Source organism: Grampus griseus (assembly GCF_964374135.1).
Source record: "Grampus griseus genome assembly, chromosome: 10".
Classification (NCBI taxonomy): Eukaryota; Metazoa; Chordata; class Mammalia; order Artiodactyla; family Delphinidae; genus Grampus; species Grampus griseus.
The window spans coordinates 21,129,890-21,201,978 of NC_139004.1; the positions used below are offsets into that span (position 1 = coordinate 21,129,890).

At 39.9% G+C, this 72,089-nt stretch overlaps 5 protein-coding genes and 1 pseudogene across 6 annotated transcripts; 4 read left to right on the plus strand and 2 right to left on the minus strand.

Annotated features, from left to right (window-relative positions):
• Positions 1–32,362: 32,362 nt before the first annotated feature.
• On the minus strand, positions 32,363–32,743 carry LOC309828482 (histone H2B type 1-J-like; the record flags this gene model as incomplete). The annotated part of the gene is made up of 1 exon (XM_082663819.1): positions 32,363–32,743. The coding sequence occupies one exon, from the start codon at positions 32,741–32,743 to the stop codon at positions 32,363–32,365; it is 381 nt and encodes a 126-aa protein (XP_082519945.1).
• A 325-nt stretch (positions 32,744–33,068) lies between these two features.
• Positions 33,069–33,464, plus strand: LOC309828542 (histone H2A type 1-like; the record flags this gene model as incomplete). Its single annotated transcript, XM_082663948.1, has 1 exon — positions 33,069–33,464. The coding sequence occupies one exon, from the start codon at positions 33,069–33,071 to the stop codon at positions 33,462–33,464; it is 396 nt and encodes a 131-aa protein (XP_082520074.1).
• A 101-nt stretch (positions 33,465–33,565) lies between these two features.
• Positions 33,566–34,174, plus strand: LOC309829108 (histone H3.1-like; annotated as a pseudogene). Its single transcript has 2 exons — positions 33,566–33,575; positions 33,841–34,174. The product of its transcript is annotated as a histone H3.1-like (transcript).
• A 6,394-nt stretch (positions 34,175–40,568) lies between these two features.
• Positions 40,569–40,880, plus strand: LOC309828619 (histone H4; the record flags this gene model as incomplete). Its single annotated transcript, XM_082664067.1, has 1 exon — positions 40,569–40,880. The coding sequence occupies one exon, from the start codon at positions 40,569–40,571 to the stop codon at positions 40,878–40,880; it is 312 nt and encodes a 103-aa protein (XP_082520193.1).
• Positions 40,881–41,917: 1,037 nt separating this feature from the next.
• Positions 41,918–42,298, minus strand: LOC309828674 (histone H2B type 1-K-like; the record flags this gene model as incomplete). The annotated part of the gene is made up of 1 exon (XM_082664176.1): positions 41,918–42,298. The coding sequence occupies one exon, from the start codon at positions 42,296–42,298 to the stop codon at positions 41,918–41,920; it is 381 nt and encodes a 126-aa protein (XP_082520302.1).
• A 315-nt stretch (positions 42,299–42,613) lies between these two features.
• Positions 42,614–43,000, plus strand: LOC309828772 (histone H2A type 1-J; the record flags this gene model as incomplete). Its single annotated transcript, XM_082664321.1, has 1 exon — positions 42,614–43,000. One exon carries the CDS (start codon positions 42,614–42,616, stop codon positions 42,998–43,000), a length of 387 nt encoding a protein of 128 aa, XP_082520447.1.
• Between the last annotated feature and the right edge of the window lie 29,089 nt (positions 43,001–72,089).

Below are 72,089 nucleotides of genomic sequence, written 5' to 3' on the forward strand. Positions count from 1 at the left end.
CAGTGTATAGTATCATTTTTGGTGAAAATCATATCCAGGTTGTGGTTTATAGCAGTGCAATAAGGCAGTGTGTTTTTATACTTAAAGATGGTGGTTTCTGGCTGACTGCAATGCACCTTTCCAAACTTCTCATTTTTTTTTTAAATCTTTCCTCCCTCATCTTCATACTCCAAATGATTCTTTATACTTGTCATTTCTCTCTACAAACATTTTTAATGCTTGTCCCAAAGAGTAACTGGAAGAGAACTTTATCTTACATTACTTAGCAACCCTGTATGATACATATTTTAACTCATTCACTCATTCTCACAGTCACTCAATAATTACTTCTTCAAGGTGGAGGATTGGGCCCTGGTGATGATGGGATGAACCAAGTGCTCCTGCCCTCACCAATCTCAAGGGCTCTAAATCTAAACCTAAAACAAATCATTGGAAGTGTTAGGGGAAAAAAAAAAGAAAGAAAGACAAAGTGTTAGGAGGGTTTACAGAGGCATTGGAAGAGCAGAGGGATGGGTAATATTGGAAAGTATCCAAGGAGAGAACAAGTTGGCTTCTTTAAGGTAAGGAGAGCAAGGAAGGAAGGGGTGGAAGTAAGATTTGCTGAAGGTCATTTGAACCCTGAGAGGAAAATATCCAACACATACGGGCTTTCTGAACATGGACCTACTGCTACCTCAGTGTCTTCCTTTACGACTCATAGACATTAATTTGAAGAACTGATTAAAACCCTCATCTTCCTGTGTTCTACATTGACCTGAGAAAAACCAGAAGCTTATAAAATATTCCCCTCTCTACAAGCCGCACGTGGTTCCTGCTTTTTACACTGCCTACACACTACGTTCTGTAACAGGAGGAGGTCAGTGTCCAACTCAGGTTCTGCTGCTCACTGCCAGAAAGGCTAATATTGGAGAGACAAGTGTTGGTGGAAAAGGAAAAGTTGTTTTATTCAGGAGGCCAGCAACCTGGGGAGATTTTGGACTCATGTCCTGAGACCATCTCAGGACAAAGGTTAGAGGACAAAGGTTTTAAAAGGGAGTGTCAGGGGTGCACAGGTGGGGGAACTAGGTGCCGAAGAGCACAGTCAGCTCTGATAATCATCTCGAAACTTGTCGTGGGGTGGTCTGATCAGCATCCTCTGATGGTTCTATGTGCAATTAATCTTCTATTCCAAGTTCGGCCATCTTCCACCTCTTTAAGGCCAGTCCCTGGAATTCTTAAACACGCAAGATTAATTCTCACCTAGTTAACTAGTCATTATCTAAGACATGTCAGGGTCAGCAAGAAAGGAAAACATATGTAAGTTAAAAAAATCCGTGCTGCTCAAGATAGAGCATCTTATGCTATGGCTACAGTTCTATAAAGAGCCCACAACACACCTACCACAAGAAGAGAAACTTTGGGGAACATGGGTATTGATCCTCCTGTTTCGTGCCCGCTGGCGTCTACTGTTTGAACTATTCCTTCCGTTTGAACTATTCCTTCCGAGTACCAGTTGTATCCCTTAATTTCAGAGCATTAGACGCCACGTCGCACCAGAACTTTCCAGGCAAACTCCCTCCCTTGGAAGCCTTTGCCTGACGTGGGTTCAGTCTCAGTACCATACAAACCCATCTGGACTTAAGGGGGCTTTAAGTCTTTAAAAAGGAGGGCTCGGCCAAGGCCAAGGCGACCCTTCATTGCTCAGCACTTAGCAAAGTGAAGGTGGCGGTGGGAAAGCTCTGATTCGCTAGTTTCAAGATCCTGAATTGTAAGGAGGAGCAGAGAGCAAACAGGTTCCAGCTATGGAAGACCTTGCTGGTTACTTCCGGGCTAAATAGTGCTGCAGACCCCAAAGGCTCTATTTACAATTTACAATAATATTTATAATATTATAATATTTACAATTGTAGTTGTAATGTGATTATGGCCAATGTGTCCGGAGGGTGGAGGCCGTGGCTCTGTGGCTTCCTGTCGCTTCTGTCTTCCAGATCCTCAGTCTCCAGGAGACTCTGCTCCCCTGCCAGGTCAGACCCAAACTCCCCTGCCAGGTGCCGGCAGGCTTGGGAGAGCTGTAGAGCCCCCTCAAGCCTCAGCCTTCCAGAATGTGGCCCTTGAGCCTTTATATTTAATATAAAAAATGTGAAACATACACTCAAATACAGAAGAATGTAATGACTTACGACGACCATGGGCCCATCTCTCAGCATCCATCAGTAACATAATGGCGGTCCTTTTCAAGTATCCTGTCTCTTTTTTCCCTACCATGCTAGAATATTTTAAAGTAAATTCAGGGTATTATTTTATTCCATAGTAAATACTTCAGGATACATTGCTAATACATACTACAAAATAATACAATGCCAATACCACACCCAACAATTATACTAATTCTTTAATAACACCTAATACGAAGCAGACCTTCAGTAATCTTTGTAACTATATTGTTGTTATTAGTAGCAGTAGTCATATGATTTATTTGAAACAAGACTCCAGAAAGATCCAACACTGTGTTCTTTTCAATTGTCTCTTAAGTCTCTTTAACAAGTGTCTGTAAAATTTTCACTCCCTTTTTTAAATTTCATATCATTTACTTTTTTCTGAAACCAGGACTGTTGTGCAACAGAACTTTTGACATCTGAATATTATTCATTCCCATGGTGTCATTACATATGCTGTCATCCCCCATATTTCCTGTAACTTCAAAACTAGATGTATAAACGTGATTGGATTCAGTGTGATGTTTTGGTTTGGGTCAGGCCCAGACATGAAGGAGGCAGATTTTCCATTAGCGGCTTATGAGATAGGTGATCTAGTTATGATCAACATGACTATGGCAGTTCAGGATGCTCTTTGGAAACATGAAAATCCTGGAACAGGTTTTAGAGCAAAGCCATCTGCAATGCAGAAACTAATTCAGAAACAGTTCCCAGATTGCTCGTGATTCCAGCTAGAGATATGCACGTGGGAATGGATCTTAAGGGTGCAGGATCAAGCTGAAAGTAATATAAAGTTAGATCAGGTAAAATGTATTGATATGGGACTACTGAGCAGAGATTATGAATTCAAAATTTTAACTTGAGGGCCTAGGAATGACTCTAAAAGTTGTCTATGTTTGTTGATTAAAAAATAGACCCACATATGGCCTACACTAAATGAAGTTGAAATCTCAGGACCTTCTTACTATACTGTAGAGGGAAGTACCCAAAGTCTTAGGGATGCTGGAGACAATGTTTGTGTTGGTTCTGTTCATCCAAACCAAGAGGTTCCAGAGGAATGCCTTTCACCATGGCTGTGACTAGTAAATTCATGAGGATAGCCCCAGCATAAAAGAAGAGCTTTATCGTGGGTCTTCCCTATTGTACTGTAATCCCTAAACATAAGGGTGATGACTGGAGCTCAAGGTGACAGGGGCCAGTGATAGCACTTAATCATCAAAGACAAAGTGGGTACAATTACAGATGTTAATCAGAATAGGCTGACTGACAGAAATCTTTGGTAATGACTGGTTGATCATGGTGTCTGTAGAGCTGAAGCGCATGAGAGGTCTACTGAAGTCTTACTTGAACTGTATAAGGAGAAAAGCCTCAGATCTGGTGAACAGAAATCTGACATGTATCACTAAAACAGATCATCAATCAATTCCCAGACTTGAGCCAATTCACAAATCTGGAACGCCTGGGATGAAGAAGACTGGAACCCATCCCTGCTACACTGCCAAAATTGTATACTGTTAATCTACCTCTCAGCCTTCCCCAGAAGGACCTGCAGTCATTACTAGAGCACTATGTAATGGGAAAGGAAATGTAATCAGTATTTTCAGAGATTAATAGACACTGGCTCTGAATTGACAATAATTCCTGAAGATCCATAGTGTCATTGTGGACCACCAGTTAGAGTAAGGGATTTTATAGGATCAGGTGATCAATGGAGTTTTGTCTCAGGTCCATCATTTCTTGCAAGAAATTCACTGTCATTTGAGAATTTTTGTTCCCTTATAGGTAAAAGTATTGCTTCTCTTGGGCCATTTACAAGATTTTTTCTATGTTTTAATTTTTACAAACTTGATTATGATTGGCCTGAGTATAAACAGTTTTGAGTTCTCTGAGATTTTTTATATCTGGAGCTTTATGTCTTTCACCAAATTTGAGATTTTTCAGCCATTATTTCCTTTGATTTCATGTGCGATTTCACAGGAAAAATTGATGCAGAGTTCATCGTCTTACTTCTTTCCTACTGGTAACAAAAATTAAAAATACATGAAAGGTAAGAGGCAGTTGACATGTCTACCAGCCATAGCTGTGCGTTCTAAAATTATTATCAGTTTCTGCCTCCTACCTGACACTCCTTTAGATATGTAACAATTTAGTCATGTGTTCTTCTATTTTAAATTATTTTCTTTTTAAGATTCTAGAGTTAATTTAAGTTTCTAAATTCAATTCGAATTTTTAAGAGATAAGCACAGAATAGCACTTATTTGGAGAACTCAAATTTCAATTTACCATTAACCATTTTGTGCCAGCAATCACACATCTCCTTATTTACATAGATACTTCCTGTCTGTTCTTAGTGCTCAATAATCTTTTCTTCATGATTAAATTTTAAAATGATGCTCTTAATTTCTTCCAGGCTCTTATATCCCTTGCTTTTCCGACAATTACCAATGACCAAGTTGGAGAGTGTTTTTTCTTGTTCTCCATGCTAGATATTAGGAAAAGGTTGTGAAACTTTCACAGGAAAGCTATGAAACTGAGGTAAATAACATAGCTCTTGCCTTCAAGCAAGCCACAGTAATGTGAGGAAAATAAGCTCGTAAACAAATTTACTATAACATAATAATATATCTGAGTTATTCAAAAACTGTGTGGACATGTTATAATGAAGGCAAAAAGTAGGCACTTAACATTGTTTAGAACAGGGATAAAAAACCTTAGTGTACAAGGACAATAATGGAATACGGTAGAGAGAGTCTTCAAAATGGAGTAAAGCCTGCTTATATCAATTCTAAGATTTTGTACCATAAATATGTGTAACAAATTTAAAAGCATCAAATATTTTTTCCAAATGGATTCGTCAGATATCTTAATGCCAGAACTATGCATTGTACCAAATACCTATATTTAATGGTTCCAATTTAAGAAATCCTTCAGTTAAATTAAGGTAGAACCAGATTACTTTGTAGCTCTTTGATAACAAAAAGGCTGATTGTATTGTAGGGAGTACCAGGGAACTATCAAATGATGTCTAAAAACCCCCCACTATTTTCAAATTATTTATTCATTAAAACAAGATACAATCATTCTCTTCAACAAGTGGTGTTGGGAAAGATGGAGAGCTGCATGTAAATCAATGAAATTAGAACACTCCCTCACACCATACACAAAAATAAACTCAAAATGATTTAAACACCTAAATATAAGACATGACACCATTGGACTCCTAGAAGAGAACATAGGCAAAATATTCTTGGACATAAATCATAGCAATATTTTCTTAAATCAGTCTCCAAAGGCAAAATAAAATAAAGGCAAAAATAAACAAATGCAACCTAATCAGACTTAAAAGCTTTGGCCCAGCAAAGGAAACCGTGAACAAAATGAAAAGACAACCTATGGAATGGGAGAAAATATTTGCAACCAATGTGACTGACAAGGGGTTAATATCCAAAAATATACAAACAGCTCATACAGCTCAACATCTAAAAAACAAACAACCCAGTCAAAAAATGGGCAGAAGACCTAAATAGACATTTCTCCAAAGAAGATATACAGATGGCCAACAGGCACATGAAAAGATGCTTCCTATTAATTTTGCAGCCTGCTTTATCTGTATATGTTCTCCCAGCTGGGTGAATGGCAGTGTTTGGTTTTTTTTTCCTTTTTCAGTATGAGCTGATTTTTTACTCTTTCAATCCACACAAGCTTTACTCTTTCAAACATCAAACATTTATACAATGCTTCCTATATATTAAAATTTTAATTTCACTATCATCAATTTACTGGTGAGAAAGCACAAAGTAATTTTCCCAAGGTCTCAGAGCTAGCAATTAGTGGCATCAAACTCAGGAAAGGTAATTCTAGAGGCCATAGATCAAACCATTATTCTTTTCTGCCTGTGACTATTATATTATATTATATCATATCGTATTATATTATATAAAACTAGATATTAAGTGCTTCTATTTTCCATTTTCAAGAGACCTATCCAACACATAATGAGAGATTAGGTTGACAATAAAATTATGGAATAAGATATCTTGACTAATACCAAACAATAAGAACGTTGGAGAACCCATATTAATACAAGGCAAAGTAGTTAAGATAAAAGAACATTATTGTGATCAGAGAGGGTTTCTATATAACGGCAGTAAACTTTTAATAGAAATAAACATACAAGGAAGTACATAAATCATAAGTGAACATCTCAGTTAGTTGTGTGAACTGATTCATATGCATATACCCAGCACCCAGATCAAGAACCCAGCATTCCAGAAGTTTCCTCCTTTGCTGTCTTCTAGATACTACCTATCATGGGTATCCAGTATCCTTCTTCTAACACTGAATGATTTTTCATTATCAATGAAGAGGATAGTTATAAATTTTTTTTTAAATGACCACTTCTGACTCTCAGATGTTTCTTCCAGATTGTTCCTGAGCTTTGGTGGTGAGTGGAGGGCATGGCAGGAGGCTGCAGTAAAGTCTAGGAAACCTGAATCTCTCAGGGAGCTGTGCAGTGGTAACTACTCATCCTCACAGTGCCTCCTACTCATTACTGTCCACTGACTATAACTGGCTTTGGAATGTTTCTGGGCTCAGCAAATTATGGAGCATTAAGGAGAGGAGAGAGATGTGCCCCAGGGATCAACACTGTGCAGAAGCTCTTTACCCCTTGTGAAGGCAAAACTTATGATGTTGACATCTTGACAACAGTGAGAGTTAGGCATGAGTACTGGGACTTTGGGAAATATAAACAGGGCCTGGCTGGCGCTGCTCTGCCAGGACACCACCCAGTGCTGCACAGAGCCACCAAGGTGAGTACACCTGACACCCGTGGATTGGGACAGCCTTTGGCTTTGGAAGAGAGGCCATTGGAGGCAGGGCTGGTGAGGGGCAGGCTGTAAGAGAGAAGACTCTGAGCTCTTTTGTCACTTATGGAAGAAGAAGCTGCCAGGATCCAGAGCAAAAACAGCTGATCATTTCCCAGCTGCCATCCAGAAACATCTGGGTTTTCTTTAGTCCATGAGGGAGCTGATCCATTATGTACTTCGGGATAGTATCTGAGTCTAACCCATTTTGAAAGTCTCAAATCAGAAAAATGCTTACTAGCGAGATAGATAGATAGATAGAGATATATAGATGATGATAAATGAAGACTTTAGGTCAGAATCAGAAGATAAGTTGGGCTTTATATGTACCATGATTAAATGTTTAAAACTTCTGGAAATTCTCCTTCTTGATACTGGACCCATGTTCCTTAATTATAGGCTTGAAAAATAATCTCACTAGTGAAGCTACATCGGCAGAGATTTAAACATCACTAGGCCTCATGGCCAGATACCTCTTCACGGTTATGCTGGTCCTCACGTAGAAAGGCTCTGCCAACAAACTCCAGGAGGAGTATACCGTGTTTGCAGATTGCCTTTAGTTGATCCTTAAATGCTGGCTATAAATGCCTTGCAAAAGTTTTTTAGAAATTTATGTAACCTCTCACCCCTCCCAGCAGCCAGAGTAGATATAAAAGTAACACCTGCTCAGTCCATTTTTCATCCTCTTGTGAATAGCGAAGAAAAAATTCTCATTCCAAAAACTGCTCTGGGTGTCTTAGAGTGGTGTGTCTGTCAAGTAACAACTATTTAATCAGAAGCAGTGAAAGGCTAAGTGTAAATTTGTCAGATTTTACTGTCCCTTGAAAGATGGCACGTGTGTCTTACTGGAGCCGATAACATTAATGGGAGCCTTGAAGTTCAAACCCACCTATTTATCTGAGGAGACACTGAGGTTCCCAATAAACGTGTCACCCAACATAGATTGACTTGAGTTCTCCAGGTCATCGACTTTTTAGATTCATAAAGAAAAAGAATCTCCTCAAGTCCCTCTCCTAATTGGCCCCTAACTTCATCTGTCATTAACATGTACTTTTACAACCATAACTCCATGCCTCATTTTGATTGTTGATTTTTTAACTGTTTATTTAATATTATTTTGCAGATACAGAGCCTGGTAATTTAGATACTAGGTGGAGAGTAAGTTAACCGTGTAGCTTAGAAGTGGAGGAAGAAAAGAGAGAAGCAACAGCATCGCAGTTCAATGAATTTAGTGAGGGCTTATTAGGCAAGGGAAGTCTAAGCAGGTGTCTTAGTCTGCTCAGGCTGCTATAACAAAATACTGGAGGCTGGATGGTTTAAACAATAGAAATTTATTTACCACAGTTCTGGAGGCTGGGAAGTCCAAGATCAAGGTCCAGTTGATTCAGTGTTTGGTGAAGTCCACTTCCTAGTTTGTAGGCATCATATTGCTGTTGCTCACATGATTTCTTCTTTGGGGGTGTGGGAGAGAGAGGGGGCTATGGTCTTTTCTTATAAGGGCACTAATCCCATCATGAAGGCTCCACCTTCATGACTTCATTTAGACTTAATTACCTCCCAAAGGCCCCACTTCCTAATACCACCACATTAGGGGTTAAGATTTCAACATATGAATCTGGAGGGACACAAACATTCATAATGGCTGGTTTATGATGAACGAACAGGAGTTAGCTATGAAGTTTAGGCTATGATTATGAGGTGTCATAAGGATGTGACATAAACAGGGAAAAAGAACCATCTTTCAAAGGAGCTGGCATTTCAGATTCCTCTCTCAATCCTTACTGAAAAGCCAAAACCTTCTAAAGCTAAAGAGATATACAAGAGGGAGCCAAACTAAGCATTCATCTGCCAGCATTGCCATTTTTCAGAGAAGTCTTATGAGAAACTCAGCAAGCAGGGATGCCAATCTACAAAGAATTTGAAGACAACTGCTTGCCCTGAAGAGAAGGTCTTTGCAAGCTGTTTTCTAAAGTGTTAAATCTTTGAAGGATTCTGTTCTCAGTCCTAGCAGAATATAGAGATTTCAAAGTCATAAAACAGACGCAATAATAATGACCTGTACTTGGGGTACAATCCTGTTTTAGGGGACCACATGTTGAAATAATATCTTGACAAAAATGCTTACTTATGAAAAAGCAAGTTTTAGGGGACTTGTCAAAGAAAATGTCAGACAATTTCCGCTATGAAAGTAAAGTATAGAAAACTAACATGAATGTCACTCAAATTATTTGTCACACCACGAAGTATCAATACATAATGAAATTGGGAATATGTACTTCTTTAGATAAAAATATGGATCAAGCCTGAAACTAACATAATATTGTACTCAACTATATTTAAAAATAAGGATGAAAAATAGAGTACTGCCCTAATGTAACCTTTATTATGTCATCTTGTCAATTAAATCACAGATTAGTCTACTGATGGAATTCACTTAGGAGTGGTTATTACACAACTGACCGGAGGAAGGATGAAAAATTTAGTAACTTGAACCTAAGCTAAGAGGTCATCATAAGGCCCCAAAATGTATATTAGTTGCAATTTAAATACAGTTATATTGATTAAATAGTCAGGAAAATTGGGGCTCATCCTTCTGACTCAAAGTGTGGAAAAAGAAATCTGATTCTAATTCTCTTTATATTAAGTATGGGCGTGCTTTTTATTTTGCAGAGGTGGCTCGTTGGTCTAGGGGTATGATTCTCGCTTCGGGTGCGAGAGGTCCCGGGTTCAAATCCCGGACGAGCCCACCTCCTTTTCGACCAATTGGAATAAGGAATCAGAAAAAGTATTTTCTCTAATACTATTGCCAGAAAGATGGACTTTCATTACATTGACAGCAGGATTGCCTTCGGAGAAGCTGGGTGCTTAATTCCAGATCTCCTTGACTGGGAGGTATCAGGAGTGTTGATGCGAGTTTGCTGGCGCCGGCCCAGTTCCAGTTCTCCAGTGGATCCCTTCCCGAAAGTCAAGAAGGAAGGCCTTGGGCATCTAGTCTGTGCGTACGTGTGTACGTGCATACGTACGTGCGTGTGCGTACTTGACTGAGTAGGGCGGGGAAGCGTGAATTATGGTCAACATGTACCTTCCTTCGTCTCGTAGAGACGTGAATATTCATTTCCGCTGCTACGTCCAGCTTGAGTGATCATTTTCGGAATCGCAGCCTTTACTGCTACCGCACTGACTAAAGTAAGTCACCCCAGCTGCTGCTGCCGCGGCTCCCACTGTAATCGACCGTTTACATTTAATCCCACTGTAATCTACCTCTTTCTTTTCCTGCGTTGCGCCACGGACCTGCATTCCCTGGTCAAAGTTCATTCACTTTTTCACTCAACGAATCGATATTCAGTGAATACTGCGTGTCAGCCTCTGCTGGATGCCAGGAATGCGATGGAGGACCAGGAATTAAAAATTATAATAAAAGGTTTTGTTTCAATGGAATTTAATATCACAAGTAACTAAATGTTTACAATTATCATGCGTCCTATGAAGAAGTGTAGAATTCTCACAGAAGCACATAGCACCAGAGCCTACCTGTAGATTCCGGGGAATATTGCCGGCCAGAGTTTTTCCCCCCGGAGAGAAAAACCACGAGGAGCAATCGCTAATACTGGAAGTTCAAGGTCTTCCCCACCCCAAACGTGGAAACTTACCAGTAGCCTTATCCTTGGCCCCAGGAAAAGCTCTCACTTTGGAATTGTTGAAAACGCTCAGGTGAACTGATTAGTATGGAAATTTGGAAGATGAAAAATAGATGGAGAGGAAGGTATTAATCCAGTTACTTTGCTCATGCTAGCTAAATTATTTCCTCAGAATAACCGTGTGGTTATGTGGCCCAAACTGAAAGTGGACACACACACCACCGCAGTTTCTTCCTTGCTCTATGACACCACAGAGGCTCACCTGGCCCTGCTCATCTTGGTGTTCTGAAATAGTATGGATCTTTTTACCTTTCCTTGTTCTGTTTTATCTTTCCTTGATCAGCTTTGGGAACCCATTAAGTATGAAGACACAGGTCCTTATTCAGAAGTGGTGTGTAATATATTGTCTCTTTGTATATACAAATATAAATTTATAATTTATTTGTAATTTAACTTTATAATTTGGAGTAGATGGTGTCATTCATTAAGCTTGAGATTCAAAAAGAATTTCCTCCAACTCCTGTCCTTTAAGAATTTTCTCAGAATTCAAGAAGTCAGTTTTATGCCATCTAAGCAGATTGAATGAATGATCCTTCTTCAAGGGATTTTACTATCCCAAGAAGGATGAGTTAAACATATTGTCTGATAGTAAATGGCACAGGCAGATCACTTCATCATATAGCCCACAATCAATAAACTGGACTCATAATCTCATTTTCAGTTATTTGTAGGGCCTAATTATATCTATAGATCAGGAACCAAAGATCACTAGACATCTAAAGTTAATGTCTAATATGAAAGAGATAAAAGTGAACTAAAAAATAGAGGAAAATGTAATGCAGAGAGGAGAAAACATCTCAGGAAAGTTATTATAACTATTCGTGTTTTTTAAAGAGAATGCTGGGTAACTCTTAAGTACAGATGTCTCTTAAAATTGAAGTTGTGAGAGTAGATATGAAAAACGTAATGGAGTAATTGGAATAAAATGTAAAAGACATCCTCAAGAATGTGGAGTAAAAATATAAAGGCAACTCTAGCAGTCATGCTCCTTGGTATATACCCAAATGAGTTGAAAACTTATGTCCACAAAAAAACCTGCACATGAATATTTATAGCAGCTTTATTGATAACTGTCAATACTTGGAAACAACCAAAATGTCCTTCAGTAAATGAATGGCTAAACAAACCGTGGTCCATCGTACAATGGACTATTACTCAGTAATAAGAAGAAATTAGCTATCAAGCCACAAAAGGACATGAAGGAAACTTAAAAGCATATTACTAAGTGAAAGAAGCCAATTTGAAAGGCTCCATATTGTATGATTCCAACTATACGACATTCTGGAAAAAGTAAAAGTATAGAAACAAAATGTCAGGAGTTCTCAGGGTTATGGAGGCTGTAGGGATGAAGACGTGGAGCACAGGGCAGCGTAACTATTCTGTACGATGCAGTAATGATGGGTACGTGTCATTATACATTTGTCAAAATGCATAGACTGTCTAAAGGGAAGAGTAAACCCTAACATGAATCATGTTAATAATAATATATTAATATTGGTTCATCAGTTGTAACAAATGTACCAAAACAATATAAGATGTAAATAATAGGAGAAGCTGTGAGGAATGGGAGGAGGTATGTGTGAACTCTGTACTTTTTTTTTTTTTGAACTCTGTACTTTTGAATTAATTTTTCTGTAAACCTGAAACTACCAAAAAAAATAGAGTCTATTTAAAAAGTATAAACAGAATGTAACTAGGAGAGAATAATAATTTTTTTTTAAAAAAGTAGTGGAGACATCCTGGAGGTTTAAAATCAAAGAATAAGAAACTCCAGAAAAAAGGTAAAGTAAGAAAATAGAGAACACATAAATGAGAAAATTAGAAACAAAAAATTCAAGCTAATTTCTCAAACTGAAATACATGATTTTCCAAATTTAATGATGTAATGGAGGTCCCAGAACAGTGAATGAAAATAGAAACATACAAAGGCATATCTTTCAGACATTTCAGAGCATTGAGGACAAAGAAATCATCCTGAAAGAGAGAAAAATTAATTGCAAATGAAGCATAGTAATTAGAATGACTTTGTAATTCTCAAAAGCAATACTGGAAGCTAGAAGAAAGAAAATATTCCCCAGCCTAGCATTCCATACCCAACCAAGTATTCAATCAAGTGTTAGAGAAACTTGAAAGATATTCTCCAATACCCAAATATTCCAAAGTCTTATCTCCAATAAACTCTTTCTCAGGAAGCTACTTACTTGGGAAATGGGGTTTCCAGAGGAAGAAAGTATGCAGATGATGGTGAAGGAAGACCTCAGGATGAAAACCGTATAGCAAGTATAAAAAACACCCAATTTCTTTTGTCAAAAATTTATGGTTATTTGTGGTAATTTGAGAAAAAAACTAATGTTCAGGAAACAAAACATCATGAGAGATCAGTGAATGATATTTGCCAATCATAATATAGGAACAGTGATACTAATTCAATACACATTATGATATAATTATATTTGGAAGAAACTTTGATAGGAAGAGTATCTGTATCTGTATATGGTGGTGTTTAAGGTGAGAAAAGAGAAGTGAATCTTCTTTTTGTATAAGGGGTAATCAATAGAAAATACTAAACTTAAAAAATCAAAAGTAGAAATAAAAGCGTCAATATTAATTAGAATACAGTTTTGTCTTTGTAACAAAGACCCCAATGAACAGTAGCTTAAAGGAAGCAGAAGTTTACTGATCTCTCATGTAATAGTTTGAAGGTATAATCAAGAGCAGGGTGATACTTTGGCTCCAGGATGTTGGTTCCATTCTTCTATCTCATGGATCCCTCCTTTCTATGGGTTGCTGGGTCCAATCTCTTTATATTTCAGGACACCTTCATTCCTATGATGTTGCCTTTTCCAGCAAGCAGATACAGTAGGAAGAGAGAAGTGAATCGTATTTCTTTCCTCTTCTGGACATAACCTGGAAGTTTTACATCCACTTTCTCTTTAATGCCCTAGTTTAGAAATTGGCCACATGACCATACATCAAGGAAAGTTGTGCATTGTAATCTTCCCATGGGTGGCTATGAACTCTACTAAATTTCCATTTCTTGGAAGGAAAGCACAAATATTGATGGCAACTAGCCATCTCTGCCATAGCATGATATTTGGAGACATGTTGGTAAAAACAGAAACAACAACACAAACAAAAAGCCAAATGGCTGAAAATCTTTGCCTCTACCAAAGAGGGAGAGGAACACTTTTTTACATACACATATTTCTGAATTACTTGATATTTTTAAACATGTGTGGTTAACTTTGGTTTTAAATTTTTAATTAAAAAAATAAGCTTTAGGGGCTTCCCTGGTGGCGCAGTGGTTGGGAGTCCGCCTGCCGATGCAGGGGACGCGGGTTCGTGCCCCGGTCCGGGAGGATCCCACATGCTGCGGAGCAGCTGGGCCCGTGAGCCATGGCCGCTGAGCCTGCGCGTCCGGAGCCTGTGCTCTGCAATGGGGGAGGCCACTGCAGTGAGGGGCCCTCGTAACAAAAAAAAAAAAAAAAAAAAAAAAAGCTTTAAACTGAGAACCAGGTATGGATAAAAAAATTTATCCGGGTTAAAATGAAAAAGGTCGAGAGCACCCCGTGAGGGAAATAGGCTTGTCAGAAGAGACAGGAAATAGATTCTTGATACAAAATCATAAATTGGACTAAGCATGGAAAACAAGGTGGAGGGAAGTGGGTTAAATTGAGGTTGAAGATCCAGGCAGGACAATGCAACAAACACTAAAATATAAGGACTTTTCCAGGTTAAGAAGAGAGATTAATTCTTTGGGACAAGCAAAGGGTTGTCTTCACTCAAGAAGATGTTACAGCAACCTAAGGTAGTGTCCCCACGCTTAGAGTGTGAAAATGCCGCAAGGATCCGTTCCTACAGGATTTCCCCTGTGTTTCCTGTTGTTCATCCTGTTGTGGTTGATTTGCTTGGGCTTCAAAAGAAAAATCTTCATGACCACCTTCCATTCTCAGATTTAGTGATGTTTCCTGATCAGCCACTCACGTGCTTCAACGCTCCAGCCACAGTGATTTCCAACAGTTTTCTAGATACTACTCACCTTTGATCACGTGCTTTCCTCAGTCTGGGACACCCTCATTTTTTGCACCTCTAGAAAATTTGCTCTTCAAGACTCATCTTCGATATTACCTTCTTTTGTCAGGCATTTATGATTCATTATGATTAGTCAGAATTAGTCCCTACTCCTCGTTCCTTCATGTGCATTTTATTCATTCCATGAAACAAACGAATCAAAAACCAAAAAAAAGCAGCTAAAATAGCTTTTTTTCACCCTTTCCCAGAATCATTTTCTCACTAGAAGTGAGTCTCAACATTTTTAGCATCTCATCCCTTGGAATATAGAATGAAAGTTGGGAAACATTTCCCCTAGAAAGCCACTCAATAACACATAGGAATTTGGAAGGAAAACAGAATTCATGGTTCCTCAGATGCGGATGACCCGGGAGGAGAGCCCCACGAAGTTAAAGATTCTTCTCTATGCAATGTCACCCGAAAGTATTGTAGAAGCGGCAATAACACGGAATAGAAATTGAGCCCTATTCAGATCCGTCGTCTAATTTTCCAAACTGTCTTATTAACCACGAATTAGGAGTCCACATTCGTCAGTTCCCCTGACAGCGACTCCAGTGGAACCGGCTCTGGGAAACTCTGCCCCTGCGGACAGCCGGCCGCGCTCTCGGGCCGCGGGCCCAGGCTCCCCTGACGAGGGACGGTGACAGCAAACTGGCTCAGCCCAGGTTGGGAGTGAAAGCCCAGGCAGATGTGTTTCTATCACGTCTCAACCAATTTTATGACTCCTGAGAAAGCTAAGCCCGTTTTTTGCCCCCGTCGCAGCTTTTCCATCCCAGTTCTTTGTCCATTCGTGTGGAAGCTAGCCACCTCCACGTCTCCCAGACGTCTCTAAGCCGTCTCCTAAGCGTCTTTCTCTCCGGGATAGCCAGCGAGTTCCCTAATATAAACTCTGAAATAAAGCATGCCAAGCGGTCATTGTAAGTGGACGAGGTGGCCGAGTGGTAAAGGCGATGGATTGCTAATCCATTGTGCTCTGCACGCGTGGGTTCGAATCCCACCCTCGTCGGCTTGGCCCTTTGTTAAGGAGAAAAGAAACCCGTCTGTCCAGATCTGAACTTTGAATCCACCTAAGAGAAACCTGTCCTCCCTTCCCTACCCCCAACTGTTATATGTGTGGTTTTTCCCATTGATGGTTCCCAGTGATAGCTGATTGGCTTCTGATATTTGATAAAGTTTCTTCATATAGGTGGAGGAGGAGAAGAAAGTGAAAGACAGATGAAGCTGGTAGAAACTGGAGTCTGATCTCTCTAGTCCCTCATTTTAGAAGTTGTTACTACAATTAGCATTAAAATAAATTCATCAAAAAGATATTCAACAGGACAAACACACCAAGGTAGAATTTCAATTACTTAGATTCTCAAGAACAAATCTACTGACCAAAATTGAAGAAATATATAGCACTGAAGAGAGGAGTACACGAGTTTTTTAAACATTAAGAAATTCAGAGGTAAGTTAGTTTCAAGTGACAACCACACAAACCTCTTTCCAAGAGGCCACAGGCAGGATGCGGCTTAAGGATGGAACCAAGAACCTGTTGCTGAAGATTGATTGGGTTGGACATTCCCAGACTGTACCCCTGAGGACTTGAAAATGAAGATGCCCCATGTAAGGGCCACATGGAAAGGAGAAGCATGGTTTAGAGAGATTCAGAGGAACACAGTGTCCCAGGATTTGGTAGGGGAGATGATCGGAAAGTCTGGGAAGAGTGACTTGTAGGACCCTATCTGAGCCCAACTTTAAAGAACTGAAGGTTGAATCAATAGGCAACAATAAAGCAATATTTTACCCCATTCTGAGATTAATATTTGTTCTTTTGGGTAATAGATGCTACATACATGCTCTTCACTCTACCACATTGCCACTAAAGTACCCCAAACTGAAAGAAAGGGTGTCCTCTTTCCCTGAGGTACACATATTTAATGTTCTTAGCCTGCTAGGAAGTGACATCCTTGACTATACAAAGGGTGGGACTCTCACAAGCCACCAAGTGGACACCAGACAAATTTTCCTGGGAGCACTTCGCAGGTTCTAATGTATTTCCACTTGTGAACTAGAGTTCTTGTTCCTTACTTGTAGGCTTTTCATAACTAATTTTAAGAAAGTATATTGCAAATTTTCCTTTTCTTATTATATTTTAAGTTGACCAAAGAATTGAGTTTTTGCTTTTATTTTAAAAAACAGCTTCATTAAAGTATAATTGGCATATGATGAACTGCATATATTTAAAGAGTACATTTTAATGAATTTTGACATATGTATACACATGAAACCATGATCCCAATCAAGATAGTGAACTTATCTATCAGCCCTAAAATCTCATTGTCCCCCCCTTTTTTTTTTTGTGGTACACGGGCCTTTCACTGTTGTGGCCTCTCCCGTTGTGGCTCCGGACGTGCAGGCTCAGCAGCCATGGCTTACGGGCCCAGCCGCTCCGCGGCATGTGGTATCTTCCCGGACCAGGGCACAAACCCGTGTCCCCTGCATTGGCAGGTGGACTCTCAACCACTGCGCCATTGTCCCCTTCTGTAATTCTTTTCTCCTGCCCCCTCTGTCCCCAATCCCCACAGGACAACTGATCTGCATTTTGTCACTATAGATTAACTCGCTTTTTCTAAAGTTTTGTATAAATATAGTTCAGTATGTACTTTACTTTGATTGACTCCTTTCATTCAGCCTAATTATTCTGAGATTTATCCATTTTATGTGTGTGGTGGACAGACCCCTCCCATGAGCCCCACATCCAGGTGTTTGGACTTTTGTCTATGTCCTCCCCTTGAGTGAGAGTTGGACCTGGGACCTACTTTAACTAATAGAATATGGCAAAGATGATTGGATCATTCCTGTGATTATACTGAGCTATATAAGACTCATTCTTGCTAGCTGATTCACTCTAAAGAGTATCCTTGCTGGCTTCATGATGTAAATGGTCAAGGAGGGAAAGCCGACTTGGCAAGGAGCTTCAGGCACCTCTCGGAAGTGCAGGTAGCCCCTGAGAACTGAAAGATACTTCCAGCTAACAACCGGCAAGAAGCCTGTGCCCTCAGTCCTAAAGCTGCAAGGAAATAAATTCTGCCAACAACCTGAGGGGGCTTGGAAGCAGATTCTTCCCTAGCCAATGGAAGGGCAGCAGAATACGCCACCCCAAAATATGCCTCTTTGGCATAAGGATTGTTTTGAGCTGATTATTTTTGAGAAGAAAACACAGGAGATGCACTAAAAAACAGTAGACTTTACCCTTTTAAAAGGGAACTTAACATTTATAAGGGAAGTCTCCACTTGTAAGGGTGAATCCCTACCAGGAAGAGAAACTCTTATCAATGGAGAAAGTACCCGACTTAAATGTGCGTAAGGACATTACCCTCGCGCACTGTGTTTTTCCTGGTAACCTCCTGTAACTGACGTCCCCAGCCACCACCACCTTTCTTTTGTCTTTAGCTGAAGATGGCACTTAATGTAGTGGCTCGGGGCATTTCAGGGAGTTGTACTCAGTTTTCCTGGATATCTCCCATGTATATACAAGGTAAACATGTTGTAGGAGAGCCAAATTTGCCAGCCCAAGTGCATCCCTTTGGCATGAGGATTCCTTTAGGCTGATTATTTTTAAGACACAAGACTCCAGGAGTTTTCCTTGTTGCCTCTTCCTTAACTGCCTAAAAGAATTTAGATAAAAGGCCTGTTCCAGACTAGAGCTATCACCAGAGGTATCTACAAAAAAATCTGGGCTAGTTGTGGCAGTGGGAAACTTGGCAGGGCATAGAGATCAGAGCTCACTCTATTTCCCATTGTCTCTGCCTGGCCTAGCGAACATTTGTTTACCAAGCATATGTTTTCCCACCTCCATGTTAACTGCCTCCCTCCCTGCTGAAGTACCAAACCACTACCCCAACATCCTCTTTTGTCTTTAGCTGAGAATGGTATTTAAGATGAGGATTTTGACCATTTTGTCAAGTTACTCAGTTTTCCTGGGTCTCTCCCACATATACGTGTTATTAAAGTTTGGTTTGATCTTCTCTTGTTAAGCTGTCTCAAGTCCATTTAATCCTTAGACCAGCCAGAATGTTACTGGCTGGAGCCGGAACAGAACTCATATTTGGCTGCTCATCGCTCAAAAGTCAATGTTCAAGACACAGGCATTGGTGCAAAAAGAAAGATGCTTTATTTAGGAAGCCGGCAACCTGGGGAGATGGCAGACTCGCCTCGCAAAAAACCATCTCCAAGTCGCCAGTTAGAGGAAAAGCGTTCTATGGGGAAAAACTGGAAAGTTTCAGGGGTGGACTTCCTTTCCGATTTAGATGACTCTTTCTCTTTCCCATTCTCTCTCTCTTCTCCTCCCTTTCCCTCCCTCTCTCTCTCTCTCTCTGTCTCTCTCCCCTAAATAAAACAAATGAGACAATCCAGGCAACAGTTTTGTGGAAAGAAATGAGTATCAGGCAGTACTAGGCAATGCAAAAACAAAATCCTGTACAGATTCGAAGCCAACACCTTTTGCTTACCAGTAGAATGCACAACAAACAATCCCTATATTGTATTAAAATTAATTTATTTGATATGCATCATATGGACAACTTTTAAGAGCATGCCAGTAGAATTTTAGAATTTGTCATTAAGTCACATATTGTTTGGAGCAGGAAACATATCAAGACAAAGCTCCTTGGTACAAAACACTGTCAAGGCCTGAACACAGGAAGCTGTCAATTGTGGAAAAGGAAAGATACAAATTGTCTGTTTTTCATTTCCTATCTTGACATCTATAAAAAGTTGTTCTAAAACAACAACAAAAACAACAACAACAACAAAAAAAACACAGATCTTTCCACTCTCCAGGACAAATCAACAAATACTGAAGTTTACAAGCTAGGTGTTGAAAATGTGCTAGGTTACAGTGTGATAGTTACTGCTCTTGGGGAGATGGAGATGTTCAGAAAAGAAGCCACACGCACCCCCTAAAAAATATATGGTGGGAAAGTAAAAACACAAAACAAGTATAAATAAAAAAGCTGTGGGAGTTTAGAGAATAACAATATATCAGATCAAAGGAATCAAGAATGGGCATTAAAGAATAAAACTGAGGCAAGAAAAGAGTGTAGAGGCCGCAGGCATGGAAATGGGAACTTCTCTCTGAGGAAAGAAGAACTTGTTTAATTGGGTATAAAACATTCATGCCGGATAGAAATGAATTTTTAGTGAGCTCGAAAATTGTACATAATGTTGAGTAATGGTTTGAAATTCAGATTAAGGGGATGGAAGATCCTTTGAAGAACTTTGAGCAGAGGAGTTACATTTCAAACTGAGTTTTGAAGTACACTTCTTTAGCTGTGTCAGAAAGATTACAAGATGGTGTGACTAGAGGTGAAGAAACCAGAAACTATTCAAACACGGAAGGGCCCCAGATGCTGGGCCATGTTCCTTCCATCAGCCTCTGAAGTAAGAGGTGGCCTATATGGGACACAGCATTTCCTCTACAGTACTATGTACCACGAATGGCTGAAGGAATGAGTGAAAAGAAAAAGAATGTGCAGGAATAATCTACAAGATCTGGCAAGCCCTCGGAGGTGGGGATATCTCTTTAACTGGTGAAGGAATCCTCAAACTTGTAAATATGTGTTAAGAGAACTTGCAAGGACACATTGAGAAGGAACACGGAGAGAACATGAGCTGAGATGGAAGAAAGAACACACATTTTAGAGTCAAAAAAATTTGCTTTCCAGTACTGGCTTTGCCACTTACCAGCCATGTGACTTGAATTAATTTTCCCCTGAGCCTCAGCTTCACGTCTAAAAAGGGGGTAATGATATATGTTCATGAATAAATTAAATTAGACTAAATAAAACAATGTGAGTAATTCGATTTTTATCTTTCTGTGGTACACAGCACTGAATAGATAGTGGCGATTATTGCTATGAGGTCCTTTTGATGGTATTTTGAAGAGGATCTCAGGCCACGTGGTTCCAAGTGCAGATTTAAAGGCGTTTAGGCTGGAGGCAAGTTTGGCAGTAATTCGTCCCTTCATTGGTTGGACTAGATAGAATACTCCATCTACTATGGCCAGAGAGGAGACGATGGGCAGTGAAACAGTGATTGAAATTTCGGAAGGCAAGGGAGTTTGAGAAAATCGGAGCAGGTGAAGAAAAAAGACTAGCCAAATGCGAACACAACTGTCTCCACTCAGAAGTCCACAGGGTCCTACCGCTGGATGAGCAGCGAATGGCACCGACAGCACCGCCCTCTAGTGCTCGGTCCCTCTAACTGCAGGGGTGAAATGGGAGCCTTGGCCCATGTGGAGAAGTCCTTAGACACCAGTGTTTCTCTACTGGGAGAAATGTTAATTCAGAAAACAGTACTTTGAGGAGAGGGAGATTTGTCATTTCCTGTTAACCGCTACCCCTGAAACCAACCAGGCTGCATGTCTTTCCTGACAGAATGACGCTAAGTTTGAAATTCAGAGAGGGCAGACTATCTTGATGTGACACAATGTGTCACTTGCCTTATTTGGCATATAAAAATAAAATAAAATAATGTATGTACCAATAATCATTAATGAAAAAAATTTATGAAGAAGTAGCAATCCGAGTTTTAACAAAAGCAAAGGTTTTTGCAGGGGAGAGAAAACTGGGAGTCACCAGAAGGAGCCCTCAGAGAATGGCAGGAAGTGAAGACAATTTGTCTTTGATCTGCTGAATCCCAAGGAAGGGTTTCTTTTTTTTTCAGCAGGTGAAACAATTTTATTTCACAGTTGTCTTTAAAACCACAAAGACAATATGTTCTTCATATAGAAAAGTTAGTTCAGATAACTATACTTTCTAGAAAATGATTATAGAGACGCTCTTAAAGAAAATGCACCCCAGGGCTTTCCTGTTGGCGCAGTGTTTGAGAGTCCGCCTGCTGAGGCAGGGGACACGGGTTCGTGCCCCGGTCCGGGAATATACCACATGCCGCGGAGCGGCTAGGCTCGTGAGCGGCTAGGCTCGTGAGCCATGGCCGCTGAGCCTGCGCGTCTGGAGCCTGTGCTCCGCAACGGGAGAGGCCACAACAGTGAGAGGCCTGCGTACAGAAAAAAAAAAAAAAAAAAAGCACCCCATTATATGGTTTTGGTGAAGTTGCTTGGAAAAACTCACATCTGGACTGATTCCTAAAACATACCATTCCACCATTCTGCATCTTTTGGTTCAAAGTATATGTTATTGTCATCAATACATGTTCCTGCATTCTTACATGTATGATAATACATATATATACTGGTTTTTCTTTACTTTCTTTACACCCAAGGAAGTAAAGAAAATTCTTTGAGGGTCTCCCATAACAGCAGTGGAGCCAAGGAATATTACTTTATCCAGATATACTTTGTGCCAGGCACCGTTCTAGAAGCTTGGGGATACAGTAGTTATCAAAGTAGACCGAAGCAGAAAAATACATCTCTCAAGGGACTTACATTCTGGTGAAGAGGGCAGTATGGTGAAGATTATAAGCAAAAGAATAAGTAGAGTATATAGCATGCCAGATCTTGATACGTATTATGAAGAAAAATATAGTAATACAGATAGGAAATTTGCATGGGGTGGCTTAATTATTAAAGATGACAGTCAAAGAAGGCCTCACTGACAAGATGAATACTTGCATCAGGACCTCAATGTCCCTTATTACAAAGCATGGAAGTCCTATCTCAGGAAGGGAACAGGAATTCAGCCACCCCAGAGCTTTCTGTACCAGGTTCATCGAAGAGTCCCAGGCTTCCTCTCAAATAAGCATCAGGCTTATTTTCAGGGAAGATGCAGCCAGTGTAGGAAAACGTTTGGCCTCAGGTTACCCTCCTAGGGTCACTGGCTCAGGTGCACTTGCTGAGAAGTTTCACCCACTCTACTTACTAATAGGAAAGAGCTCCAAGCTAGATAATGAGAAAAGCAAGGGGCAGAACCATGAGAAGAATATAGCCATTGGCCATTTATGTTAATGGGGACAGAATAGAATCCACGCTTACATATATGTGTTTGTATAAAGAAATTCCAGATGGGTACACAGGAAACTAATAAACGTGGTTCTTTGTTATTGATGGGGGAACTGGGCAGATGAGGACTGTGTTTGAAATAGGATTGTTTATTGTATTATTTATATATGCAATTATTAAACCCTAGCAATGGACTGCCTAGTAGAAACCACAAAACAATATTAGCTACATTTTCTTAAAGGGCCACAAGATGGCAATAGCGTTTCTTGTTTGTCGAGCCTGGGAGATGGGAGGAGGGGACCGCTGCAGCTCTGAGCTCCTCCCTTGTGCAAATGGCCTTCTTGTTCCCTTAGTTCAGTTGCCGGAATTTCTCTTTGCCAGCACTTGATTCCTCTCATTGTCACCCCTTGTTGACTGAAAGAGAATTATCTTCGTTAATTGGGCCAGCTTTTTTGAAACCTTTTTTTTTTTTGGGGGGGGGGTAAGGGGGAAGGAAGCGGGGAAAGGATTATGGACGTCTTGAAGTATACCCCAAAGTACACGAAAACGTACCTCCAGGTGTCCATCAGACATGCTTCAACAATTACCAACATCTGCTTTGTTTCATTATCCAGGTGTACATTGTGGGAGAGGGTAGCAGTGTAAAGAAATCATAAACATATTTTTTTCAATCATGAATATTTTCACAAACATCCTACGGATACAGAGTTAAATAAAATACAAGGTTTTCTCACCTAAGAAAAATTTTAAATGATTTTTAACATCATCCAATATCTAGTACTAAAAAAAAAAATCCTCAATGGCCTCAAATATTTTTTTACAATGATTTTGTCTGAATGGTATTCCATTAGATCTACAAATAGTATTTGGTTACTGTGTCTTTTAAATCTATTTTAATTCATGACGTTTAACCAAATCTGAGTTTGCTCTTTGGAAAAGGAGTTGAGAAACTATAATCTGGGTGATGGGAATGCTCATTGTCCATGGGTGGTCATTGCTTGCAGACCTTTTCTCTGAAAAGTGATGGGGGAAATAAGGGTTTTCTTAAAAGGAAAAAAAAAAAAAGATCATACTGATATTTTCCATTCAAATTTAAGTCAAAAGCGTTTTTTACTTAACATTTTAAAATAGATTTTATTGGAGTATAATTGCTTCACAATACTGTGTTAGTTACTGTTGTACAACAAAGTGAATCAGCCATATGCATACACATATCCCCATATCCCCTCCCTCTTGAGCCTCCCACCCACCCTCCCTATCTCACCCCTCTAGGTCATCGCAAAGCACTGAGCTGATCTCCCTGTGCTATGCTGCCGCTTTCCACTAGCTCACTATTTTACATTTTTTAATGTATATATGTCAATGCTACTCTCACTTCGCCCCAACTTCCCCCCCCCACTGTGTCCTCAAGTCCATTCTCTATGTCTACGTCTTTATTCCTGCCCTGCCACTAGGTTCATCAGTACCATTTTTTTTAAACTTAACATCTTTAAGGTTATAATTGAAATTCTTTTATTCTGAAAATCTTAGTTTCTTATATGATAAAAAAAAGACTTGTTTTCTCTATAGACAAAATAAGAAAAGACATCTTAACACTTTAATTATTCTGAATTAGAAAGTAGAATGAAGAGAAGAAAGGTTTGAACCTACTAAAATCTGACCTTGAGTGAGGTCAAGGTTAGATTTTAGTAGAAATAGACTTTTCAACTCTTTCCTCATTTAAAATTGATATTCACTAATATTCTGTCCTTCCCAAATTAAGAAAGAACATAGAAGTCTTGATGCTGCAAAATAATTTAAAAAGAAAATGCCTCCTCTAATGAAGTGTAACATAACACTCTTATCTTCATGGTTAGAACTTTTGTTTCTTGTTTAAGAAATCCTTTGGTACTGTGAGATATTTTCTTAGCTTACCTTCTAAAAAGGCTTAATGGTTTTCCTTTTACATTTAAGGGTCTTTTTTCCTCTGTGGGTATCCAATTTTCCTGATAAATTTTTGAACAGCTTATCTTTTCCTCACTTACCTCACCATTTTCATTTCTAAAGATTCAACAAAAAATTAGATACGATCTTTGCCTTTCTATCTAATTCAGCTGGTAAATGGGTCCATTTCTGTGCAATACCACCCAGTATTATAGCTATATGACTCTTTTTTTATCACTAAATCATATTCTACCTCATCAGGAGTTTCTTGGATTTTCTTTTTTTACCCTTTTGATCCTCAAATAAATGTTAGAATTAACTTCCAAATTCCAAAACTAGGATTTTGACTGAAATTACCTGATTTTGTCAGTCCTCCTTTGGATACTAAAACTTCTTAAAAAAAAAAGTAAAATAAACACAGCAGAGATGCAAGGATGGAAAGTAAAACTTTTTCAAGTTGGTAATTAAGTAAGTGTAATAGCAGTGGTACCACTCCATTTCTACCTCTTAGTTTTGTTTTGTTTTGTTTTAAAGAAGATGTTGGGGGTAGGAGTTAATTAATTAATTAATTAATTTTGCTGTATTGCGTCTTCATTTCTGTGCGAGGGCTTTCTCTAGTTGTGGCAAGTGGGGGCCACTCTTCATCGCGGTGCACGGGCCTCTCACTATCGCGGGCTTTTGTTGCGGAGCACAGGCTCCAGACACGCAGGCTCAGTAGTTGTGGCTCACGGGCCTAGTTGCTCCACGGCATGTGGGATCTTCCCAGACCAGGGCTCGAACCCATGTTCCCTGCATTGGCAGGCAGATTCTTGACCACTGTGCCACCAGGGAAGCCCTACCTCTTAGTTCTTTAAAAAATGTGTTTTGACAAGGGGAGAAATTACACCAATTCTTTGTCACTATTCAGCACACATACAGTATCCAGTTGAACAGGACTCCAGTAAAACTGCTAGGTGCCACTTTGAGTCTCCCAATAATTGATTAGGCTGCTTCTTTATCAACGAAGGATGTGGTACACATTAAGACTGCAGTAAAATAGGAACATACATATTGATAATTACCTTAAATGTAACTGGATTAAATGCTCCAACCAAAAGACATAGATTGGCTGAATGGATACAGAAACAAGAGCTGTATATACGCTGTCTCCAAGAGACCGACTTCAGACCTAGGGACACATACAGATTGAAAGTGAGGAGATGGAAAAAGATATTCCATGCAAATGGAAATCAAAAGAAAGCTGGAGTAGCAATTCTCATATCAGACAAAATAGACTTTAAAACAAAGACTATTACAAGAGACAAAGAAGGACACTACATAATGATCAATGGATCGATCCAAGAAGGAGATATAACAATCATAAATATTTATGGACCCAACATAGGAGCACCTCAATACATAAGGCAAATACTAACAGCCATAAAATGGGAAATCGACAGTAACACATTCATAGTAGGGGACTTTAACACCCCACTTTCACCAATGGACAGATCATCCAAAATGAAAATAAATAAGGAAACACAAGCTTTAAATGATACATTAAACAAGATGGACTTAATTGATATTTATAGGACATTCCATCCAAAAGCAACAGAATACACTTTCTTCTCAAGTGCTCATGGAACATTCTCCAGGACAGACCATACCCTGGGTCACAAATCAAGCCTTGGTAAATTTAAGAAAATTGAAATCATATCAAGTATCTTTTCTGACCACAACGCTATGAGACTAGACATCAATAACAGGAAAAAATCTGTAAGAAATACAGGCTAAACAATACACTACTTAATAACCAAGAGATCACTGAAGAAATCAAAGAGGAAATCAAAAAATACCTAGAAACAAATGACAATGAAAACACGACGACCCAAAACCTATGGGATGCAGCAAAAGCATTTTGAAGAGGGAAGTTTGTAGCAATACAATCCTACCTTAACAAGAAACACCTCAGATAAACAACCTACCTTGCACCTAAAGCAATTAGAGAAAGAAGAACAAAAAAACCGCAAAGTTAGCAGAAGGAAAGAAATCATATAGATCAGATCAGAAATAAATGAAAAAGAAATGAAGGAAACGATAGCAAAGATCAATAAAACTAAGAGCTGGTTCTTTGAGAAGATAAACAAAATTGATAAACCATTAGCCAGAGTTATCAAGAAAAAAAGGGAGAAGACTCAAATCAATAGAATTAGAAATGAAAAAGGAGAAGTAACAACTGCCACGACAGAAATACAAAGGATCATAAGAGATTACTACAAGCAAATATATGCCAATAAAATGGACAATCTGGAAGAAATGGACCAATTCTTAGAAAAGCACAACATTCCGAGACTGAACCAGGAAGAAATAGAAAATATGAACAGACCAATCACAAGCACTGAAATTGAAACTGTGATTTAAAATCTTCCAACAAACAAAAACCCCGGACCAGATGGCTTCACAGGCGAATTCTATCAAACATTTAGAGAACAGCTAACACCTATTCTTCTCAAACTCTTCCAAAATATAGCAGAGGGAGGAACACTCCCAAACTCATTCTATGAGGCCACCATCACTCTGATATCAAAACCAGACAAAGATGTCACAAAGAAAGAAAACTACAGGCCAATATCACTGATGAACATAGATGCAAAAATCCTCAACAAAATACTAGCAAACAGAACCCAACAGCACATTAAAAGGATCATACACTATGATCAAGTGGGGTTTATCCCAGGAATGCAAGGATACTTCAATATGCACAAATCAATCAATGTGATAAACCATATTAACAAACTGAAGGAGAAAAACCATATGATCATCTCAGTAGATGCAGGGAAAGCTTTCGACAAAATTCAACACCCATTTATAATAAAAACTCTCCAGAAAGTAGGCACAGAGGGAAATTACCTCAACATAATAAAGGCCATATATGACAAACCCACAGCCAACATTGTCCTCAATGGTGAAAAACTGAAACCATTTCCACTAAGATCAGGAAAAAGACAAGGTTGCCCACTATCACCACTATTATTCAACATAGTTTTGGAAGTTTTAGCCACAGCAATCAGAGAAGAAAAAGAAATAAAAGGAATCCAAATTGGAAAAGAAGAAGTAGAGCTGTCACAGTTTGCAGATGACATGATACTATACATAGAGAATCCTAAAGATGCTACCAGAAAACTACTAGAGCTAATCAATGAACTTGGTAAAGTAGCAGGATACAAAATTAATGCACAGAAATCTCTTGCATTCCTATACACTAATGATGAAAAATCTGAAAGTGAAATTAAGAAAACATTCCCATTTACCATTGAAACAAAAAGAATAAAATATTTAGGAATAAACCTACCTAAGGAGACAAAAGACCTGTATGCAGAAAATTATAAGACACTGATGAAAGAAATTAAAGATGATACAAATAGATGGAGAGATATACCATGTTCTTGGATTGGAAGAATCAAGACAGTATGGTACTGGCATAGAAACAGAAATATAGATCAATGGAACAGGATAGAAAGCCCAGAGATAAGCCCACGCACATATGGTCACCTTATCTGTGATAAAGGAGGCAAGAATATACAGTGGAGAAAAGACAGCCTCTTCAATAAGTGGTGCTGGGAAAACTGGACAGCTACATGTGATAGAATGAAATTAGAACACTCCCTAACACCATACACAAAAATAAACTCAAAATGGATTAAAGACCTAAATGTAAGGCCAGACACCATCAAATTCTTAGAGGAAAACATAGGCAGAACACTCTATGACATAAATCACAGCAAGATCCTTTTTGACACACCTCCTAGAGAAATAGAAATAAAAATAAAAATAAAAATAAACCTAATGAAACTTAAAAGCTTTTGCACAGCAAAGGAAACCATAAACAAGACGAAAAGACAACCTTCAGAATGGGAGAAAATATTTGCAAATGAAGCAACTGACAAAGGATTAATCTCCAAAATTTACAAGCAGCTCATGCAGCTCAACATTAAAAAAACAAACAAACAAAAAAACCCAACCCAATCCAAAAATGGGCAGAAGACCTAAATAGACATTTCTCCAAAGAAGATATACAGATTGCCAACAGACACATGAAAGAATGCTCAACATCATTAATCATTAGAGATTTGCAAATCAAAAGTACAATGAGATACCATCTCATAACGGTCAGAATGGCCATCATCAAAAAATCTACAAACAATAAATGCTAGAGAGGGTGTGGAGAAAAGGGAACCCTCTTGCACTGTTGGTGAGAATGTAAATTGATACAGCCACTATGGAGAACAGTATGGACATTCCTTAAAAAACTAAAAATAGAACTACGATATGACCCAGCAATCCCACTACTGGGCATATACCCTGAGAAAACCATAATTCAAAAGAAGTCATGTACCAAAATGTTTATTACCGCTATATTTACAATAGCCAGGACATGGAAGCAACAGAAGTGTCCATCAACAGATGAATGGATAAAGGTGATGTGGAACATATATAAAATAGAATATTACTCAGCCATAAAAAAGAACAAAACTGAGTTATTTGTAGTGAGGTGGATGGACCTAGACACTGCCATACAGAGTGAAGTAAGTCAGAAAGAGAAAAACAAATACCGTATGCTAACACATATATATGAAATCTAAAAAAAAAAAAAAAAAAAAAAAAATGGTCATGAAGAACCTAGGGGCAAGATGGGAATAAAGATGCAGACCTACTAGAGAATGGACTTAGGATATAGGGAGGGGGAAGTTGGGACAAAGTGAGAGTGGCATGGACATATATACACTATCAAACATAAAATAGCTAGCTAGTGGGAAGCAGCCGCATAGCACAGGGAGATCAGCATGGTGCTTTGTGACCACCTAGAGGGGTGGGATAGGGAGGGTGGGAGGGAGGGAGACGCAAGAGGGAAGAGATATGGGGACATATGTATATGTATAACTGATTCACTTTGTTATAAAGCAGAAACTAACACACCATTGTAAAGCAATTATACTCCAATAAAGATGTTAAAAAAAAAAGCCTGCAGTAAGTCTCATTGCCATTTGCACATTGCCTTACTTTTTCTCTGTAATGTATTGAGATCAGTTAAAAAAATTCTGTGAGATGTGAGGTATAAAGTATTCATTAAGTCCACAGATAGTCTTGCTAGCAACAACATAAGAGAAAGTGAAGCACATCCAAATCTAGAATAAGTGTCTACCTCATTGAAGACAAATCCCTGCCTCATCCAGGACAAAATTTATTGAAATCAATGGATAGTTTGTAAATGTAGTTATTACTAATTGAGTATTTTCCATATATCATCAACAATTGAAAATAAAATTAACAGAAATTTGTATTATAATGAAATTAACTTTAACGTAACAAAGATAAAGTTATAATTGAAGAACAGATATCTGCATGGCATCTACATATAGAGCCACTAATCTTTTGACAGACTCTGTCAGTGTGTCTCTATTAACTTCTGAGGGAATGGGTGCCTTGATTTCAATAAGCGTTGTAGATTAGTTTAGAAAGAAATATGTGTACAGTAGAAAAGGAAATATAATCATTTAATGTACCTTGAAAAAAAGTCCTTTACAGCCAGCTGGTTCATCTAAGGCAATAGTCAAGGCGTCATCCTGATTTGTGACCTCTGGGGAAGACCTGGCAGTTAGTTCTAAGTATTGTGAGCAACAAATGTCTATTTCTTTTGTGATAAGATACACCACAACGTACATTTTTTCAAATGACATACTGTGTTAGTTTAGCCTTGAACGATGAGATAAACTGATAGCATTTGGTTTTTCAAGCAAAGGAGTAAATCCTCCCCTTACTCATAAGGGAATTCCATCAAGGTGCAAACAGGCCCAAAGATGAAGATTTGATTTATTTACCTGGTTTATATATCTCTTAGGCAGTTTAATTTTCTGCGTAATAGGAGAATTGGCTGGGACTTTTCAACTTTATAGTTTTCAAAAATTTAGTCTTTATGAATTTTCATCTGGGGATAAAGGATGACTCACCTTTTATTCCAATCCCTCTCCTTCTTCCACAGATTTTATTCTGATTGCTATATACTAAAAGACAAAGAAACAACCAAAAAAGTATTTAGCTTGGAAATTATCATCTAATTATTTGGATTAATGGAGAAGATGGGAGGCTCACGTGACACATGACACAACAAGAAACAAAAATCATTTATGTTCTGTTTATTTACAGGACTCGGTTACCATGAGTGTGGGATGGAGATGGTGAAAGAAAATAACTTTTTTTCTTTCTTCCTTTCTTTATTTTTCATGTCATGATGAGTGTACATTCTCTATATGGAAACACACAACAAGCCAGTTAGTAGCAACTCAAATAGATATATGAGACACTATGGAGGCAGTTTCCAAATTCTGGACAAGCTGTTAGAAAAAGCTCAAAAAAGGGAAGAAATTTCAGAGGGCAGGCAAGGCTGAAGTGGGCGTTGAAACATGGGTAGGCTTTGGGTCAACAAAGGGGAAGAGTACATTTGACAGTGGATTTAACAAATATTAATTGCTTTTAGACATTATTACTATGCTAAATTTAGATCCATTTTAGATAAATTAGGTAACTTATTTACGTAAATTAAATTCATTGAAAATCACAACCTAAATAAAAAATCAGCCATAGTGGAAGCTTCCAAACTTTATAGATAATGGCTTTTGACCTAAAAGAGACACGTAAGCATTGTTGAGTGCCTGGTTCTCATTTATGACAACCTGAACGACGCGGAATTTGGTTTTCTTCACTGGTTCCAGGCAAAGTTAAAATAGCATTAAAAATACCAACCAAAGCAACTTTAAAATAGAAACGGATTTTTTTTCAGAAAAAAGTTTGAGATAAACGCCCTCAAGCTTCTCGCCTTCATCGGACCCCAAATAGTCATGTTTAGTCTTGCAATGTTTCCAATTATATGGATATAGGGCAAAACGAAAGCAATATTCTAATTAGAAATAAAGCGCTGGTATTTCTCAGGCTGAAAATCACATCCACCAAGTTCCCTTCTTTCTAAAGAAAATTTTGATTTTTAATTAAATCTCATTCTCGAAAGGGAAAAAGCACTAAGAAAAAGACAAAAATGAAAAAAGCAAGAACTACCCGAAAATGTTTATTAAAGAGCTTCTGTGTGCTAGACTGAGAAGCAGGAAGTGGATTCCTCCCGCGCACCGAAAGCCCCGGTCTCTTCCTGGATGCCGGCAACCAATCAGGCCGTGGAGGGAAAGAGCGGGCACCCAGGCAAATTTAAACTGCCCGCGCAATCTCTGCACCCCGCAGGAATCCAATTCTTTGTCCCAGAGCCATGAGTATTTGGATTTACTACGAATTTAAAAATTAACTCCTCCCTCGTTACTTAACCCTAAATAGTAACAGAATTGGTATCTGAACCCTTTTAAATATACGAAGTACCTAAACGACAATGAAAAGGCCAGGGCAGGGTTACAAGGAGTTCCAGAGCTTTGCCAGGGTCAGGTAACATTTTTTGAGGTTAGCGTATCTCAAGCTTACCGTAACAGTAAAGTCCTAAAGGACTGTTCAGTAATTGCTCTACTTCGCAGATTAAGTACTGTAATGAGCTACGAAGGCCCAGCGCAGAAACAAAACCAGCACCAGCTCTCTCTATTGAGCATATGGTGGCTCTTAAAAGAGCCGTTAAATTGTTTGCAGCCAACTCACTGTTTACTTGGCGCTGGTGTACTTGGTAACAGCCTTGGTGCCCTCGGACACGGCGTGCTTGGCCAGCTCCCCGGGCAGCAGCAAGCGCACGGCCGTCTGGATCTCCCTGGACGTGATGGTCGAACGCTTGTTGTAATGCGCCAGGCGCGACGCCTCGCCCGCGATGCGCTCGAAAATGTCGTTGACAAACGAGTTCATGATGCCCATGGCCTTAGACGAGATACCGGTGTCCGGGTGGACCTGCTTCAGCACCTTGTACACATAGATGGAATAACTCTCCTTGCGGCTGCGTTTGCGCTTCTTACCATCTTTCTTCTGCGCCTTAGTTACCGCCTTCTTGGAGCCCTTTTTCGGAGCAGGAGCAGATTTAGCTGCTTCCGGCATGATGAAAAACAACTCAAAAGAATTTAAGAGAAAGAGAAATAGCGTAGTAAAAGATACGATGTGTCCCTTTTATATAGAAACTCTTATGCAAATAAGGTGATAAGTTAAAGTCTTGTGTCTGATTGGTGGCTGTTTAAGAAGCCGTAAGATATTAGTTCTACCCAATCACAACGCAAGAATCCTAATGCCGCCTTTCCATTGGTTAAAATGAAGCCACAATCCTAACCAATGACATACCTCTTTTATCGCGCCCAATAAGGGTTATAAGAAGTGCTGCCCCTACGCTTTCGTTCTGAAAGACTTCTGAGGTGTTGTCGTTGGTTTCATGATGTCTGGACGAGGCAAGCAAGGCGGGAAAGCTCGTGCCAAGGCCAAGACCCGCTCTTCACGGGCGGGGCTGCAGTTTCCTGTGGGCCGAGTGCACCGCCTGCTCCGCAAGGGCAACTACGCCGAGCGTGTCGGGGCCGGCGCGCCGGTGTACCTGGCGGCGGTGCTGGAGTACCTGACTGCGGAGATCCTGGAGCTGGCGGGCAACGCGGCCCGCGACAACAAGAAGACGCGTATTATTCCGCGTCATCTGCAGCTGGCCATCCGTAACGACGAGGAGCTTAACAAGCTGTTAGGCAAAGTCACCATCGCTCAGGGTGGCGTACTGCCCAATATCCAGGCCGTGCTGCTGCCCAAAAAGACCGAGAGCCACCACAAGGCCAAGGGCAAGTAATTGCCTAGATTATAGCAACTCGGATAAATTCAAACCAAAGGCTCTTCTCAGGGCCACCCATATTTTCTGTAAAAGAGTTTTAACATTTGTTACGTTGGACGATGAAAAAGGGTAGTGAGATTCAATAAAAGCCTGAGTCCCTTTCCCATCCTCTGCTTTGTTGAAAGCAAAGTAAGAAAAACATTTTATCACGTTTTAAAGAAAGTTCGCTGCAGTGATTATCTACGGACTTAGGACTTTATCGCTAATCCTTAATAAGTGTGCGTCCACGGGTAACCATTAGCATCAGTTTCTGAGATATTTTGGTACAAAAGAAGCACTACCCTGACTCGAATTTAGCAGACGGTGCAGCAAGGGCCTGACCAGGCGGCCTAAGGCAGCGCGCCGGCCACGGGCGGCGTGAAGAAGCCGCACCGCTACCGGCCCGGCACGGTGGCCCTGCGCGAGATCCGCCGCTATCAGAAGTCCACGGAGCTGCTGATCCGCAAGCTGCCGTTCCAGCGCCTGGTGCGCGAGATCGCGCAGGACTTCAAGACCGACCTGCGCTTCCAGAGCTCGGCCGTGATGGCGCTGCAGGAGGCGTGCGAGGCCTACCTGGTGGGGCTCTTCGAGGACACCAACTTGTGTGTCATCACGCCAAGCGCGTCACCATCATGCCCAAGGACATCCAGTTCCCCTACAGATCAACGGAGAGCTTCGTGGCACGATAGTCTCCCTCACCCAAATACTGTCAGCCACATACGTTTTCCCTAACAGTACATGTGCCACGAGGCAATGTTGCTACGTTAAAATATTGGGATTACATCTGTAGATGTGACACCACTCTGGAGCACGAGAAAGGTTTCTCATATTTGGGTTGCGGCCTAAATCTCAAATGCTGTTGCCTCAGGAGAACTTGACAGGTTAGTTATTTCTAACAAACTTTAAACCTATCAAGACATTTGAGGAAATGTTTTCCATAACTATTGCTATTGAAATGTAAAGTGTTGCCAATCACGCAGACTTAAACTTCTGCCTCGTAGACTTAAAGTAAGTGTGGGGTAAGGAAAATAATATAGAGGATTATGATATGGTTCGACAAAGTAGTTGGTAAGTAGTGGAGAAATGTAGTGTGTTGTGGGCTCCTGACAGAAACCAAGTCAGCAAAGCTGATAGGGTTACCTTTGAAAGAGTTACTTGATGTGACATGACAAGTAACTTCTGTTGCTGTAACCAAATAAGGAATACCCCTGCCAATGGTTTTTACTGCCTAGGTCGCAGAATCTAGCCTCTTACTCTCCACTCACTGAACTCTTTGAATTGATGTCATCTCAAAATAAAAGACGTTAACTTTTTTTTTCTTGAATATCGTGAACACCTTTGGCTGTGTGGTGACTAAGTGGAAACTTCTCAGAATAATGTTTTAAGTGTACAAAATGCAAAAAAATTTATTACATTACAGTTATCAAAGTATTTTTAAAAGTAAATTTGATAGAGTGACATATGCACTTATATAATTAACACAGTACATAACACAATCTTTTGGGGAGCCTAACTGCCATCAGTAATAAGATAAGTATAAAAGATGGTTTAAGATAACGCAGCAATTGTTATGAAAAATGAAACATCTGTGATTTCCACTGGGTAACAAAGTAACAGGTACTGAGGTTTGAGGCCTAAATTCATAATACAGTGAAATGCCAATGTTCAGTTAAAGGTTAATTAAAATATATATTTTTCTCCTTCTAAACTCATGGACTTCCCCCCTCACCACTACCGCCACCGCCCCATCCACATTCTGCTGATTTTTATCCTCAGAGGCATTGTGGCATATATGGATCCCAGGTGAAAAACCGTTGCTGTAAGATTTGGTCAATCTAACCCATTCTTTTGCAACTTAATTATGATTTTTCACTGAAACTGCCTCTTCATAGCTGGAATTTCTTTAGCACTTAAGTCTTCTAATATCTCATATAATTATTCATACCCTTTTATTGTCTTTGTTTTTTGTACTTAAAATAGAACTTCTTCCAATCCTAGTATAAATAAGACTTCTTGAAATAAAAAGAAATGCCAACAACAATATCTAACAATGCTAGACACTCAAATGACCCATCAAAAAACAGTAAAATATTTGACTTTTCATAGGCTTTTTAGAAGTTATGTAACCCAAATGATTTCATTCATTATTCAATTGTTCTGTCTTTAAATATGTCTTCCAATTGTAGGGAAAAAACATACTTTTTCCTCCACCCTTCCGAGTTTTTGGCTGAGAGTCTGTAGGCAGATAGGTTAGGGGGTCCCCGCACCTGACCAGGGATTGAACCCGGGCTCTTGGCAGTGAAAGCGTGGAATCCTAACCACTGGACCACCGGGTAATTCCCAGGAATGGCTTTATTTACATAAGAGAAGCCATTTTGGCCTAAGCCATTTTGTGATCTAAGCGTGATCTAATGCTTGCCCTTGAACGTGTCTCAGTAATCAATGATCTTAAAGAAAGTAAGGGAGTGCAGGAACAAAGGAAAAGCAGTCAAGAAACAATAGTTCAACAATAAAAGCCCTAGTTCCTCCTCAAGGGATATAGATAAAAATCTGATACAGTCTTTGAGTTCTGCAGGAACTAAGGCCCCCACCTAGGTGGAGAATGGAATGATAATTTTGCCCCTTCATGAATATGCATGTACCCTTAGCTTAAAACTTCCCCAGTTTTGCTGTTCAGGGAGACACTGCTTTGGGAAGATCCCCGGTGTTCTCCTTACTTGCTGCAAGTAGTAATAAATTCTTTCTTCCTTCTCCTGATCTTTGGCTTGGTTCTGTCTTTTGGTGCGACATCCACCAAGAGGCGAACCCAGTTTTCGGGTAACAAGCCCTGTAATAAAAGCCAAATTCGAAAGAGAAAAACAAGTTTCTTAACAACTATACCTCATCTATACATGGGAGAAACCCAGGGAAAAATGAGTACCTCTAGAGGTGCCTTAGAATTCCAGGGAATTCCCTGGTGGCTTTCACTGCCAAGATTTCGAGTTCAATCCCTGGTCAGGGAATTAAGATCCCGCAAGCTGTGAGGTGCGGCCAAAAAACAAAACAAAACAAATAAAAAGAACTCCAGCTTAAATACCATCTGCCGCTAAAGATGGAGATGTAGGGAGGTCAGGTATGGGGAGGTTACCAGGGAAACAAGGGTAAACTTTGTTAGGCATATTTAAATTGATGCCTTCTCCATTGATAAGGGCCTAAAGTTGTTTACTAGGTTTAACCTTTGTTCTTCCTGGGAAAGAGAGGAGGAGGGACATCTCTGTAAATCTGTGTCCTGCTTTTAGGGAAACAGAAGGAAAGCAAGAAGATTTTCTTGGATCTGCTTCATCTCAAACGCCTCAGTTCAGCGAAATAATCCTTATGCTAAATGGTGTATTTTGGGGTGGCCTAGTCTGCTCCCCTTCAACACCAAATACTAATATTTTGTTGATGTGTACTGTTGTCTGTATTAATATAAAAAATCTGAACTCATGCATTGTATTTTAAATGATACACAGAGAATATTTCTAAACAAAAGTTTTAAAGCAAATTAAAACTCTCGCATTACAATTCTTTTAAGGGTTTTTTTTTTTAATTTAAATCTAATGTTGTGGGTTAAAAATGTAATTGAACATTTTTTTCTTATATTTGTAGACATTTGTATATCCATTACAGTCAGTTTGGGCATCTATTCTGCCCAAACTATTTGGGCATTTGCCCATCTATTTGGGCATTTTGAGATAGAAAGTTAAAGATCAAGTTTAAGATCAAGAATATTTAAGGAAGATCAAGAGCAGAGAAAGCAAGGGTAGAAAGTGAGTTCACAGAGATAGGCAGAGGTCAGATCATGTAGGGCTTTATGATCATGTAGGGTTTTATATGCCATGCTGTAAGTTTCTGCAAATCATTCTAAGAGTTTTGAACAGAGGAATGGCATAACCTGATTTACATTTCTTGTGAAAGTTCACTAAGGCAACTGTATGGTGAATACAAAGTTTAGAAGTAATGATATAAATTAGGAAGCTATTGCAGTGGTCTTTTTGAGAGATAATGGTGGTTTGGCTTAAATTGGGGTAATAGACAATGGTTAGGTATAGGATATATTTCACAAGTGTAACCAATAGTTTGCTGCTGGATTTGATTTGTACTGTGTAGGAAAAAGAAATTTCCTTTTGAATTCTTGGCTGAGACTACCTAGAATAAAAGACAAATTAAAAAGAGAAAAACCACCAAAATTATATTAACATGTAAACCTCATGTATACAGGAGAGACACAGGAAAAATGAGTAAACTCCTCAAGATGGCCCAAGCCACCACCTTACACACCATCTTTAGCTAAAGACAAAAGAAAGTTGTGTAGGGGAGGGGGGACACATTATCAGAAAAACGCATAATAAACAAGGGTTTGTTATGCAGGTTAAAGTGGGTGCCTTCTCCCATAAGATCTTTTTCATGATTTCGGATCATCCTTCTCTTCATAGTATACAGAGGGAGACACAAATGTAGCTTTCCTCTATACATATGTGTCTCTAACAAAAAGGTAACTTCTGTTTTCAGAGATTCACCTGTCTATGCTGTTTCTCAAAAATAATTAGTTCAAAATAACCCTTATGACAAAGAGGCATACTTTGGGGTGACATATTCAGCTGCCCTTCAACAGTGAAAGAACATAAAGCCACAAAGAAAATATTTGATTTGAACTGTTCATCTCGACATATTAAGTCAGTTACTATGTTAGAAAACGGCCCGAAGAGCATTGTATTTTTATAAAATAATATATTGTATGTTTATAGAACAATAAACCTTTGCTTATCAATTTCAGAAATTATAAAGAATCTGACAAACTTTTCAGATATCCATCCATTGCTAGTCTTATAATCACTAGTTGTTATGCAAAAACTCATGAAATCAGATAGGAAGGGAGGCTAGTAGTTGGTGGGCATTTTACCCATTTTTAAAGTAGAGAAGGGGGCCTCCCCTGTTGGTCCAGTGGTTAAGACTCCACGCTCACAATGCAAAGGGCCTGGGTTCCAGCCCTGCATGCCGCAGCTAAAGACCCCGCAGGCTGCAACGAAGGTCCGCATAAGACCTGGCTCAGCCAAATAAATAAATAAATATTTTTTTTAAAAAGTAGAGAAGGGTTTGTAAAATATATTCCAGTTAACTAATGTTGGGGAAATATAATGTAAAACAAAAGAAGAGAAAGTTTATTATTGAATAAGCTTAATGCTTATTCAAAATATTATGCTCTACACGGGCAATCTTTTAAAGAGATTGCAAAGATAGAGAAAAAAATCTCACTCTTTTATATAGGTAAGTAGATACTACCCATTACATTAGGTAGGTTTTGCAATCTGGAGTCAGGAAACTGGGAAAAAGAGTACTATTTTCCTTGATGATTAAAGAGAGGACTCTAAGCTCCTTGAGGAAACTTTCCTGAGTTAAGAGGCTGGCAAAGGGCTTTTTTAGCCATTTTACGTACATTTGGAAAGGACAGAGAAAGAAATTTTGAAAGAGAAAAAGGAAAGGAAAGGGACCCTCGAGGAGAATTAAGCCTTTTATTTTCAACTTGTATTTGCCCTTAAATTAACTTGTTAAATTATGCTGGATATATACCCATCTCTGTAACATATACTGAATTTTGTTCCTGTTGGTTGAATCAGTTTCGTTTTTGCAAAGGTTTTTATTTATTTTATGAAATTTATAGTTTATAGGAGTACTTTGAAAATACTGTATTGCAACCTTGCTAAAAGTAACTCTCATTGAAATAAAGGAAAGTGAAAGAAAATCATTGAATAACAATGGGATTATATGCTAATGCTGAAAGAAGGGATTAAAATTTCTCAGAATTTAAGCAATAGTAAAATAGTATATATTTTTAAAATTAAGTATATACATCCAAGAATGTTTGAAATATATAATCATTCGTTTAATAAAGGCTTTCTTAGAAAGACAAAGATAGACTTTCTTTTCTCTGCATTGGAATTTTCTACTTGTTCACTAATGACAAATTAACTGCTCTTCTAATTAATGAAAGTTAAAAAAAATTTTAATTATATGTTACCTAGAAAAAAAATCTACTGAGACATTTAAAGACCCAGATTCAGTATTTTGCAGGTTAGGAGGACACAGTACTTCAAAAATAACAAATTTACCCTAATAAATTGTATAGATTTAATACAGTTAAGAGTACTAAAATAACTACTTTGTTGCAGCTAGATAAAATGATTTTTCTATAATAGTAGAAATTAATTTGAAATAAATAATTATGAGGTATGAATTCACTGGCAAATACTTATTTTTCAACATTACAAATAATTAAATGCTAGAGCACTATACATAGACTGATCAGCAGAATAAAAACTCAAGAAATAATTTTAAGTGAAATATTCAATAAACGATCAATTAAGTTCCTCAAATAAGTGGAGAAAATATTTACTATGTTATACTGATGAGCCAGCTGGTTAATTTTTTAAAAGTTAATTCTCTATACAAGAAACCAAATCTGGATTATTATAGAGTTAAATTTTTTTAATGATTCTACCCATTATCAGTAAAATAATAATAGGAATTTATATTAAAAATGGAAATTGACACACATTTGGTGGAAGAGAATTTAGCAATATACCTGGAAGATCTTGAAATTCTCTATTTTATTAGCCCATCTTGCTCTATTTCTAGGTAGTATATTTCCCCCATATATTAGGAGAAAAACTTCACAAAATGGTATTAACCGTATGCAAATACTGGTAGAGAAAGAAGACACATGTATATAGGTAGAGATAAAAGCAGAATATTTTCTTCTCTGTGCTATTTTATGTATCATCTACAATGTTAAAGTTTTGTTGCTTAACGAGGATGAGGAGCGAAACAAATTAAATGAGAAAAGGGGAGAAAAATAGCCTAGGTCTTGAGGAATCAAAAGAATTGACTGAAAGAGAACAAACGGGAGTAGTACGGCCGGCTTGTTCCTATAGGTCTTTAGGTCCCCTCCCCCAACCCAGAGGGATTCCCGCCACAGCTCGTTTGGTTTTCACTCTGGTCCGCAGAGGTTACTTTTTAAAAGGAGCTGCGACAAGTTGAGTGCAGTTTTCTGTTCATTTCCTGAGAATGTCCGGACGTGGTAAGGGGGGGAAAGGTTTGGGGAAAGGGGGCGCCAAGCGCCACCGCAAAGTTCTGCGCGATAATATTCAGGGCATCACCAAGCCCGCCATCCGCCGCCTGGCCCGGCGTGGAGGTGTCAAGCGCATCTCTGGTCTCATCTACGAGGAGACCCGTGGGGTGCTGAAGGTGTTCTTGGAGAACGTGATCCGGGACGCCGTCACCTACACCGAGCACGCCAAGCGCAAGACGGTCACGGCCATGGACGTAGTGTACGCGCTCAAGCGCCAAGGACGCACCCTCTACGGCTTCGGCGGCTAAAAGAAAAAAGTTTGATCCTGTTTGTTTATTAAAAAGGCCCTTTTTAGGGCCCCCACGTTTTCAAGGAAAGGGCTAAAGTAATCCGTCTGTACGCTGGTGTCTTAAACCATTTAAAGTGGATCGCTCAAGGCAGTTCACATAGTTAACTCTAGGGTGTGGGAAATGGACTGAGCACAGTAGTGATCGCGGGGCAAGATTCCCCCGGGCACGGGTGGGGCCTCCAACTAGCTTCTCGGCTGCGGGTTGGATTTGTCTGGAGGCCTGAGTTTTATGAGACCAGAGGCTTGGACTCAGGCTCAACTCTAAAATCTCCCTCCAGTCCTTTATATTTCTTAATGTTGGGTGAGGGATATGACCTTATTTTTCCCCATTTTACCACCCATCTGTTACTTGTTCCTCTAGCCGTATGTTTTTTAAAAACTAGTAAATTGGCCACATAAGATCTTTTTTGTGAGCCCTCATATTACGTACCTTTACTCTGAAGACATGTTTCTCTTTGCCTTGCAGACTTTGTTCCTCCTGGCTGGGGGTGAGGGGGGGGCGGGGGGGCGGGGAGGGCGGCGCAGAGTTCTAGCATTGTCCTGACCCCAAATGGGCTGGACGAGATAACTGCTGAGTTAAAAGGCTGCATTTTAGGAGGTCATTGGAGACCAAGTTTACTAACACATAAATGCACATTAGAACACTAGTGGTGGAGAAAAAAAGGACACGTGACAGAGGCTGTTAAGGCTTAAACAGGAAGCCACTGCACTTCACACAGAAGACCCTCGAAACAAGAATGATTCTCTTTGTGTTCACGTGTTAACTTACCAGATTTAAGGGCCGTGTTACTGAAGCACTTGGTAGTATAATTGGTTTCCTTCTATTCAGAGACAATTTACGACCACAGTACGTGTGATTCAGTACAATGGAATTCTCAATACCTCACGTTATCGCTAGAACTTTATAAATTCAGAGTTCGTATTTTCAGCTCTAATACTGACAACTTAGTGGCTCTTAAAAGAGCCTTTGGGGTTAATCTAAAAATAACGACAAATTTACTTGGCGCTGGTGTACTTGGTGACAGCCTTGGTACCCTCGGACACGGCGTGCTTGGCCAACTCCCCGGGCAGCAGCAGGCGCACGGCCGTCTGAATCTCCCTGGACGTGATGGTCGAGCGCTTGTTGTAGTGCGCCAGGCGCGACGCCTCGCCCGCGATGCGCTCGAAAATGTCGTTGACGAACGAGTTCATGATGCCCATAGCCTTGGACGAGATGCCAGTGTCCGGGTGGACCTGCTTCAGCACCTTGTACACGTACACGGAGTAACTCTCCTTGCGGCTGCGCTTCCGTTTCTTGCCATCCTTCTTCTGCGCTTTGGTCACCGCCTTCTTAGAGCCTTTCTTCGGGGCCAGAGCGGACTTCGCCAGCTCAGGCATGATCTGCAAAAACAAGCAACGTACAGCGACAAAAAATACTAAATGCGCAAAGTACCTCATTTATATAGAACCTCTTATGCAAATAAGGTAAGTCGAAGTCCTATGTCTGATTGGTGGCTGTTCAAGAAACCTTCAGAAATTAGTTCTGCCCAATCAGAACGCAAGAATCCCAATTTCACCTTTCCATTGGTTAAAATGAAGCCACATCCTAACCAATGACATACCTTCTTTTTCGCGCCCAATAAGGGTTATAAAAAGCGCTGTCCTTGCACTTTCCGTTTAGTAGCTACTTGAGGTGACGTTGCTGAGGTCGTTATGTCTGGACGAGGCAAACAAGGAGGTAAGGCTCGCGCTAAGGCTAAGACTCGGTCTTCGCGGGCCGGGCTTCAGTTCCCCGTGGGCCGAGTGCACCGCCTGCTTCGTAAGGGTAACTACGCCGAGCGGGTCGGGGCCGGCGCGCCGGTGTACCTGGCGGCGGTGCTGGAGTACCTAACGGCCGAGATCCTGGAGCTGGCAGGCAACGCGGCCCGCGACAACAAGAAGACGCGTATCATCCCGCGCCACTTGCAGTTGGCCATCCGCAACGACGAGGAGCTCAACAAGCTGCTCGGCAAAGTCACCATCGCGCAGGGCGGCGTCCTGCCCAACATCCAGGCCGTGCTGCTGCCTAAGAAGACCGAGAGCCATCATAAGACCAAATAAGTAACAAGGTGAGAAAAGCTGAAATACAAAGGCTCTTTTCAGAGCCACCTACACTGTCAAAGAGAAAGCTGGTACACACAATCTTGTGTTTTGAGTGATAAGATTATAAAGTGTTTCTGTCCTCTTGAGGGGGTGGAGCGCAACTCCCAATAGCAATTCGGCACGTGGTCTGAACTGAAAGGACTACTTGCAGATTCACATGGACTAGTATGTGCAGGAGAGGCTTGTTCAGAAGTTGGGAGATGAATCCGATAGGCAAGTACCTGAAGTCCAGTTAATAAAAACTAATGTTATCTAGAAGCAGTGTCCTTAGGCAGCCAAAATACGGATGCACTGATTACTTTTAGGAAACTTAGCAATTCTGAATGTACTGTTTAGAAAAGTCCTTTGAAAGAGCATCCTGGTTAAGTGACCTAACTAAAGGATAGTTTCATCAGATGATGAAATTCTTAAAATTCCACTCAGCAGCCGTTTACATTTTCTTTAGGATTTAATTCTAATGGGAACTAGAGTTTGTCGATTAAAAATATTCAGAACTTATTTAATCCCATATTAGTAAATCCTTGGTCCTATTTCTTTGGGGCTCATGTGTTCATTTAACGCACTCTTGTAGTAACTCAGGATACAGCAGTCAATTCAAACCTAGAAAATCTACCTCCCTGGAATTTACTCTAGGTGAGGGAGCCATAAATAAACATGTGAATATATAATATGTAAGATGATACACATCCTGTGAAAAACATAGGGAGGAGATAAGCCATAGAGCATTATGGGGACTCATTTTAGATAGGGGGTAAATGGAGATTACCTCTTAAAAGTATTACTTGCTCAGAGACCTACATAAATTAAAAAAACGAGACGGTCAGATACTAGAGGAAGAGTATTTCAAGTAGAGGGAACTGAAAATGCAAAAGCCTTAGGACAGAAAATGTGTTTTTCTTGGGCACAGCCAGGAGGCCCATTAGGCGTTGAACTTAAAGGGGGGTGGGGGGGAGGACACCATAATATAGGACTTCGGGTGTGTAAATTAATGTGTATAAGTAATCAAAAGCAATAGCAACCCTGATCTCTGAGATAATAAATTTGATAATACAGATTAGCTAGATAGAAAAAGCTGTGGAATCCAACCCACTTTTTAAAAAAGACACCATAAAAACAGTATTGACTGGGTGGGGGGGTCATGAATTGGGAGATTAGGATTGACATATATACACTATTGATACTACGTATAAAATAGATAACTAATGAGAACCTACAGTATAGCTCAGGGAACTCTACTCAATGCTCTGGTGACCTAAATGGGAAGGAAATGCAAAAAAGAGTGGATATACGTATACGTACAGATGATTCACTTTGCTGTACAGTAGAAACTAACACAACATTGTAAAGCAACTACACTCCAATAAAAATTAATTTAAAAAATAATATCGAGTTTATTATGAAAGATTGAGAACATAGTTTATAATTCAATACAGGATTTATTTGCTACTCCTAGTCTTTGCTTGCAGAAGCCCTGTCGAATGAAGTGATAATAAAATGCAAGACACCCAGGAAAAAAATTATGGTGATATAGTGATGTAGGTTGAGTTCTCTGGAAGCAGATGCTGAGATGGAGTTTGGGGTGCAAGATGTTTATTAGGGACCAACATCTGTGAAGGGAGGAAGGAACTAGGATTAGACAGAGAATGTCAAACTGTGATACAGGCCAGACAAACATGTGGGGAGCATTGGAGCCTGTACTGCCTGTCAGAGTTGCCCCACACTGGGTGAAAATGTCTCTGGATCAGGCTTTACTTCTGCCACTGATGACTGCCCTGAGGAAGGGCGTGCCTTGAGTTGGGTGGAGATCTGCAACTCTGGGGAACCCTGGAGATAAGAGCTGCTGCCTATCTACTAAGCGCACTCTGTCGTTGGGCAGCAAGTCTTTCCTTGGTGGGGGATCTGGATACTGCATCTCCATGTCTATGACATACATTAACATGAATATAAATATCAGTGTTGAGTAATGTCTGTGATGGTATTTATAAAACTGACTTTAGCATACATAGTTTCTTTACCTTCATCGGGGAATTTAAAAGGGATGTGTTTTCTTTTTAGAGAAATGAGAAAACTTACTTTCTAAAAACCTTTACTAATTTCATATACTCCTGTAAGAGTTTTAGACGCCACAATCATTGCAAATGGAAGGTGATATAAAACAATAAGGAATAAGAGAGAATCTTCCACTGGCCTTTTCTCTGTCCTCCAGATCCAGTAATCACTTCACTTATCCAGTCCTGGGTTCCAGTTTTGTACCATAATGTGAAGGCTTCAAAGTGAATAGTTGAGGCCCCAAAAGAGAAGAGAATGAGGCTTTAAAGAAAACATGGAAGAGATATTCAGTACAGACCATTTATGGGCTACATATGTAACATGAAGGCACTTGAGGTGGGTATCGTTCCAGTTACAATTTAGAAAAGAAATGCTATGGGACTGAATGTTTGAGCCCCCTGCCCCCCTTTCATATATTGAAATCCTAACCCCGCAATGTGATGGTATTTGTTGGTGGGGGCTTGGGAGGTAAATGGCTTTAGATGAGGTCATGAAGGTAGAATCCTCATGGTGGGATTAGCACTCTTGTAAGAAGAAGAAGAGACCAGAGCTCCCCACCCACTCCTGGAGCCCACAAAGAAGAAATCACATGAGCACACAGAGAGGTGGCAGCACCTGCAAACCAGGAAGCAGGTCTTCACCAGACATGGAATCTGTTGGCACCTTGCTCTTGGACTTCCCAGATTCCAGAACTATGAGAAATAAATGTTTGTTGTTTAAGCCACCCATCCTATAATATTTGTCATAGCAGCCCCAACTGAGTAAGACAAGAAAGCACAATGTAATTTATTCAATCAGATTCTCAATTTGTAAGAGATAAAGCTATAAATCAAGATATTAGCTACCTCAACACAGAACCCACACATAACTGCCTTCTCTTAACTATCTGGTCTTATACACTTTGGTCTAAGGTATGAGTAGGAATGTTAAAGTGAGATGTTGAAAAATTTGTACATGGACAATTTTGCAATCATTGATTGGTTGGGGAAAGAGATTGACTGATATCCACAGGATAGATCATCATTTCTACCCCATTCTTAAGAGCCTCCTTCATGGTGGAAGCCCTCTGGTGGTCATTTTGGGGTAACTCATATACTGACTGTGTCCTTGTACATTACACTCCACAAGACCTTCATGATAATAATTTTCTAGTCATGTTTTCCATGTCCTTGATTAGCTGGATAACTCACCAGTCACTGTCTATAAATTAGTAAAGATACATATAGACTCGCTTTTCCTGCATCAGGCCAGATTCCCTACCATAAGAAGTGGACAACCAGATGCACCACCCAATATTCTGCTGACAGGGGGATTTCTTTTCACTACTCTCTCTCAAGACCTCCCATCTCTAAGTGGAAGCATAACTTGTAGCGCACAGCTATCCAATTCTACTAGTGCTAAAATGCTCTGCAAAGCCGCTCTAACAGGGCCATGTTGTTAATCCTTTGTTAACTGGTCATAGGGGGTTTACCAAGAGGTTATAAAAAAGAGTTGAAGGAGAGGTAGCAAAGCAATAGAAACAGCACAGGAGTCTGAGCATTATACATCTTGCTCAGGCCATCACAGATCTGGTCTTGTCTATAGAATTTCATTTTAAAATGAAATGCTACTGTGATATCCATCTTTATAATTTGGTAGATCATAGGACACCCAGTTCCTGGTGAATATTTTGGGGCGCATATTTGCTTTATGTCCCACTGTCAGGCATTCAGTAATTAAAATGGCTCAGTAGATGCTAGAAGCTACTTTTCAAATAAATAATAGTTGCCATCAGAGTAAGACTTGGCCTTATTCTAAATCCCCAGGTGTGATACTCTTCATGAGTTTTGCAAGAGTCTCCTTAGAGCGTTTCTGTCTGCCATGCATAACTCCAGACCAATGACTCTTATGCATCATAAAGCCTAAGTGGCAGGAAATGGGGCCTACTGAAAACCAGCAGGCTTACAAACTATCTGATAGCTGGTGAGGGGAGCATATCCAGATACGGTACATGTCACTTTGGGGAAATAATAATGTTAGTAGCTCAAAGGGTAGCAAGAGAACATTTCAGATGAAAGAAATAAAAGCTGGTAGGAAAGATCCTACAGAGGTTATTATTATTATTACTATTACTATTATTATTTGGCCACACCACATGGCATCTTAGTTCCCCAACCAGGGATTGAACCTGGGCCCAAGGCAGTGAAAGCATGGAGTCCTAACCATTGAACAATCAGGGAACTCCCCCTACAGAGATTTTTTAAAAATAATATAGGAAAGAGAGGGAAGGGTTGCTGGAGCTATGCCCCTGAGTAAGAGAGAATTTTAAATTTATTTTTAATAGAAAATTTAGGAAAGTTGGAAGTAGAAAAGTCCATGGCATTGATAAACATAGAGCTAGCAGGTTGGATTAGGCCACCCTGTCTCTTATCCTACTCAGAATCACTGTAGTAAAAGTGTCAGGCAAAATCCTCAGAAAGGCTTTCAAAAATAAAAAGCACAAGAAGAGAGGCCATTTTCTAGGCCTGTGCCACACCAAGGACTAACACACAGGATTGGCTTTTCTCTCTTCTTATAGAGAAGCACATGCAAATCAGTCCAATTGCCAAAACACCCCAGCAGAAAATGCAGAAAAGCACTTGTGTCCATAAATTGGGTGCTTTCTAAATAGGGTGAGAGGAAGTCCCTGAGGGAAAGAAAGGAAGGAGAAGTCCAACTCAAACAGGCCTGAGACAAAAGCAGCCTGCATTCCCTGTACAGGCAGCATTTCCTTTCCTTCAGCTAAACTGAGCTCATTTCCTTGAGACAGAAAATCCCTAGCTCTCTTCCCTGATCAAATTAATACTGGGAAGCAGGTAATTCTTCAGCAAACCTGCCAGTAATTAGGGTGGCTTTGTGTGGTCTAGAAGAAAGGAGATAAAGAAAACCTCAGAAAATTAAAGACATCATTTTGGCTCTGCTGAGAAGCTTTATATGGTCAGCTGCTGAGGTAATTCTGAACTCCTTTGCCTTCATTTTCTAACGATATTTCCTACCCACAGCCTCTGCACACAATAAAGCCATTTGCCTGGCCACATACTGTTGGGAGAAGTTGCCTCCATAAAGGATTGGACTGGAATCTCTGTGCATTCATTCATTCATTGTGCGCCCGAGCAATATTCGTAAAGAGCTTACTAAATGTGGAAGCCTGGCGATAGACTAGTGAACACGACAGTTATCTCCTCTTGGAGCACAGTTGGGGAGGGGACGGAGGGAGGGAGGAGACTGACATTAATTTAAAATAACTCCAGTAACTAACACATCATAAGAAACTGATATGGGGACACTGACAGAAAAATTTAAAAAGGGTCATGGAACAGAGAAAATAAATTTGACTTAGACGGAGAGGAATGTGTTGTGTGGAGAGGGGAGCTCGGGAAAAGCTTCCCCAGTGAATTCAGTGGAGAGCTGAAGCATGAATGGAATTTAACCAGGTAAAGAGAAGAAAGGAAATCATTCTGTACCAAGGAAAGAGCATGTCCAGGACCCTGACTCTACAGTGCGCAGGCAGAGTTGTCTGTGACGGGGTGCGGGCGGCCCGTAGAGCTTCCAGGCCATACAAGACGTACTGTTCCCTCTCCCCCTCGGGCAACTGGCAAAACTGGGAGAAACAAGTTTCAGTGAGATGTAAGCACTCTGAGACACTGAACATTTTCTCAGTTGGGCAGGCTGAGTCCAGGGGCGCGCCAGATTCACAGGTGTATGGGTCAGGATGGAGCCATATCCCTTCCTTTGAACTCACTTTTGGAACCTGATATGATGCCAGATTCTATGCCAAGCACCTGGAGATTCTGACCAGTTTGGCCAAAAGTGGGACCCAGTAAGGTTCAATTCAAAGCAACACCCTCTCCATTCTATCGCTGGAGGTCTGAGGACCACGCTTTTTAAAACTAAGCAAGAGACCTGCATGGGCTGGAAGTGGAAGTGAGAATAGTCAGTCCGCAAGTGTTAGCAACCCCAGAGAGAAGCCATCATGTTTGGAAAATTCCATGTAGTGAAACTTAATTTTATTCCTTTTGGTTTGTTTGCCAGGAGCAACATACTGTATTAGCAAGTGGAGGAGCAGAATAGGGCAATAAACTGAGAAGGCATTTCTAAATAAAGACGGAAAACAAAGTGTATGTTTCTTTAGATGACAGAAATAGACGTTCCTGAGAAAAGAGCAGAGGTAGAGCTCTAAAGTGGATGCTTCCTGGTGCTGTGCTGTGATCATATAGTGGTTAGTTCTCTGCGTTGTGGCTGCAGTAAGCTCGGTTCGAATCTGAGTCACAGCAGGATCTTTATTCCTCATATGTGCATCACCGATTTTTTTCAACACTGCCATGGAGACAGCCTCTCTAAAACCTTTGCAAAATTGAAGACAAATGTTCAGCATCCTGCCCCCACTGGCCAGCCAAACAGAAAGTATCCATGGTTTTGGGGGGTTTTTATGTTTTTTGGGTTTTTTTCTCCAATTCTTCTCTTCCCAACCATACCCATGTCCAACACTCCTGTTGGCATTGGCTGGAAGTCCCAATGAAGAAGTTGAGGTAATAACAATAAAAATAGAAAACTTTTCCTTTTAAACACGATGAAATGACCGTTTAAATGCAGATCCGGTTTATTGTGGCAATCTTTTCTTGCACACAAAGGACTGATTATGACTCACACATTTCTATTTTTCTTCTTTTGGATGCATTTTATTGTTTTTTGATTTTTATTTTAGCATAGTTCATTTACAATGTTGTGTTAGTTTCTCCTGTACAGCAAAGTGAATCAGTTATACATATACATATATCCACTCTTTTTAAGATTCTTCTCCCATATAGGTCATTACAGAGTATTGAGTAGAGTTCCCTGTGCTGTATATACAGTAGGTCCTTATTAGTTATCTATTTTATATATAGTAGAGTGTATAAGTATCGTGGTTAGGTCAGTGCTGAGAAACTAAACTTTGATAATCTGGGAAAAATTAGAGGAACTTTTAGGGGGTGGAATCATGACTCAGAAGAATAGCCACTATCTCTAGCCTCTTCAGTTTCTTGAGTGAGTTAGAAAGAGGCAAGTGGACGGGGTAAGGTGGGAGTGGAAGAGCGTTGGTCTGAAATGGGGAGGTGGCTGGAAAGCAAAGCAGTAGATGCTACCTGGGGACCACAGTGAGATGACTAAAAAGAAGCAGCTCCCCAGAGGAGCGGTGACTTCACTTCTCATAGCACAGCGCTCTGAGATACACAGGCGCCTCATCTCCCTGGGCCTTATAAATTTTCAGTGCTCAAAAAAATACTGTCTTCTGTCTTCTTTCTCATATTTTTAGCAGCTTATTAGAAGTTTCAGCGTGAAGGTATCTTCTTCGATTTCCTAAAGCCTTCCCTTCATAGGGCTAAAATAGCCCCCACTTCTTACCCAAGTGTCCACCTGACACGGATTCTGAAACTCGACCCAACAAAGCTTCAGAGATATTGTAATTAAGCTGAAATGTCTTATATTTTCAGTGTCATCCCTTCAGCAGCCCAGGTTTGAGGCTGCTTCCCAGTAGTCTTAACAATATTCACAATGACCATCCATGTTCATCTGGATCACATCTACTTCAATTTTCTCTTTTGTGTGTGTTATTTCTACTCAATTTTATAAGGGTGAGTTCAGGGATCAAGTATGTATTAACCCAGACTGGCTCCTATCAATTTTTTTTTCCCACCAGTGAGTGAGGAAACTCAGATTTAGAACAGAGACAAACATCTTGATCTTTCAATTCTCTAGAACATACTTTCTCCAACAGTTATTGGCCTGAGTAGCGGAAATGCATGTACTATGGCCCAGAGGCTACTTCTTGGTAAGAGGGTTAGGGTCCTAAATCTGGCACAGAATTAACTTGTAGTGCCAGGCTAGTAATGGGTTACAGAAGACCTACACTTGGTGATTCGCTCAGAAAGTAGAGAGCTTGCTTGGCATGCACCACGTGATACTTAGTGCCAATACATTTCTACTAGACATGTCAGTTTCTCTGGTTCACAGTTATATTGTGTAGCTTTGCATGACATCACTAGCAAATCTGATATAAACTGACCAGGGGAATTATAAGATTAAAAATTTGTATTTTCCAGGTGTCCTTTTATGATTGCTTGAATATTGGTTGGGAACATCATTCACAACCTGCCAATGACATTTGCAGAGGGAAAACTGCCCTCCTCTACCTATGGCACTCGTGGTCTGCTTTTTAATTTCTCTGTGCCTCATCCTCCTCATCTTTCAACGGAAGTTAATGAGAGTTACCACTTTCTACAATTGTTCTAAAGATTTAAGGACATAATATGCATGGGGCACTAGCTGTGAGGTACAAACCAAAAACATGACAAAATAAGCCATTGTTGTTATTGTTAAATAAGTAAATAAATAGGATTGCTATCTGTGCCTTTGTAGTAGTAATGTAAACACTGATACTGAACTCAGCGTCTACTTAAAGTGACTACAGTCCTCAGCTATTTTGATGGTGATAAGCTAATTCCAGCCATGGCTGGAAGAGTTTTGTCTGTCCTCAGAATTAAGGTTCACTTCAAGATTTCAGCTAGGCTATTTATTAGCCCCATGCCTGCCAAAATGTTTGCCATAGGGCTTCCCTGGTGGCGCAGTGGTTGAGAGTCCGCCTGCTGATGCAGGGGACACGGGTTCGTGCCCCGGTCCGGGAGAATCCCACTTGCCGCGGAGGGGCTGGGCCCGTGAGCCATGGCTGCTGAGCCTACGTGTCCGGAGCCTGTGCTCCGCAACGGGAGAGGCCACAACAGTGAGAGGCCCGCGTACCGCAAAAAAAAAAAAAAAAAAAAAAGTTTGCCATAGTGTTACCAAGGCTGTTTCCCCAGAATCATACCCCTGCCCCCTCCCTCGAATAGAAACCAACTACTCTTATCTAAGTTTCAGGAGGAAGCTGCAAAGAGAAAAAAATACAAGAACTGGTTAGAACCAACTACACGCAAGATGGCGGAAGATTTGACTTCCAGTAGACCTTGAGCCTCATTATATGTTTATTAGAATACATTAGTATGCTAAATGACACACCCACCAGCACCTTGACAGTTGACAGTTACCATGACAACAATGGGACAAGCTCGTACAAGCACTGAAAAGGAGGATTGCATCAGTTCTGGGCCTAAACCACACCGGTGTTCTCAGATGAGTCATGAATATTCCACCCACTCTTTCCAATTCCCTCCCTTCTATCTCCATTCTCCTATATAAGTATTTGTTTCATTATTTGCCTTGTTCTATATTGTGCTATCTATTCTGTTCCATTGGTTTATTTATCTATCTCTGCAAAAATACCACACATATTAATCACTATCCTTTAAAATACATCTGACGTTAGAAAAGAAAGCACCACTAACATTCTTTTCTTCTCTTTTAAATTAATTTAGTTTGCTAAAGCTCTCTAGTTCTTCCAAGTATTAGAATCTGTTGGAATTTTGATTGAAATCTCATTGTATATATATAATTTTAAAGAAATTTTGTATTTTTATTTTATAGAACTTTTGCTCTCATTAATATGTTGTATCACTGCATTTATTTAGGTAGTTTTTTATCTTTCCATAATATTTTATAACTTTCCCTGTGAAAATACTGTACATAATTTGTCAGATTTATTCTTAGGTATAATTTTTAAAACCTTATTTTCTATGTATTTCTGAATTAAAATTATGAACAGTTATCTAGCAAATGTGCTAAACTCATTTATTGATTTTAAACATTTATTGATTCTCCAGTTTTCTCTGTAGATATCATCTGCAACTAATGATTACTTATTTATTCCTTTTCACTCCTTATACATATTTTCTAATTTTAAACCAGCATAACGAACTATTATTACTCCTCCCACATGGAATAAGTAATCATATTTTTATTTGCACAATTTTCAATAGGTCTTATTAGTTCAACCCCAAATCCATCCACCAGTTATTTAAATCTCTTTTCAGGGTGTTTATCCACATCCAGGTTTCTCTCAACTTCATCTCCTTGAAGAATTCTTCCCCAAACGTTTCTGAACTCTTACAGTCTGGTCTTGCTTCCCTTAACACTCCACATATATGATATTCCCGTCATCCTGGACTATCCCTTCACTTATCTCCTATGTTGCACTTGCATCTCATACTTTCTGTATCCCAAGTCTTCCTACTTCTTAACCCACACTTTCATTTTGGTAGAACGTATCCTCCCATGGATCCCAAGAAAGGAAGTACTGAAGGTAAATTGTACAAGGCAGTGTATATTTGAAAATATACAAATATATTTGTATATATATCTCTTTTACACTCATACTTGATGGATACTTGGGTTTCATATCGGATTCTAGGGTGGATTTCATTTTCTTTCAGATTTGAATCCATTGCTTTATTGTCATCTAGCTTCTGGTGCCAATTTTGAAAAGTCAGCTACTCTGTTAATTTATCCTTTCTGTGACTTTTCAAAAATTCTTTTTACTGACTACTCAGTGATCCCTGCCTGTCTAGATTTTTTTTAGTGTTGTGATATGTACCTAATTTTTTGAGGTTTATCATCCTTGCATTTTCCCTATTCTTTATATCAGGAAGTAATACTACTTAGATATTGCACATCCTAGAATTTTCCTCTAATAAACTTATTATTTTCTCTGTATCACTAACTTTTTTGCTTGATATTCCAGGATATTATCACACTTTATGATCTATTTATTAAATTTTCATTTCTGATAATATATTTTTATCTTACAAAAGCCTCTTTCCTTGTATAAATACACTTATCTTTATTTCAGTATTCAGTGTTGTCTCCCATCTCTCTGAGTATATTAATATTGGTTTATTCTCAGCATTGTTCTACCTATGTAGCCTTTGTCCATAAGTTGCTTTTTGTTTCTGTTTTTGTTATATTTCTTTAATACATTCTTCAGAAATATCATGATTCTGACTTTCTATTCGTGGTTTAGAGCAGGATATGTGAAAGTCTATTGCCAGCTCTGACCCGTTGGACGGTGCTTGCTTATTTTGAGTGGAAGTGGAGTCGAAGAGGGTTGGGAAGATCACTGGGTAAGGTCAAGGTTTTCATAGATGTCTCTTGTCTTTAGTCTGGAACCTCAGCCATCAAACACATCAAATGCCTCTCAGGACAGCGATCTCTGTTTTATCCTTTTAGGAGCATAAACCTGGAGCCTTCTTCCTGAGACTTCCAGGCAGGAGCTAGGAGAGCTTGACTTTCTAGGAGAGAAAACCTGAGTCCTCTGAGGAATTGAGAAATGCTGGAGGGGTCAGCGTCTGTTGAGCCCCGTCCACACATTTCTTTGGCACTGTTCCCAATCTGAGGCCCAGGTTACACCCTTTTGACCTAAAATCGGATCCTCGCCCCTCCGCCCAGTTTTACAATTTTAGAAATTCTTGCTGATTAGGCTCTCTCACTCTTGAGGTGAGAAAATGTTTATTGTCCCCAGCGCTCAGGCCTCATTGAAATCTATTTCTGCTTGACTTTTATGATGACTGGAGATAACAGAAGTAACAAGACTATTTTTTGGTGACAACCCGATGCTCCACACTGCCTCAGAGAGCTAAGCAGTGTATGAAAGTGGAGCTCCCAAAGAAAAGTCGGGAGAGAATCTGCAATTCTGTTACATAAACAGCTCTCAGAAGCCTAATCTACAAAAACAAAAACGAAAGCGAAAAGCCCACTGTGTTAGCCTTGGAGTGAGAGAAGGAAAAGGAAGAAAAAAAAAAAAAAAAAAAGTTGTTTACTAGTTGGTTCCACTGGGGATCGAACCCAGGACCTTCTGCGTGTAAAGCAGACGTGCTAACCACTACACTATGGAACCACAAGTGTGCAGACTTCCTGTCCCCAGACACGAAAGTTTCTAGAAAAATACATCAGAAAATACAGCTATTTGATTCAAAGATAGATGACTTGGAACACAGGAATTTTTGGAGCTTAATTACATTTCTAGTGCATCTCACTCACACACAAGCTTGAAATATGTCCTCAAGTTGCATCATCTGTGAACACATGATTCTTGATTTGTGCCCCTTTGAACACTTCTAATCTATATTTGTCCAGTCACTCAAAGAGTATTTATTTTGAGCTATGTGCCAAGCACTTGTCGAAGTGCTGCAGATGGAGAAGTGCAACAATTAAAACCCCTGTGTGTATGCATCTTTTGCTGTAGTTCCTAGCAAATAACCGGGGCTGAATAAACATATCTTTATTTCAAGGGAATTATAAAAGAAGTTAGCAGCACTCACATGACCTCCCTTTTTTTGCAGCTGGGTTAGAGCTGGCCAATTGGGGACTGTTCATAAGTTAAACTTGGGATATTTGTGCATTAAGATGGGATGCAAAAAAAATGTTTTCAATTGTAGGGGTTCAGAGCATGCCACCCCAAAATATGCCTCTCTGGTATGTTGATTATCTTAAGCTAAAGACACTTGAAAAACAGCAGATGCAAGAAGGGCACTCTTACCTTCCTTTTTCTTTCCAAAAGCAGGAGATAAAATAACCATATGCCCTCTCTGTACCAGAGGAAGGAAGCATTCTTATCACCAGAGACTGGGGAGTCCAAGCAGAGAGAAATCTGTACCAAGAAACCTCCTTATCTTCCTAGTCCCTTTTCCACATAATTGCCCTAGTCCAAACCCTTTCGTCTTGGCATGTTTTCACAACGTTTGTCCAACCCAGTCCATAAGCGTTGGGCTCGGATTGCTTCTTTGAGTCTTCATTTTTCTTGTGAGGGCTCCCACGTACATGTAAAATTTACTTAATAAAATTTGTATGTTTTTCTCCTATTAATCTGTTTTATGCTAGTTTATTTCTCAGGCCCAGCCAGAAACCCTAAGAATAGAGGAGAAATTTTACTTCCCGTTCACAATCTCTCTCTCTTCCCTCCCTCCTTCCTTGTGATATAATATTGGTCCAACACATCTCCTTCAAACTCTGGGCCCTGATTTCCAGAGCCTTGTTGACGAGTTGGGAGCCTTCTGGAAATCGAGTCACTGGTGAGGGCCACCAGACTGAGGAGGTTGTTTGCAGGTCACATAATCCTAGTTGTTCAAGGTCTTCTCAGTTTTCATTTCTCTTTAGAATCAATTTACTTAAAAACTGATGGGCTTGGAGTGGTTATACCAAACTGATTGTAGGCAAGGACCACAGTGGAAAGATTCAACCCTGTACCTATTAAACACTGCCTACTTGGATTTTTTTTCTATGCTCTGGAGGTAAGGGGTAGGATTATAGGAGAGCGAAAAATAACCAAATAGCCTGAGCACAAAAGAGAAACTCATAAGTTTTCTGGAACAAACGTGAGGGGTTTCCAGTTCTTATCGAAAAGGACAAATTAGAAAATAAGTTCATGTGCCAGAAGCAAGGATTGAACCCAAGCAGATATGCAATTTATAAACTTTAGTTTCAAAACTTTTCCACTCACCAATCACAGCAACATAGGATTCTTGTTCTCATATCTTTTTTATAAGAAACCAAAAAGTATTTGTTTACAATCTGGGGAGTCTAGGATTGACCTCATAGGTCCATGAAACATTGGCCCAGGCTTACAAGAATATAAACAAAAAACAAATCTTTGGAAGGTTCTTTGATGGGAAATTCATAAAACATAATTCAAACAATTATTTTCATTAAATTTACTATTTATGTGCTATGACTTGTGCTGGGTTGTTAGACTCTCCCTGACTTTGCAGACATATATTTTAACAGAAAAAGCACCCAATTTTACTAAATACATAATTTCATGAAAATGTGAGGAGGCTAAGTAAAGGAAGTGTAGGATGCTACATGAGCACCAACACATCCTGGAGACCCTTACTAAACCAAAGCTTAGTTCACTAGAAGACACAACCCCAATAGACTATCATATAAAAACCCAGTACACTTCTCTAGATATTTAGACAGATCATGTCTCAAACATAAAAAAGAAACTCGATACTTTTTAAAAGAGAGAATATTTTTTAACCTAGTAGCAGAGAAAGACCCTTTAAGCATAACCTCAAAAGTACAAACCAGTAGGGGAAAAAACGATAACTCCTTAATAAAATCAAGGCTCTGCCATGAAGTTCTGTCAAAGTCAACAGACAGGTAACATAACAGTAGACAATACTGCAAGGTCTAAAATTCACAATAGACTAATGACTAAAATATACAATGTACCCCAGCTATATCAACATGAAAAATACACCAACCTCTATACGAATATGGACAAATGATAAGAAAAGTATCAGTGTACATAAGATGCAATTCGAATGACTAACAAACATATAGACAGATGCTCAAAATCTTTAGAAAACATAAATAAAATTTTAAAGAAAACAATAATGAGATTTATCACTCTACACATATTAGATTACAGAGTAGAAAGCTGAATAATGTTAAGCCTGGGCAGGGATAAAGGGATATGCAGTGCTGGTGGGAGTGTAGACTGACAAAAATAAGCTGGGATTAATTAGTATACATATATATATACACTAATCAGTGTGTGTATATATATATATATATATATATATATATATACACACATACACATATATATACACACTCGCACAAGTACATAAAGGGAGATGGATGAGGAAGTGATGTTATATGGAGTGGGGGGACAATAGAGGCAACCTGTGAGCGCATCACTGGGACAGAAGAGAGGAAATGCAGTGCCCATTATGGGATCTTACATAGCAATTAGAAGCAATGATTTAAGTGCACACAGAGCAACTTTGATGGATCTTAAAGTCATAATGTTCTTTTAAAGGCATAAGAATATATATCATTTATATAAATTTATAATATATGTGCACAAAACAAAAATGTCAATTTTGCAAATATATATATATGATCAAAGTGATACACAATAAACGAATTAGAAAAGTTGTTTATGTAAGGAGAGGAATGGCAGCAGGACATAGGGACAAAGGGAATGAATAAATCTTGTTGTAAGAAAGGGCAAGTAGATTAGGCACAGGCTAGACAGGCAGGGAAGAGCTGAGGGGTGCCTAGAAGAAATCGGGTGTGTAGCTCTGTCACAGGATCTCCTAAGTGATTTCTGTTTTCTCCAAGGTCTTGCATTTTCTGGATGTTCAGTGAATACATAAACGCTCGTCCTTTCCCATAAAGCACAAGGCACAAGGCGGTTATTTAAACATTTCAGAATGGTGGTCTCATCTATTCTTCCCCCACGCTAAGCTGTATTCGGCCAACATGCCACAACCCCTTCTGCAATCATCAACCTGACCTGGAAACTGAGAAGAGAGGTCATGTGACTCTGCTAAGACGCGCCCTGCATCTTGCCCAAGTTAGAGGCTCCCACGGCATCCTGCGGGAGTTATTTACCACATTGTACCCTAATTTTCTCTTTAATTCTCTGCATCCTCCACTCATTTTTACAACCTATGAAGACAGGAATCAAGTCAGTTTTAACTCAACGGTGCAATGAGCAGAATCTCCTGTGCATCAGAGTGTCCTTATCTTTGCTTGCTTTCTTATGCCAGGTTAGATAAAATAGAAGGAAGCATGATAGTCTTGCTCATGTGCAGTGAATTAGCTCAGAAAGTAGCACCGTGGGCTCTTTAACCTTGCGGTAGCGGAATTAGTGCTTACATCTCTCGTTGTTTGGGGGGGGAGGGTTGGAGGGAGAAATTTTTAAAACTTGCTTTATTTCCCTGCTTCTAGAATACAAATCCTATAGATGAAGAAGTTTTCGTTTGGTTGGTTCTCTGCTTTATCTCCAGTACCTAGAAAACTACCTGAAATACAGTAGTGACCACATTTGTTGACAAACTGAATTAACGGAGAAAATTTTTAAATGTGTTGCAATATCCAATATTTCCTCTAGAGGGAGATAGTCACCATGAAATAGGAATTTCACTCCAATTTAAAATAATTTTTAAAACCTCGCGCTGAAGAATGCATTTTTATTTTTTAATGTTGAAGTTTCTGCTTTAGTGTAGAAATATAGTTCAGAAATACAGGTGCGTTCTCTTTGTCACAAAATCAAGTACGTTTCTGGCAAAATGCTACATTTCACAGAAAATGTTACAAATGTGATATAACCGAAGCATAGTTCGAGAGGGGGCCCTGTGGCTTAGCTGGTCAAAGCGCCTGTCTAGTAAACAGGAGATCCTGGGTTCGAATCCCAGCGGGGCCTTTCCCTTTCCCTTTCCCTTTCGGTTTTTGTATTTCAACAGTGTAGTTGCCACTAAACATGCTGGAGACGCATTGAGGAATTTATATTACTGGTAAAGTCTGTATTGAATTGTTATTCCAATTGTGGAGAGTCTTCTTCCAGATAATACCTTCACAATATGAAGAGTTGTGATGAAGGGAAAAGTGAATAAGTTTCCTGTAACTGATAGAAAGTGATGGATTTGCTAATGATTGGTATATGAATTGAGCACAAATTATCTTCCAGTACCTGATAGAGAGTAAGATTTCAAATTCTGTCTTGGAAGTTCAGTCTCAGCTCTCTTAAACTGTGACATCGAACATAGTCAGCTAAATGGTGGAGTTTGGTTATCAGTGTCAGGCAAAGAATTAATAAGCCACGACATTTAGTTGGAATCAGACTCATTTTTATTTTTGAGAACAAGAGAGCAATGTCAAATGTAGACCCTCATCGTTTTGGTTTTGTGCAGCCCTAGGAACTGTATTTGTTTGTGCATCAGGAGAACCTACTGAGAGCACAGGGGGAAAATTGGAGCTCAATGACATTTTGAGGAAATAAATCACAAGTAGATTATCACTTTCTTGAATCTTAAGTGACATTGTAGTTTATAGCTAAAATGTACACTGTGTAGCACTGGCCTATACATTGGGCTTTTCCCTTTTATCTAGAGAAATTTCAAAGATTATGACTGGAGTCCCACCAGAGTCACTGTCTTTTCACTTTAGTAGAAATAGTCCTGCACTATGCCTGAAATCCTGTTTATACTTCACTGGAAACCTGGTTTCATTTTCCTCAGTTTATCCATAGAGTTCTTCCCCATCTACTTCCCAAGGAATGTGAGCAAAAAAGGTAGTCATGAAGGGTAGCAGACTATGCCACCCCAAAATATACCACTTTGGCATAAGGACTATTGTGAGCTGAAGACAAATGAGAAGAAGCAGATACAAGAAAAGCTCACTTCACTTTCCCTATTTGCCTATAAAGTGGGACATACAAAGGACATAATACATTTTAAAAGTCCCCCCCCCCACCAGGAAGGGCAAAGATTAATCCCCAGAGACAACTTTAGACCCTATCAGCCTGGAATCTAAATAACAAATTTTACTAACTAGCCTTTCTGGAGTGAAAGATCTGATGAGAGTTTATAACAAGACTAATGCCACTAACAAGGAATTTTGGAAAAAAAATAGCAAGGAATAACAGAGCCATTCCAAAATAAATTTTAGGCAAAAATCTCTGTAGACATAACAATCAACCATATTTTCAAAGAAGACAGAAAACAGTGCATCTAATTTATAAATGTGAATGAACATAATCTTTACAGAGAAAAAAAATCTTGATACATAACATATAATAATTCTGAGACACAATATGCCATGAATATCCAAACCATGTAATAAGAATATATAAACAATATATCAACAATATCAAGCAGAGAGATTCAATAAGTCTGGAGTAGGTCCTACACATTTATATATTAATAAGGTTTCACAGGTAAGTAATGTAAATCCTCAACTGAAAGCCAGTTGCCTAGATGTTAGATTCAAAGTGTACCAAGTTAACATTCAGAAAGATAACTGAAATTATGGCTCATTGTATTCTACTGATGTTGTCTAATATCAGGCAAAACAACACCAGGACTCTGACAAATAGAAATATGTTATGAACAGTGGGTACTGATAAATCTCTAGGAATTTCCCATTCCTTGAAGGCTGTCAGCTAGCGGTCATTCTCAGTTTCTAGTGAATGTCCACATTCCATGGCTGGTGGCTGCCTTCATCTTCAAAGTTAGCAATAACCTGTCGAGGCCTTCTCATACTTAAAATCTGTAAGTATATTATTTAATATGCAATGAAACAGTGGATGCCCTTTATTAATTAAAAACATTTTTTCAGGCGCTGGCTTTGAGCCAGTCACAGTACTTGACATGAAGGATGCAGCACTGACCAAAGCACAGCAAGGCCTTACCTTCTTGGATTTATTGAGCACTCACTATGTCCCTGGCACTGTGCTTGAGACATTACTTATGTCATTATTTAATCAATATCGTGTATGTCATTTTCAAAGTAACCCCGTACATTTAAACGAGAGAAAGAGTAAAAATATGCTGGGAGTCTGAGGGACAGTGCAAGGGTCGAGGGGAGAAACGGGAGGAGGCTCGTGCTGGGCACACGGAGACCCAGGCGCCAGACTTGAAGAAAAGGACAGACAGGGAGAGTGAGGTACTTAGACTGACAGCGGCCCCAGGGGCTCTTGCCCTCCTATCCCCCACTGCGCACCCCGTTTTCATTTTGGATTCAAATCTTAAATCCAACGCTTTTATGATAAACGTTTGAAAAAAATTTAGACGAGCTGTAAATGGCTTCTTAACTTGCAGCACCGAGGTAACGGTCAAATATAACCCAAAGTCTCACCATTGCTCCATTTTACCGCAGAGCATTCGCGGTTGCTGGTCTGAGGCTACGCCACAAGCCTGAGATATTCCCACTTGAGAAGAAGAAAACCGAAATACCACGAGGCATATACTTCAAGAGGAATCGAATCAGCGACCTTGACATTATAAAAACAATAAATACCCTAACCAAGTGAGCAACTTGCCATGAAGAGGAATGATGTTTTTACATTTCAGAAGTATAAACTATATCAAAGCATTATTGCCTGAAGTTTTTTCCAGAATGATGCAAGACATTTTCTCATTCTCCCAGTTTCCTCTTCCCCTAAATACATCCACCTTACCTCATTCAATTTTCTTTAAAAGCTCTCCATCCTGACTCTGGTACTTTATTTCTTTAAAAAGAAATACACACAATCAAATCGTTCAGTGGTAGTGATATTAGGACTGTCTGTAATTGGATGTACGGGTGCAATTTCCACCGGTCATATGGCCTATAGGTAGGACGGGGACAAGAAAATGAACGTGAAGGGTATTGGCCCGTACGGGGATCGAACCCGCGACCTTGGCGTTATTAGCACCACGCTCTAACCAACTGAGCTAACCGGCCACCCCGAGGCACGAGCCTTTACTAACGTCTTTTAAAGTTATACCTAATTAAAGTCGGCGGTCTTTGTAAAATGTTTTTAAAAATGTTCTTTTTTCTATCAAAAAGGAAAAGACAAATCCCAGTTGCCTGCACGGATGAACCGTGCTTCTCCCCAGGAAAACTCAGTCTTTCTCAAACCGACCGAGGAAGACTCAGATCAATGTCCGGGAGCAACTACCTCCTTGAAACTATTCCCAGAAGGCCTCGGGAAACGTGAAGCCCCTGCAAGCCTGAGATGGTGGCGGGCGGATCACGGAGCACAGAGCAGGGCTTGGTGGACTCGGCTTCCGCGCACGGGGTGCGGATTCTCGGCTCTTGGAGGTCATACCGGGCGGGTCATCTCTTCCCAGAGGCCTTTAGCCGCTTGGCTTCAGGGTGGTTCCGCAGTCGCCTTTAAGCTAAATCTGTAGCCGTTCGTCTGGAGCGGAGTAAGACAGGGACCTTACGCTGCAATGTCAGCCATAGGCCACTTGGTGACGCCCGAGTGCAGGGCTGAGGACTGAGGCAAAAGGACTGTGAAGACCGCCCCCCTCCTGAACCTCTGACCCCTCCCCATGCCCCCCAGATCACCAAATCTATGACAAGGGAAGTCGAGACCACAGCGAGTCCGGAGTCAGGGCCTTGTTCCGGACCAGGGAGAAACACCGGAATCTGAGAGGAGTAGGGGAACTGAAGCCAAGGTCAGGCAACTCAGAGGAAGGAGTTGGGAAACCTTTGCCCTTTTGAGCCTGCAAGCTCAACCTGCAAGCGGGTGTCAACGATGTCAGGGACCAGTAGAGCAGCGAATTTCTGCTTGCTTTCTTTTCTCTGTTGGACCCTACAACCCTCTCTCTCTCTTTTTTTTTCTATTTTTTCTGCATCTGAAGTTAATTGACTCGTTTTATATATATATAGTATATCGAGTAAGATTTGAAAGACTATTCGAAAGAGAGCTATTTCTTTTAATGAGGCAAGTTAACTATTCATTTACTTGTTTTACATTATGCAATTTATAAATTTTGTTTTTAATTGTTTAAAAAGCTGTAAGATGGTATTTCTTATCTTTAGTACATTTCTTTAACTTTGTATCAGCATCCACCATATGAACTAGTAGCTGTCTTCATTTTCTTTGTCCTCTAGTAAAAATTCGGTGGAAAGTGTGTGGAAAAACCAATTTTTAAAATTTAATTGTATGTATTTATTTATTTTTATTAAAAAAATTTTTTTACTACAGTACTTTATCTGTAGTCTTTCCCCCTCCCTTTGTGTTTTACTGCCACTCTCCCGGATTTCCAAACCTTGAGAAACCTCTCTCTGCTTAACAGCCAGAATGTCAGCTGTTTGGGTGACTGGGCATTCTCTTTTCTCTCCTGTCGTCCCCCAGGTTTCTTTGGCTGTGAGATCTCTCTCCATTCAGTAAGCCTTGGAGAGATTTCTCTCAGCTCTCCAGTCCTGGCTGTTGGCAGCTGAAACACAAAGTGCTGTTTGCTCTTCGTTTTCCTGCCGTGCTCCCCAACTTCAGAATGTTTTGAACTTGAGAGTGCCTCAGTGGGTATTTCCACTTTCTAGCCTTTTCCCTCACCCCCTTTTGACCTACTCCCCTCATCAGAGACAATCAGAACTGGTTTTGGCTACTTGAAATTCTGTTTGGGTCAAGCAAGCCCACAAGCAAACCTTAAAAATGTCTAAGTTTCTTCTGGTTTCTCCTAATCTGGTCTTCACAGGTTTTTCCTCCTCTGTGCCGCTGCCCATCTGCCAGGAATAAGGACAGCCAGAGGCTTCTTTTCTCCTCTGAAGGCCTCTTTCTAGAATTTAGTTTATGTTGATTCTTTAGTATCCTCAGCTCCTGGTGGGTTCAGAAAATCTACTCCCCTTAAGCTTATGGCTTTGCTTTAGTTAGTAGGTTGAGAGGGACACACACTTGCAACTTCCTACAACTTAACCAAAATGGAACTCAGTGCTTTGTATTTTTAAAATATTTCCAAATGTCTGTGCCAAAAGTACTTTTGTCATTCCTTGAAACTATTTCCTTTAAAATGTATAGCAACAGACTAATCTCTCTCAATAAGGAAATTAACCATGTTGCCAGTTGCTTTTCATATTGTTTCAGGTAATCCTTATATCACATGTCATTTATTCAACTGATATTTTAAAATAGCCAGTTTTGTTCTTATATTGAAGTTGGAAGAAGTGAGATATAATATCCATACGATACCGTGAAAACTTCAAGAAGTGAAACGAGTGACCACCTGCAGGTATGTAGCCAGATTTTACTTAGACTTCCAGGTGATACTGCTGGGCACGTGCAGGGCAAAAGAATGTCACATGGAATTTGGATACATTTCAGAAAGTTACCTCGAATGTTGTCCCCTGATTTGACAAATGTTTATTGAGAACTACCAATATAATGGTCCCAAAGCCACACATGATACCTTCCTCATCTTCCCAGAGCTTAAAATCCAATACCACCATGACTTCTGATTAGTTGTCTAACAGTGGAGATGGTCTTCTCCACAGAAGCGGTATCTTCATTTTACTTTAAGAAAGATCTTCTTCAGTCTTTTGCATCTGATGCAGGTGTATTTTCTACACAAATGATTAGGACAGATTAGCAACATTATCTGGTGAAAGCACTTATACTATGCGCCATGGAAAACTTCCATATATGGGCACGTATCTTCCATATGTCAGCACATCTGCTTAAACAGAATATCCTGTTTGGAATCCTATCTCTTGCTTTTTGTAATTTTGGAGAATAATATCACCAGCAATGGTGAAGACAGCTTGATAAAGCAGAGATTTTTAGAAGTTAAATGATGGAGAAAATTGTGAACCTGTTGTCAGCTAGGAAATGAGGATCCTGAGGTCAGGAGATGACAGTGGGGTGTTTTGTATAGAAATGCTGAGGTGGAAGGATTCGTTCATATAAAAGACTGCATGAAAAATCACTCCCAGTGGGGCCTCAAAAGGGTACCTTAAATTCTGTCTTGGAAACTGTAGGCTGCAGAATTCTCATTCCGTAACACCAGCATATTATGGAGAGAAGTGGAGTCTGAATGCAAGCATCAGAGCTTTAAAAAACAAACAAAAAAAAGTAAAATAAAACAAACAAACAAACAACAACAAACTCATATCCTTAATTCACCAAAAAAAAAAAATTCTCCAGGATGCTGCCTTAGCTTTCCAAGCCTGGAATTTATTCAAGAATTGGGATTATGAAAGGTTTTTGTTTTTGTTTTCATAAATGGAGGAAAGGGGAGAGAAATGTTTTGCAACAATGAATATTTCTTCAAAAGGCATGAAGTGAGTAAACCCGGGCTATACAGGCAAAACTGAGTATACATACTCAGTTATGTATAAGGGCTGGAGCAACAGTTAGCAGGTGTTTCCGTAGTGTAGTGCTTATCACGTTCGCCTCACACGCGAAAGGTTCCCGGTTCAAAACCACGCGGAAACAAGTTTTTTTCCTGATATTAAAAAATAACAAACCCCACAAATCTTCGCACTTACCCTTTGTTGAAGGAAGAAATTATCCTGAGAGTCCCGCGCCGATGCATGGTTTCGCTGTTCACACGGGGCAGTTTTTCCCTTTCTCCCTTCTCTCCTCTGCTGGGTTCCGACGAGGCCTGTGAGGGTCCCTGGGAAAATATCAGAGGAGATGAGCCGGCGCCGCGGAAATGGTTGCTCTCTTCGGAATTTGGATTTCTACGAAAAGAGGCTTCTCCAGGAACTGACCCTGACGGCAGCTTGATCTTGGACCTGATCTGTAGCAGAAAAGTCTCCCAGACTCAAGCCAGTTTTGAATGCAGAGAATTCTGTTTCCCCTTGAGAAAGTCCACCGGCACATTGCCAAAAACGTATAATGTTATTCTTCCTCCTAGCCTTTCCTAAAGGGACCTGCGCTCATGTACCAAAGTGATTGTGCATTAGGGAAAAGGAAAAAATCAGACTTTTCAGGAATTACTAGACAATGGCTCGGAACCGGCATTACTTGCTAGAGATAAAAAACATCATTGCTGTCCGCCAGGCAGTAGGTACTCATGAAGGTCAGGCAACCAATGAAGTTTTGCCTCCTGTCCATTTCACTGTGGACACAGTGGATCCCTGAGCCCACCCTGTGGTTACTTTCCCAATTCCAGAGAGAATCTCTATATCATTTCCATGACTAATGGAGTGAAGGCCAATTAGAGGCCACCAGAAATTCCTCTGTGAAAATAATTACACAAAACACAATACTGTTATTCCTGGACCGATTTTAGAGGTTAGTGCCAACATCAAAAACTTGAAAGATACAGGGACAGAGATTCACCAAATTTCTATTCAACTCACTTACTCAACTGTAGAAGGTAAATGGGTTGTGGAAAATGACAGTTATTGTAGATCTAGTCAAGTGATTATTTCCATTGCATCTGCTATTCCAGATGTTCTTTTATTAATGGAGAAAATTAACACATGCCCTGGCCCTGGTATGCAGCTCCTGATATGGTTAGTGCTATTTTCTCTGTACCCAGTCAGAAAGACCATCAGAAGCAGTGAGCCTTCAGCTGGCTGATCCAACAGTACATCTTACCTACCCTACCTCAGGGGTATATCAGCTTTTCAATCATATGTTATAAATTAGTCTACAGAGACCTTCACCACCTTACCATATGTTCTAAAGTTGAAAGCTGATTTTTGTTGTTTTAAATATGAACACTGTAGGCAAATGTATATTGTGCAAACTGATCACAAGTGAATGGGCCTACCTTTCCAGAACTGGCTCAGTCCTGTGAGCCTCATTTGCATCTCTATCCCAGTTTTAGTCCATATGGGCTGCTGTAACAAAAATACCATAGACCAGGTGGCTTAAAGGACAAACATTTATTTCTCACGGTTCCGGAGACTAGTGTCGATTCTCAGTCTGGTGAAAGTTTGCTTCCTGGCTCCCTGTCTCATAGACAACAGTCTTCTCACTGTCCTCAGATGAAGGAAAGGGTGAAAGAGCTCTCTGACATCTCTTTTATGAGGACCTAATCCCACTCATGAGGACTCCATCCTCATGACCTAAAGCCCCCACCTCCAAATACCATCTCATTGGGGACTGAGATGGTCTCAATGTAATTTGGGGGAGAGAGGCACGTTCAGTCTATAGCAATCACCAAAACATCCATTTCCTTTTCTGACTTCAACTATGTTTAGTCAAGTATAAGTTGATATTGACTTTTTGTGCAGGGAGGCCAGTGGCCAATGGGTGATGTTGAAACCAATTATTAAAACATTTTGAAAGGAAATTATCCTGAACTGATCCTTCACATCCAGAAGTGCTGCCCCACCATACAGTCCTGACTGTCAGTTGAGTCTGAAAGAGTCTTCGTAGCCATCAAAGGAGGCATTTTCTAAGATATCTTTTTACCTCCCATTTCTTCCTGAAATTGAGAAAGGAAGTTGACTGAGAAAGACGCTTGGACAAATTTTAAAATCAAAGATGCTTTAAAGAAAATACCAGTCCGCAGGCGTCAATCCAGGAGGAAAGAGAAAGAACATCTCCTGGGGGAATGTTGATGTGTAGAAGGATGTGGTACCATTTAGAACTGAAAAGAATCCCTGACAAAAGTTAAACTCCCAAGGTGGACACAGGGAGGACGGGATGAACAGTGACTGCTTTTGGACGACGTTATTTTAAACAACCTCCTTTTTCTGTCCCCACCTCTACTTGGGGGTGAATTCCTTAGTAGTGTAGAAGTACTAGGAAGAAAATCAAGATCTAGCTGAGAAAAAAACACAAAAATTTCAAAAGAGCTTTTTCATTTGTAAGTGGATTTCACAGTCTTCACCCCAAGATTATTTAATTCTCCAAAGTGTTCTGTTGGAAGAGCTATAAAACCTCCAGAACTGTGCACTGTTTACATGACAAAACTGGGGACAGGAAACTGGAGATTTATAGAGTCACTTCACTCACTTATGAAGTGAGTGAAGGATTTCCCGTGAAAACAACTCCTGGGCACTGTCCGCTGTAAGAACTACACTCTGGTCAAGACAGAAAATAAAAAGAGAGCTATGCTCTTTTCTCTGCAAAAAACAAATCAACAAAACAAGACACACACAAAAACAACTTTTAAAGTTGTATTTCTAGACCCAAAGGAGGAAGTTTAAGCTATTTAAATTCTGCTAATTCTTCCACTTCCTTCAGAACATCCTAGAGCAAATCAAGGGCTTTGAAGTCAGGGTGTGAAGATGGTGGGTCTGACCTACTGAGCTGGTCCTGGTTGCTCACAAATGGAAGATCCAATTCAGTGTCTGAAGAACATTCCAGAATCGTTTGATCTTGGATCAGGTGATTCTCCTAGAGACTCCCAGGTCTCCCGTGCCCTGTGTGTCCAGGGCTAGACTTGGACAGCATTCCAGAACCTTCTTGCCTTTTTGCCTCAGGCTTCCTGAGTGGCTTCAAATCTTATTTGTGTGATTAGCTCCTTCTGAGGCTCGAAGTGAGGCCTCCTTCAGAGTGCTGACTATTGCTGAGTTCCAGAAAGGAAGGGCTAGTCACCATTCCAGAAGAGAACTCTGGTAAGAAAACTTTTCTCCTCCACTTCCTCATTTATACTGTTTTCTTGAGCCTTTATTTGATTTTTTAAATAGGTAACATCTAAAGTCTAATGTGACATGCAGTAAATTTCTTCCTCCTGCTTCCAAAGAATTCCACCTCCTTAGTCTCCAGCCCCTCAACTGGGAACTTTGTTGTGAGTTTACTGATTATCCTTGAGAGTTTTTTTTTTTTTTTGCTTTGTTTTGTTTTTGTAAAATGCATATACAATCTAACACAAATATATCTCCAATAGTATCATTCTATAGAGATTGCTCTGAACCTTGCTTCTACTTTATAGCATATGTATGTACATAGTGATCTTTATCAATTTGTTTTAAATATGCATAGCATTTCACTATGTAGTTGTGCCATAATTTATCTAATTAATAGTTCTGACTAACTAGGTTTTTCTCAATCTTACCATTACAGTTAATGCTGCAGAGAATGTTAGAACACAATATAATTTCTCATGTGTTCAAGTCTATGTTTTACATTTGTGGAAATGCTGTATCAAAGAGTATATGCATTTGAAATATTGGTAGATCCTGCCACATTGTCCTCCTAGCAGTAAGGCATAGTGTATTTGTGGAGAACACAAATGAGCAGAATCGTAGACACACTTAATACAACTCTTACTTCATTCAATGCCAAGTATGAAGCTAAACCAGGCAATCCATGAAGACTGTAGAAAATTTTAGAAAATCAAGGATTCTTGTGTTGCTGGAATATTGCCTTCTCTCAAGGAGGTGAGATTTCGCAGCCTGGAGCCTGGCAGGATGGGGACAAGTTGGATGAGGCTGAGCGGAGAGATCTGATGAGGGGACTTGAGAAGTGATCTCCTTTCACGTACTGCTTAAAGTAAACATGCCAAATAAGCAAGGATGGCCAGAATTGGTAAGCAGGATTATAAATCAGGGACCTGTATGGTCTTTTTAGATTCCTAAATAGAGGATGGGGATTCAAGCTGTGATGGCCGAGTGGTTAAGGCGTTGGACTCGAAATCCAATGGGGTTTCCCCGCGCAGGTTCAAATCCTGCTCACAGCGTTTCTGGGTGCTTTTGCACTCAAATTACGAAATGACTTTCTCAGTGTGGTTCTCAATCTTCGTCTTATTACATAAACAAACTAAGGAGTAAGAAGGCAGCTTTCCGTCCCCGTCCCTAGTACACTCTCAGTATTTTGGCTCTTCCATCCTCCCCCAAACTGGGCGGGCACCTGTGAATCACTTGAGCGCGGGGGCGGGGCTTCCTTCAGCCCAACTATCTGCAGCTACCCCTCAGTACCCGGGAAGCCTGAGACTTAGTGAACGCTCAAAACAGCTGCTTGTTTTGTATCCATTCTGTTAAATCTAAAAGTAGCAGCAGGTCCCAAAGGCAAAGAGAAACAAGAAATTCTGTTTTAAAAAATCTGTAATAAAATTCCCCGCTCTGTTAATGGCGATGCAGGTAGCTTCCTTAAAGAGTTCTCTGGTATTTAAACAAAACAAAACAGTCTAGTGAGAACCATGAAGGTCTAGGATCATAAATATCTGTGTGTGTGTGTGTGTGTGTGTGTGTGTGTGTGTGTGAGCGCTCTTTAAAACATTGTACTATAGAAATGAGGAAACCGAGGCAAAGAGAAGATACACAACTTGCGCCAACGCAATAAATCTAACGAGGGAAGAGTACGGATAAAGGCTGTGGGCACCGTGACTGCACTCGGACCCAAACTATTGTACTTCTCGCTCAAAGAACTGCCCTCACTTATAAACACTTTTGTATCTCCACATACCTATTTCGCCTACATTGAGCCCTTAAATATAGCTAGCCAATTTATGTAATGATACTGGTATTCTCTAATTTTATAATTATATTAACTCTGAACTTCTAAGTTCCTATATGAATTTGGTTCTTAAAGTGTTTACCTTTATTAAATTATTACCCCCATTTCGCCTAATTTGGGAGGGTGGGTGCTTCGGAATGTTTTTCTGCTGCTTAGAGTCTGAAATTATTTCCTGTGTAAAGAGTTTCAGCTCTTTGGAGAGTGAGATTGAAAAATATGATTAATATCTCAAGAATGTGTTTTATTCCACTTTCTCTTTCACTATATCAAAATTGAAAATTAAATGGATCACTAATTTTTGACCCATACTCAACATCAGTAAGTGCCAAAGGAAAATGAAATGACTTGATGAATGGACAGATGAACCGACTGTTAAAGAAGCGTTCATAAGTAGAAACAATACAGACAATCACGCACATAAATGGGGGGAAAATGCTAACCACAGTCGTTCTATCACATACATGATGCTCCAAGGCAGAAAATTCTTTCATAATTATAAATATTTTAAGTGAACGTAACTTATACAAATTGACCCCGAGGATAACCAATCAGTTTTAGTAGAATCCATAGATCTTTCTTGTACAACTAACTTCCATCTGTGTCATGAATCAACCGTTTTCTCAATGAGTCTAGTGAATAATGAGTAATAGACAGGCGTATAACAAGGGGGGCCAGTGGCGCAATGGATAACGCGTCTGACTACGGATCAGAAGATTCTAGGTTCGACTCCTGGCTGGCTCGACTTGCCCTTGTCTTTTAGGAAAAAATATGTCTCTGTGTACATTTTTCAAATTGATAACAAATTCTTAACGTCCTTCGATCTGGTTCTTCGCCTTGCATGGGGCCCGCCACACAGTGCAATTTTGGCTGTCCGTTAAGTCTGAATGGATGCGTAGGTTGTCTCTCTTCTGAAATGTCCTTTTAATCTCGTTTCTTTTAATGATACTGAGAAGGGGAGTTGACAGAAAGGTCTTTAGAAAGACAACTTTAAAAAATTAAATACGGAATATTATTTGACCATAAAAAGGAATGAATTTCTGATACATGCTACAACATGAATGAAACTTGAAGACTTCATGTTAAATGAAAGAAGCCAGACACAAAAAGCCTTATGTTGTATGATTCCATTTATATGCAATGTCCGGAATAGGCAAATCCATAGCGGCAGTAGTAGTTGCCAAGGGCTGGGGAAAGGGTACAGAGTTGGTTTGCGGGTGATGGAAATGTTTTGAAACTCGATAATGGCGATGGTTGCACAACTCTGGGAATATACTCAAAAACACTGAATTGTACACTTTTATGTGAATATTATAGACTGTGAAGTATATCTTAGTTTTTAAAGATCAAAGAAGTGTCAAAGAAAAGAAACAAAGTCTGACCAGTATTTTCTTCATTATTTTTTCCCCCGTTGGGCAGGGCTCTCACTCTTCAGGCTCTTCC